We start from the raw sequence: 71,565 nt of genomic DNA, 5'->3' as shown, positions 1-71,565 counted from the left end.
GACGATTCGTGTGTTTTGTTATATAGATTGTCTATTTTTTGTTGCAGGAAATTCAATATTGGGGCTCCCTCCGTGATGTATAGAGGTGTCAATGCTTTATTCAGATTGATTGGAAAATTATTTTTCAATATTTGATTTTCGCATCTTAATATGTAAACAATTTGTCAGGTTATGGTATTTATGTTGTCTGTATTATGTTATTTCAATAAGATATTTGGGGTTTGGGGTACTATAACACTCACCAGTGTATCAGGTGTTAACCACAAACTAATGGTAAGTGTGCTGACTTGATCTTTTATTAGGTGCTACTGACTCTACAAATTTTAACATGATACGTACAAATTACAATTACATTTTGATCCTAATATTATTATTTATGTAATAACTCGAAAATTTAAGTTGTCCCTTAAATTTTATACTAGTATTATGGTTGCATTTGATGATATATTATTAAAAATAAAAATAAATAACAATAATAATAATAATAATAATAATAATAATAATAATAATAATAATAATAATAGGTGTGGTAGTAAAATAAATAATTAATTTTATGTTGGTATATGATAGAGTGTAATTTAATTAGGGATTAGTTTATATTTTTATCAAACGAAGGGGGAATATAATTATTTTAAAAGAATTGGGGCCAAAATATAATTACCTCAAGTTAATAAGATAACTATAGATCTAACAAGATTTCAATCCAAATCTAAGGAAGATTACTGTGGACACGTGGAGAGTAATGGAAAGGCCTGCCTCCCTATAAATGGGGAGGAGATCAAGATCAAAGAAGAAAGAGTGAGGTATTAATTTTAAGGTGAGTTATACTATATTTTGAGTTACCATAATATATTTTACGTATATTTTGACTTACTATAATTTATTTTATACAAGTTATGTTTTATAAATTATATTAATATTTCAATTACGTGGATTAATTTCTGAACTCTATTTATTTAAAATGAAACTCATGGATATATTTGTTTAACTTTTACTGATTATTTGACAATGATCTTGTAAACAATTATGTTTTGTAAGTACTACCACAGGAGTCCCATGCCTTGGGAGACTTAAATAACCATTGGCCTCTGTTTGGTCACTTTGTGACCCTCTATTGTCATGGATCTATTGACCTCTGTTTTGTGCGGAGTAAAGTGTTGTGCGGAAATAAGTGCTACACTATTGTGGGAGCCACCTCTATAATCTATACGAGCCACCTCTTGAATCCGAACCCTTGTTCTGACTGTCACTCCTGTGACCTCTGTTTTGTTTTGTTCGGTACCGTGGTTATGGTTATTTATTTACATAATCTCAATTTTGCTACTTAAATGATTATTTGTTCAGACTAAGTGATCTTAAATATTTTAGTTATGTAACTATCCATGGTTATTTTGTATCTCTTATACTCTCGGCATAATATTTCTCACTCTCCTATGTGCTTATAGTTGTTTACCAATTTTTAGGAAACAATACAATTCAGAAATAACTTTTGAAAAATCTTAGATGCGAGGCTGCGGAATAGATACATACAACACTTTTATGATATTTTTATATGTAAATTTCAGCCTTTCTGGTCAATAAATTTTGTAATAAAAATAGAAGCTCCGATGATTATTTTGGTACTCTCACTTAAATATTATTTCCGCTCGCGCATATTAATTTGTTCAAGAATTGGCCGGAGATAACTTCAGTTACTGGCCATCACGATACTTAACCCTTGTGTACGGGGAGCGGGTCGTGACAATTTACATCATGCCTTTAAGTACGGGCATACACTAGTATATATATAGAGAGAGAGAGGAAGTGTTTTAGTCAATTTGTTTGAGTTTATTCTTATGAACAAAGTGTTTTAATCCCTGGACTTTTGGGTAAACAAAATTGTAATTTAGACTTTTACACTGAGGTCTCGGTTGACATGTGCCTGTTTTAGTTTAAAAGTCAAAAGTTATTAAAAAAATCAAAAAATCTATAATATATATCAAAAAGTTAAAAATTATATTTTCTCTTCATTTTTTGCACATCTTTTCATAAAACATTAAAAATTCACTCAAAGCATACTAGTTTTTTTACCTCACATTTTAGTTAAAAAATTAAAAAATTATTAAAATAATTTATTCCCAAACGAGGCATGAGTCCTAAGAAAAAAAGGGAGCAAAAATATATGTACTTTGTTATAAACTTCTTTTAAAAATTTTATTTTTTATTTTTATTTTAAAATTTATATTGATTTGAAAAGTAAAATGTTTTGACAATGGCGTGTTTGAAAAGTTGGGCTATGTTTGGAATGATTTTCAAAATACAATTCTGTCTTCACATTCTAACTTCATGTTTGGATACGACTCTCAAATTGTATTTCCATAATAAAGAGAAAACTCTGCAGAAAACTCTATCTCAGGTGCAATTTTCAATTTTTTTTTTCAAATTTGGCTTAACCAGTCGTCCCACCGGATGTCCTACTGGATGTCCCACCGGTTGTCCGGAACAATGCAAAATTTATTTTTATTTTTTTTAATTGACCTATGTTAATTTTTATATATTCGGAAAAAAAATATTTTCCGAATTTTTAATTTTTTTTTATGTGTTTTAATAAAATTTTGAGTTATATGTGTGGTTATGAGTTGTAAATTTTTGTATCAAATATCATATGTCACATCAAAAATTCCCCACTCAATTCAAAACTTTTTCACCAAACAAATTTTTCACACTCAAATCATAATTCCAAAACTCACAAACTCAAAATAAAACTCATACTCTCAAATCATAGTTAGAAAGCTCTACCAAACGCAACCTTAGATTTTGGTTAAAATAATTAATTTAAATAAAATAAGTTAAAATAGTCAACGATATAAAATGTCGCATATAAATTATAATTAATTTAATTATTTTCTTGTAACCATCAAATCAATTAAAAAAAAAAAAACTATCATCCTAAATATAAATCTACAGTAAAAAAAGTTAACTAAAATAATTAGGCTGTGTTTGGTATAGCTTTTGAATCATGATTTCACCTTTTAGTTTAAGTGCGGCGTTTGTTTACAGTTTTCAAAACACATTTCCACACCCGTGTTTGAAAATTCGTGTACTTGGATGTCCCTCTAGACGTTCGGCCGGTTGACTGGAACAGTGCTTTTGATTTTGATTTTTTTATTTTTTTTGCACTTGTTATTTTTATATTTTAAATAAAAAATATTTTCAATTTTTTTTTTGGAATAGAATTTTGGATTGTGTGTTGGTTATGAGTTGTAAGTTTTTGTATAAAAAATTATGGGTGTGTTTGGTTTGTGTTTGTAGAGTAGTTTTTGAAATAAAAAAGTACAAAAACTTGTTTGGTTTGTCTTTTTCTAAATATTCTCTCTAAAATAACTTTGATTTTTTTTGTAGAGTAGTTTTTTAGATAAAAAGTACAAAACCTTATTTGGTTTGTCTTTTTTCAAATATTTTCTCTAAAATAACTTTGGTTTTTTTTTTGTAGAGTAGTTTTTAAGATAAAAAAGTACAAAAATTTGTTTGATTTGCCTTTTTGTAAAATAATTTTTGAGATAAAAGTACATAAACTTGTTTGATTTACTTTTTTTGAAAATATGTTTCAAAAGGAATCCTGGAAATTAGATAACCAAACACATTTTTGAGAGTTTTTTTGGGAAAATCTGTTTAGTTTGATTACTCTTAAAAAAGTGTTTGTAGAATATATTTTCAAAAAATTTCTCCCACCAAACAAGGCTTATGTCACATCACTCAATTCAAAAACTCTTTTAAAAACTTATTCACCGAACAAAATTTCTACACTCATAATTCTAAAACTCACAAACTTAAAATACAACTCATATTCTCAAATCATATTTAGGAGTTGTTTGGGAAGATCTAAATAAGTGTATTTTTTTACTTTTTATGAAATATGGGTTGAGTTTGGGTTGAGTTTGAAGTGATGTGTTATAGCGACCCCGGCCTTCTCCCATTTGATTATTGTATCCGGACTTAGGTTCCGTAGATTCTGTCATTGTATAATGGTTGTTGTTGTCCCTTATTTTCTTATTTGGAATTATAGGATGTGTTGGGCAGATTTGTTTCAGGTTGGTTGGGTTTAGAAATCAAGTGTTGCTGTCCAGTATTTTGGATCTTCGCTCGAGCGAGGAGTTTGTCGCTCGAGCGAGCTGTTGTTTTTGGTTCTTCGCTCGAGCCGGGGTTTGGTAGCTCGAGCGAGAGTTTGTGTCTGGTTTGGACCTGTAGCTTTGCATTCTTGGCTCGAGCGAGCTTTTCTTCGCTCGAGCGAGTTAGTTCGTTCTTCGCTCGAGCAATAGTTCCTTCGCTCGAGCGTGTGTCTGGTTACAGACCTGAGGGTTTGAGTTCTTCGCTCGATCGAGCTTTCTTTCGCTCGAGCGAGCTTTTGGCTTGTTGGCTCGAGCAAGGCTTCCTTGGCTCGAGCGTTGTTTCTCTGTGTCTGGTCGCTCGAGCGACCAAGTCTTCGCTCGAGCGAGCCTGTCCAGTTTATATACGCAACAGCGGGTTTTGATCAGTCTTTTTCATATTCTTTTTGATTCCAAACCCTAGGTCCGACTTCTCTCTCTCCCTATTCACCTTCTCTCTTAGATTTGATCCACTTAGGGTGTGTTTCTACCCTAGATCCTTCATTAAAAAGATAGAGTGAGTTGAGGGCTTTCATTTAATCTGAACATTTGGCGATTTGGAGCACATTGGTATTTGGGCACTCATCTCTGTCTTCACCATTTGAGTTGTTGTCTTCGAGGTAGGGATTTCCTACTCCATTTTATAGGTTTTGTTCTAAGCTTTGGTATTTTGATATGTTGGGGATACTTTGGTAAATTTTGGGAAAAACCCTAGTTGTATTATTAAATTAATTTGTATAATTAATTCATGGAATTGGGAAAAGATGGTTAAATTCATGGAATTGGGGAATTCATTGAGTAAATGGCGTAGTTGGATAATTTGAATTATTTGTCTATTGAATTGTTGACATAGTTATTTTCAGTTTAGAAATAACTGTTTTGGGCTATCGGTGGAGGATAGTCGTGATTGTTGTAGACATTGCATGTGGATTAGGAATAACTGAAACTAATCACATTGGTTAAGTCATTAATTTTGACTATTGCATTGATACAGAAAATACATGTATTGATTGAGCATTGCATTTGCATATATTGTTTTGTGTGGGAGGAGATAGGGGATGTACTCCACGGTTTAGGGGAAGATAGGGGATGGACCTCTAAACCGGATTTTGTTTGGGAGGAGATAGGGGATGGACTCCATTAACATCACTTTTATGTGTGCTTATTTATATAGAAGTGTTTTATTGATACAGCACTAAAATGTGTATCAATCTGGAAGTATGAAGTGTTTGATTTGAGCTTGAGTCTCATTTGTTGTTGATATTGGAAGGATGTGAATATGATATATGTGATTCACTGTTGTAAGTTTGGCCAGGTTCTGAGCCATGTTGATAAATTGGAAAGTAAAACGTATCATTGGTAATAGTGTCATGAGACTGTAAAATGAAGTAATTGATTATTTTGGTTGACCATCTGTTGAATGTTATTGCTTTATTCATTGCTTATATGTGGTTTAGGATTTTTCTACTGGGCTGTGGCTCACCCTTTATGGGAACATCATTTTCAGGTTCAGGCGATAAACTACCTCCAAGGACTTAGCTTGGGAGGGTTTGGCTTCTGGATTGAAGAAGACTACCTTTAGTCAATAGTCTTTAATTATTAGTACATGTAAACATTCAAGCCTAGGGCTTTTTCTTGTTTTGAGTTAGAACTCATATTTTTGTATCCAAGTGTTGGCTTGGAAAGATGTAAGCCTGTAAGGCATTTTATTCAATGTTACATGTAATGCTTTATTTAGTAATACTCTGATGAATGAATTAATTAATTGTCTTCTTTAAATAATGCATGTCAATGATATATATAATGGGTTAATTTTGAGGGCGTTACAACTTGGTATCAGAGCGTACCGGGTTCGAATACTTTGGGTACGTGGGAAGTGATTAGGATCACAATGGGTTTGTCTCGCTTGATAGAGACTCAGATGTGGTATCATATGCTATGTGCTTAATTGATGACATGTTTATGTGACTATGTGGGTATGGAATGTAGTTTCTAGGATGTTGATTGGACCCTTGAGTTTCTAGTAGTCTTGTTGGAAAGGCACTTGATCACTGCTGCTTCCAACCGGAACTATAGTAACGCATTGGGACTATCATTATCCGGGAATGAAATTCGTAGGTGCTTATGTGATTATGTGCTTACGTGGAATGAATTATTGTTGTCCATTGCATTAGGACGTGAGTGTTTAGCTTCGGCACATTTATTAATGTGCTAATGTCTTTGTTTCCTTTATTAGGATGTCAGGACGAGGACGAGGACGCGGTAGGCGTGGTAGGCCGGGTAGGCAGGAGGTGCCTGTGCCAGAGGAGATTCCGGCAGTTCAAGAGGGAATTGGCCAGGCCAATGTGGCCGAGCCAGTAGGCCAGCAGGCTATGGGCGCTCTAGCCCGAGAGATAGCAGGGGCATTCAGGGAGTCAGTAGGCATTCTCAGAGCTGAGAATCAAGCTCAGGCTGTTATTGCGGATGCAGGACCTTCCTTTCTGAAGAGGGAGTTCTTCCGGTCTAATCCGGATGAATTTGTGGGTGATCCTAAAGAGCCGCTTAAGGCAGATGAGTGGCTCGAACAGACAACGAAGACGTTTGAGATGCTTGGCATCGAAGACGAGGGGTTGAAAGTGACCTTGGCATCTTTCCAGTTGAAGGGGGATGCAGGTCAGTGGTGGAAGTTTACTAAGGGGCGTATAGGAGGTACATGGGAGGCTTTTGTGAATGCTTTCCAGGAGAAGTTCTTATCTCCAGCAGTCAGGGAGAAGCTGCGAGACCAGTTTTGTCAGCTTAAGCAGGCGAGTTCTTCAGTGGCCGAATTTGAGGCTGCATTCACTAGTTTGTCCAGGTTTGCACCTGAGTTGGTGGCGTCTGAGGAACGCCGTTGTATTGAGTTTGAGAAGAAGTTGAGGCGTGGCCTCAAGCTGAGAGTTGGGGGAACTATGATTCGGGATTATGGGCGTATGGTTGATGCTGCAGCCCACATGGAAATCATGATGCAGGAGGAGGAGGAAGGGCAGAAGGGCTCCAAGAGGAGTCAGGATGGTCAGAATGATGGTAGGAGACAGAAGGGTTTTAATTCCCAGCAGTCTCAGGGTAGCTTTTCTAGATCGACTTTTCCTGTACCGAGTGCTAGTTCGGGGAAAGGCAGTCAGGGAGACATTACCTGTTTCAAGTGTGGCCAGCTGGGCCACAAGTCTTCAGTTTGTCCTCAGAGGGGAGGAGTTCAGAGAGCAGCATCTTCTTCGGCTCGATCTCAGAGCCAGAGTCAGGGTAGAGGTCAGCCACTCTCGTGTTATCAGTGTGGTCAGCCAGGGCATATGAAGAGGTATTGCCCACAGTTGGGTGGCACACCTGGTGCATCTGGTTTGAGGCCGATTCAGGGTCAACAGCCAGCTCTGTCGGGTCAGGCCTCGAGGGCCAATCAGGGGGCTTCATCGTCTCAGTCGGTGCAGCAATCTTATGCTCCTAGGGTTGAGCAAGTTGATCAGGGGTCGTCTGGGCGCGTGTATGCTGTTACCGCGCAGGATCTTGTGCCAGCACCATCAGTTGTGAGAGGTACTTTTTTGTTTTGCAACTCGGTTGCTAATGTTTTGATTGATACGGGTGCATCTCATTCCTTTGTGTCTGCTGCATTTGCATCTGTTTTGGAGTTGGAGTTAGCACAGCTAGCATCTCCTATATGTGTAGTATCACCTCTTGGGGGTGAATTGTTTTTGAAACAAGGCGTTAGGGGTTGTGATATAGAGGTTGATTATCATAGAATCCCATTTTCCTTTGTAGTTATGCCTATGAGGGGTTTCGATGTTATTTTGGGTATGGACTGGTTATCGTCATACCGGGCAGTTATTGATTGCTACCGCCAGAGGGTCACTTGTTGTACTGTGAGCGGAGAGTATTTTCATTTTCTTCGGGACCGGGTTGGTGATGTGCTGCCACCGGGGTATGTTCCACGAGGACGGAGTGAGCTTAGTGGTCTACTTGCTAACCTTTCGATTAGTGAGGATGAGGAAACGCAGATTGTGTTACCAAGGGTGGTTTGTGAGTACTCGGACGTCTTTCCCGAGGATCTTGTTGGTTTGCCACCGCATAGGGAGATTGAGTTCTCCATTGACCTAGTGCCCGGCACGGCACCGATTTCGATGGCACCTTATCGTTTTGCCCCAGCTGAGTTAGTTGAGTTGAAAATCCAACTCCAGGAGTTACTAGACAAGGGTTTTATACGCCCTAGTGTTTCGCCGTGGGGAGCACCAGCCCTCTTTGTTAAAAAGAAATGAGGCGCTTTGAGACTTTGTATAGATTACCGGAAATTGAATCGGGCTACGGTTAAGAATAAGTACCCTATGCCTCGTATAGATGATCTGTTTGACCAGTTGAAGGGCTCCCGTTGTTTCTCTAAGATAGACTTGAGATCGGGTTACCATCAGTTAAGAGTCAGGGAGGAGGATATTCCGAAAACGGCATTCCGTACGCGGTATGGCCACTATGAGTTTCTGGTGATGCCATTTGGGCTCACCAATGCACCGGCAGTTTTTATGGATTTGATGAACCGGATATTCCAGGAATTTTTAGATCGTTTTGTAGTCGTATTCGTGGACGACATCCTTATCTATTCACCTTCTGAGGAGAAGCACAAGGAACACTTGAGAGTGGTGCTTGAGTTACTTAGAGTCCATAAGCTTTATGCTAAGTTTGGGAAGTGTGAGTTCTGGCTGGAAGAGGTCAAGTTCTTAGGCCATGTAGTTTCTGGGGAAGGAGTGTCTGTTGATACATCCAAGACTGAGGCAGTGCAAGATTGGGCACAGCCTAAGAGTGTGTTTGAGATCCGCAGTTTTCTGGGGTTAGCTGGGTATTACCGTCGGTTTGTGAAAGATTTCTCTAGGTTAACATCACCGTTGACTAGACTGACTCGGAAGGGAGTCAAATTTGTATGGAGTGAGACTTGTGAAAAGTCATTCCAGTAGTTGAAAGTTAGACTGACCACCGCTCCAGTATTGATTATTCCAGAGAGAGGGTTGGGTTATGCAGTCTATTGTGATGCCTCACGAGAGGGTCTGGGTTGTGTGTTAATGCAAGAGGGGAAAGTAGTTGCCTATGGCTCACGTCAGTTGAAAATTCACGAGCAGAATTACCCTACACATGATCTAGAGTTAGCAGCTGTGATATTTGCCTTGAAGATTTGGAGGCATTATCTTTATGGTGAGAGGTTCGAGGTGTTCTCAGATCATAAGAGTTTAAAGTATTTGTTTACACAGGAAGATTTAAACTTGAGGCAGAGGAGGTGGATGGAATTTATAGAGGATTATGACTTTGAGTTGCATTATCATCCGGGAAAGGCCAATGTGGTGGCCGATGCCCTTAGCAGGAAACCTGTTGGTGACATAGCTAGTATAGCCATCCGAGAATGGGAGATGTTGGGTGCACTTGGGGAGTTTGATTTACTTCTGGGCGAATCCGTTGAGGCTGCGGCCTTGTTTTCTGTTATTGTACAGCCTTCACTTGTGACTCGAGTGTTAGAGGCTCAGAGAGGTGACTTTGAGGTAGAATCTTTCCGTGAGAAGATTTCCAGTGGGAAGGTTGAGAAGGGTTTGACGGTGTATTCCGACCTGAGTGTGAGATACCGAGACCGTCTGTTTGTGCCGGAGTCTTGCCGAGAGGAGGTACTCCGAGAGTTTCATCATTCACGCCTTGCGGTGCATCCGGGAGGTACTAAGATATACCGGGATTTGGGTCGTCAGTTCTGGTGGCGGGGTATGAAGAGAGATGTGGCAGCTTTCGTATCTAAGTGCCTTACTTGCCAGCAAGTGAAGGCCGAGCATCAGAGGCCATCGGGTTTGTTGCAACCCTTGCCTATTGCCGATTGGAAGTGGGAGCATGTTACTATGGACTTCGTTGTGGGTCTTCCGAGGACTCAGCGGGGTAGTGATGCTATTTGGGTGGTTGTAGACCGGTTGACTAAGTCGGCGCACTTTATTCCTATGCGCGTGAGAGATACGGTAGATCATCTTGCCGACTTGTATATTCGGGACATAGTGAGATTGCACGGGGTCCCAGTGACGATCGTCTCAGATAGAGATCCTCGTTTTACTGCCAGGTTGTGGCAGAGTTTGCAGAGTGCCTTAGGCACTAAGTTGACCTTTAGCACGGCTTATCATCCTCAGACTGACGGACAGTCCGAGCGTACTATTCAGATACTTGAGGATATGCTACGGGGTTGTGTTCTAGACTTTAGTGGATCGTAGGAGAGGCACTTGCCGTTGGTAGAGTTTGCCTACAACAACAGTTTCCAGTCTAGTATCGGTATGGCACCTTTTGAGGCCTTGTATGGCCGACCGTGTAGATCTCCTGTGTGTTGGGCCGAGGTGGGTGATGCACCTCTGTTGGGTCCAGAGTTGGTGAGGGAAACAACAGAGAAAGTTGAGCTTATTCGTAAGAGGCTTGTTACAGCACAGAGTCGTCAGAAATCGTATGCCGACCGTAGGAGGAGACCTTTGGTGTTTGAGGTGGGTGATCATGTCTTTCTGAAGATATCACCTAGACGGGGTTTGATGAGGTTTGGGAAGAGTGGGAAGTTGTCCCCTCGGTTCATTGGTCCGTTTGAGATCCTTGAGAGGATTGGCGAGGCTGCTTATCGTTTAGCTTTGCCGCCGCAGTTGTCCGGAGTACATGACGTGTTTCATGTGAGTATGCTTCGGAAGTATGAGCCGGATCCATCACATGTGTTGGATTGGACTGATTTAGTGATTGATGAGGATGTTTCGTATGAGGAGAGACCGGTTCGGGTCTTGGATAGGCGGGATCAAGTTTTGCGAGGCAAAACCATCCCTTTGGTCAAAGTTTTGTGGAAACACCACGGAGTGGAAGAAGCCACTTGGGAACGTGAGTTAGAAGTCCGCGAAAAATATCCGGACATGTTTGTTGATTTGTAATCTTATAATTAGATTCTGTTATATCGTTGAACTTAAGAGCTTTATATATGTCTTAAGCTGTAAAACATTGAGTTTGTATTGGTACATGGGTGTATTTTGAAACTTGCTTCATTATAGAAGTTTAGTGTAATATTGCATCTGTTGAGTACATTGTTGAATGGGTTGTATATATCATGCGATTGAATATGATATGGGAATTGTTAACATTGAAAGGAATAATGCATAATAATGATACAGGTTGAGATATATGTTGTGTTATATGTTTAATGTGAGATGCCTCTTGATAAAGAGATGAAATGACCAGTTTTGGGTAAAGGTGTTTACTAATGAATTGTAAAACGAAAAAAGGGAATCTGTTTTAAAAAACTTATGCTTAATTTCGGGGACGAAATTCTTTGAAGGAGGGGAGGTTATAGCGACCCCGGCCTTCTCCCATTTGATTATTGTATCCGGAATTAGGTTCCGTAGATTCTGTCATTGTATAATGGTTGTTGTTGTCCCTTATTTTCTCATTTGGAATTATAGGATGTGTTGGGCAGATTTGTTTCAGGTTGGTTGGGTTTAGAAATCAAGTGTTGCTGTCCAGTATTTTGGATCTTCGCTCGAGCGAGGAGTTTGTCGCTCGAGCGAGCTGTTGTTTTTGGTTCTTCGCTCGAGCCGGGGTTTGGTAGCTCGAGCGAGAGTTTGTGTCTGGTTTGGACCTGTAGCTTTGCATTCTTGGCTCGAGCGAGCTTTTCTTCGCTCGAGCGAGTTAGTTCGTTCTTCGCTCGAGCAATAGTTCCTTCGCTCGAGCGTGTGTCTGGTTACAGACCTGAGGGTTTGAGTTCTTCGCTCGATCGAGCTTTCTTTCGCTCGAGCGAGCTTTTGGCTTGTTGGCTCGAGCAAGGCTTCCTTGGCTCGAGCGTTGTTTCTCTGTGTCTGGTCGCTCGAGCGACCAAGTCTTCGCTCGAGCGAGCCTGTCCAGTTTATATACGCAACAGCGGGTTTTGATCAGTCTTTTTCATATTCTTTTTGATTCCAAACCCTAGGTCCGACTTCTCTCTCTCCCTATTCACCTTCTCTCTTAGATTTGATCCACTTAGGGTGTGTTTCTACCCTAGATCCTTCATTAAAAAGATAGAGTGAGTTGAGGGCTTTCATTTAATCTGAACATTTGGCGATTTGGAGCACATTGGTATTTGGGCACTCATCTCTGTCTTCACCATTTGAGTTGTTGTCTTCGAGGTAGGGATTTCCTACTCCATTTTATAGGTTTTGTTCTAAGCTTTGGTATTTTGATATGTTGGGGATACTTTGGTAAATTTTGGGAAAAACCCTAGTTGTATTATTAAATTAATTTGTATAATTAATTCATGGAATTGGGAAAAGATGGTTAAATTCATGGAATTGGGGAATTCATTGAGTAAATGGCGTAGTTGGATAATTTGAATTATTTGTCTATTGAATTGTTGACATAGTTATTTTCAGTTTAGAAATAACTGTTTTGGGCTATCGGTGGAGGATAGTCGTGATTGTTGTAGACATTGCATGTGGATTAGGAATAACTGAAACTAATCACATTGGTTAAGTCATTAATTTTGACTATTGCATTGATACAGAAAATACATGTATTGATTGAGCATTGCATTTGCATATATTGTTTTGTGTGGGAGGAGATAGGGGATGTACTCCACGGTTTAGGGGAAGATAGGGGATGGACCTCTAAACCGGATTTTGTTTGGGAGGAGATAGGGGATGGACTCCATTAACATCACTTTTATGTGTGCTTATTTATATAGAAGTGTTTTATTGATACAGCACTAAAATGTGTATCAATCTGGAAGTATGAAGTGTTTGATTTGAGCTTGAGTCTCATTTGTTGTTGATATTGGAAGGATGTGAATATGATATATGTGATTCACTGTTGTAAGTTTGGCCAGGTTCTGAGCCATGTTGATAAATTGGAAAGTAAAACGTATCATTGGTAATAGTGTCATGAGACTGTAAAATGAAGTAATTGATTATTTTGGTTGACCATCTGTTGAATGTTATTGCTTTATTCATTGCTTATATGTGGTTTAGGATTTTTCTACTGGGCTGTGGCTCACCCTTTATGGGAACATCATTTTCAGGTTCAGGCGATAAACTACCTCCAAGGACTTAGCTTGGGAGGGTTTGGCTTCTGGATTGAAGAAGACTACCTTTAGTCAATAGTCTTTAATTATTAGTACATGTAAACATTCAAGCCTAGGGCTTTTTCTTGTTTTGAGTTAGAACTCATATTTTTGTATCCAAGTGTTGGCTTGGAAAGATGTAAGCCTGTAAGGCATTTTATTCAATGTTACATGTAATGCTTTATTTAGTAATACTCTGATGAATGAATTAATTAATTGTCTTCTTTAAATAATGCATGTCAATGATATATATAATGGGTTAATTTTGAGGGCGTTACAACTTGGTATCAGAGCGTACCGGGTTCGAATACTTTGGGTACGTGGGAAGTGATTAGGATCACAATGGGTTTGTCTCGCTTGATAGAGACTCAGATGTGGTATCATATGCTATGTGCTTAATTGATGACATGCTTATGTGACTATGTGGGTATGGAATGTAGTTTCTAGGATGTTGATTGGACCCTTGAGTTTCTAGTAGTCTTGTTGGAAAGGCACTTGATCACTGCTGCTTCCAACCGGAACTATAGTAACGCATTGGGACTATCATTATCCGGGAATGAAATTCGTAGGTGCTTATGTGATTATGTGCTTACGTGGAATGAATTATTGTTGTCCATTGCATTAGGACGCGAGTGTTTAGCTTCGGCACATTTATTAATGTGCTAATGTCTTTGTTTCCTTTATTAGGATGTCAGGACGAGGACGAGGACGCGGTAGGCGTGGTAGGCCGGGTAGGCAGGAGGTGCCTGTGCCAGAGGAGATTCCGGCAGTTCAAGAGGGAATTGGCCAGGCCAATGTAGCCGAGCCAGTAGGCCAGCAGGCTATGGGCGCTCTAGCCCGAGAGATAGCAGGGGCATTCAGGGAGTCAGTAGGCATTCTCAGAGCTGAGAATCAAGCTCAGGCTGTTATTGCGGATGCAGGACCTTCCTTTCTGAAGAGGGAGTTCTTCCGGTCTAATCCGGATGAATTTGTGGGTGATCCTAAAGAGCCGCTTAAGGCAGATGAGTGGCTCGAACAGACAACGAAGACGTTTGAGATGCTTGGCATCGAAGACGAGGGGTTGAAAGTGACCTTGGCATCTTTCCAGTTGAAGGGGGATGCAGGTCAGTGGTGGAAGTTTACTAAGGGGCGTATAGGAGGTACATGGGAGGCTTTTGTGAATGCTTTCCAGGAGAAGTTCTTATCTCCAGCAGTCAGGGAGAAGCTGTGAGACCAGTTTTGTCAGCTTAAGCAGGCGAGTTCTTCAGTGGCCGAATTTGAGGCTGCATTCACTAGTTTGTCCAGGTTTGCACCTGAGTTGGTGGCGTCTGAGGAACGCCGTTGTATTGAGTTTGAGAAGAAGTTGAGGCGTGGCCTCAAGCTGAGAGTTGGGGGAACTATGATTCGGGATTATGGGCGTATGGTTGATGCTGCAGCCCACATGGAAATCATGATGCAGGAAGAGGAGGAAGGGCAGAAGGGCTCCAAGAGGAGTCAGGATGGTCAGAATGATGGTAGGAGACAGAAGGGTTTTAATTCCCAGCAGTCTCAGGGTAGCTTTTCTAGATCGACTTTTCCTGTACCGAGTGCTAGTTCGGGGAAAGGCAGTCAGGGAGACATTACCTGTTTCAAGTGTGGCCAGCTGGGCCACAAGTCTTCAGTTTGTCCTCAGAGGGGAGGAGTTCAGAGAGCAGCATCTTCTTCGGCTCGATCTCAGAGCCAGAGTCAGGGTAGAGGTCAGCCACTCTCGTGTTATCAGTGTGGTCAGCCAGGGCATATGAAGAGGTATTGCCCACAGTTGGGTGGCACACCTGGTGCATCTGGTTTGAGGCCGATTCAGGGTCAACAGCCAGCTCTGTCGGGTCAGGCCTCGAGGGCCAATCAGGGGGCTTCATCGTCTCAGTCGGTGCAGCAATCTTATGCTCCTAGGGTTGAGCAAGTTGATCAGGGGTCGTCTGGGCGCGTGTATGCTGTTACCGCGCAGGATCTTGTGCCAGCACCATCAGTTGTGAGAGGTACTTTTTTGTTTTGCAACTCGGTTGCTAATGTTTTGATTGATACGGGTGCATCTCATTCCTTTGTGTCTGCTGCATTTGCATCTGTTTTGGAGTTGGAGTTAGCACAGCTAGCATCTCCTATATGTGTAGTATCACCTCTTGGGGGTGAATTGTTTTTGAAACAAGGCGTTAGGGGTTGTGATATAGAGGTTGATTATCATAGAATCCCATTTTCCTTTGTAGTTATGCCTATGAGGGGTTTCGATGTTATTTTGGGTATGGACTGGTTATCGTCATACCGGGCAGTTATTGATTGCTACCGCCAGAGGGTCACTTGTTGTACTGTGAGCGGAGAGTATTTTCATTTTCTTCGGGACCGGGTTGGTGATGTGCTGCCACCGGGGTATGTTCCACGAGGACGGAGTGAGCTTAGTGGTCTACTTGCTAACCTTTCGATTAGTGAGGATGAGGAAACGCAGATTGTGTTACCAAGGGTGGTTTGTGAGTACTCGGACGTCTTTCCCGAGGATCTTGTTGGTTTGCCACCGCATAGGGAGATTGAGTTCTCCATTGACCTAGTGCCCGGCACGGCACCGATTTCGATGGCACCTTATCGTTTTGCCCCAGCTGAGTTAGTTGAGTTGAAAATCCAACTCCAGGAGTTACTAGACAAGGGTTTTATACGCCCTAGTGTTTCGCCGTGGGGAGCACCAGCCCTCTTTGTTAAAAAGAAATGAGGCGCTTTGAGACTTTGTATAGATTACCGGAAATTGAATCGGGCTACGGTTAAGAATAAGTACCCTATGCCTCGTATAGATGATCTGTTTGACCAGTTGAAGGGCTCCCGTTGTTTCTCTAAGATAGACTTGAGATCGGGTTACCATCAGTTAAGAGTCAGGGAGGAGGATATTCCGAAAACGGCATTCCGTACGCGGTATGGCCACTATGAGTTTCTGGTGATGCCATTTGGGCTCACCAATGCACCGGCAGTTTTTATGGATTTGATGAACCGGATATTCCAGGAATTTTTAGATCGTTTTGTAGTCGTATTCGTGGACGACATCCTTATCTATTCACCTTCTGAGGAGAAGCACAAGGAACACTTGAGAGTGGTGCTTGAGTTACTTAGAGTCCATAAGCTTTATGCTAAGTTTGGGAAGTGTGAGTTCTGGCTGGAAGAGGTCAAGTTCTTAGGCCATGTAGTTTCTGGGGAAGGAGTGTCTGTTGATACATCCAAGACTGAGGCAGTGCAAGATTGGGCACAGCCTAAGAGTGTGTTTGAGATCCGCAGTTTTCTGGGGTTAGCTGGGTATTACCGTCGGTTTGTGAAAGATTTCTCTAGGTTAACATCACCGTTGACTAGACTGACTCGGAAGGGAGTCAAATTTGTATGGAGTGAGACTTGTGAAAAGTCATTCCAGTAGTTGAAAGTTAGACTGACCACCGCTCCAGTATTGATTATTCCAGAGAGAGGGTTGGGTTATGCAGTCTATTGTGATGCCTCACGAGAGGGTCTGGGTTGTGTGTTAATGCAAGAGGGGAAAGTAGTTGCCTATGGCTCACGTCAGTTGAAAATTCACGAGCAGAATTACCCTACACATGATCTAGAGTTAGCAGCTGTGATATTTGCCTTGAAGATTTGGAGGCATTATCTTTATGGTGAGAGGTTCGAGGTGTTCTCAGATCATAAGAGTTTAAAGTATTTGTTTACACAGGAAGATTTAAACTTGAGGCAGAGGAGGTGGATGGAATTTATAGAGGATTATGACTTTGAGTTGCATTATCATCCGGGAAAGGCCAATGTGGTGGCCGATGCCCTTAGCAGGAAACCTGTTGGTGACATAGCTAGTATAGCCATCCGAGAATGGGAGATGTTGGGTGCACTTGGGGAGTTTGATTTACTTCTGGGCGAATCCGTTGAGGCTGCGGCCTTGTTTTCTGTTATTGTACAGCCTTCACTTGTGACTCGAGTGTTAGAGGCTCAGAGAGGTGACTTTGAGGTAGAATCTTTCCGTGAGAAGATTTCCAGTGGGAAGGTTGAGAAGGGTTTGACGGTGTATTCCGACCTGAGTGTGAGATACCGAGACCGTCTGTTTGTGCCGGAGTCTTGCCGAGAGGAGGTACTCCGAGAGTTTCATCATTCACGCCTTGCGGTGCATCCGGGAGGTACTAAGATATACCGGGATTTGGGTCGTCAGTTCTGGTGGCGGGGTATGAAGAGAGATGTGGCAGCTTTCGTATCTAAGTGCCTTACTTGCCAGCAAGTGAAGGCCGAGCATCAGAGGCCATCGGGTTTGTTGCAACCCTTGCCTATTGCCGAGTGGAAGTGGGAGCATGTTACTATGGACTTCGTTGTGGGTCTTCCGAGGACTCAGCGGGGTAGTGATGCTATTTGGGTGGTTGTAGACCGGTTGACTAAGTCGGCGCACTTTATTCCTATGCGCGTGAGAGATACGGTAGATCATCTTGCCGACTTGTATATTCGGGACATAGTGAGATTGCACGGGGTCCCAGTGACGATCGTCTCAGATAGAGATCCTCGTTTTACTGCCAGGTTGTGGCAGAGTTTGCAGAGTGCCTTAGGCACTAAGTTGACCTTTAGCACGGCTTATCATCCTCAGACTGACGGACAGTCCGAGCGTACTATTCAGATACTTGAGGATATGCTACGGGGTTGTGTTCTAGACTTTAGTGGATCGTGGGAGAGGCACTTGCCGTTGGTAGAGTTTGCCTACAACAACAGTTTCCAGTCTAGTATCGGTATGGCACCTTTTGAGGCCTTGTATGGCCGACCGTGTAGATCTCCTGTGTGTTGGGCCGAGGTGGGTGATGCACCTCTGTTGGGTCCAGAGTTGGTGAGGGAAACAACAGAGAAAGTTGAGCTTATTCGTAAGAGGCTTGTTACAGCACAGAGTCGTCAGAAATCGTATGCCGACCGTAGGAGGAGACCTTTGGTGTTTGAGGTGGGTGATCATGTCTTTCTGAAGATATCACCTAGACGGGGTTTGATGAGGTTTGGGAAGAGTGGGAAGTTGTCCCCTCGGTTCATTGGTCCGTTTGAGATCCTTGAGAGGATTGGCGAGGCTGCTTATCGTTTAGCTTTGCCGCCGCAGTTGTCCGGAGTACATGACGTGTTTCATGTGAGTATGCTTCGGAAGTATGAGCCGGATCCATCACATGTGTTGGATTGGACTGATTTAGTGATTGATGAGGATGTTTCGTATGAGGAGAGACCGGTTCGGGTCTTGGATAGGCGGGATCAAGTTTTGCGAGGCAAAACCATCCCTTTGGTCAAAGTTTTGTGGAAACACCACGGAGTGGAAGAAGCCACTTGGGAACGTGAGTTAGAAGTCCGCGAAAAATATCCGGACATGTTTGTTGATTTGTAATCTTATAATTAGATTCTGTTATATCGTTGAACTTAAGAGCTTTATATATGTCTTAAGCTGTAAAACATTGAGTTTGTATTGGTACATGGGTGTATTTTGAAACTTGCTTCATTATAGAAGTTTAGTGTAATATTGCATCTGTTGAGTACATTGTTGAATGGGTTGTATATATCATGCGATTGAATATGATATGGGAATTGTTAACATTGAAAGGAATAATGCATAATAATGATACAGGTTGAGATATATGTTGTGTTATATGTTTAATGTGAGATGCCTCTTGATAAAGAGATGAAATGACCAGTTTTGGGTAAAGGTGTTTACTAATGAATTGTAAAACGAAAAAAGGGAATCTGTTTTAAAAAACTTATGCTTAATTTCGGGGACGAAATTCTTTGAAGGAGGGGAGGTTATAGCGACCCCGGCCTTCTCCCATTTGATTATTGTATCCGGAATTAGGTTCCGTAGATTCTGTCATTGTATAATGGTTGTTGTTGTCCCTTATTTTCTCATTTGGAATTATAGGATGTGTTGGGCAGATTTGTTTCAGGTTGGTTGGGTTTAGAAATCAAGTGTTGCTGTCCAGTATTTTGGATCTTCGCTCGAGCGAGGAGTTTGTCGCTCGAGCGAGCTGTTGTTTTTGGTTCTTCGCTCGAGCCGGGGTTTGGTAGCTCGAGCGAGAGTTTGTGTCTGGTTTGGACCTGTAGCTTTGCATTCTTGGCTCGAGCGAGCTTTTCTTCGCTCGAGCGAGTTAGTTCGTTCTTCGCTCGAGCAATAGTTCCTTCGCTCGAGCGTGTGTCTGGTTACAGACCTGAGGGTTTGAGTTCTTCGCTCGATCGAGCTTTCTTTCGCTCGAGCGAGCTTTTGGCTTGTTGGCTCGAGCAAGGCTTCCTTGGCTCGAGCGTTGTTTCTCTGTGTCTGGTCGCTCGAGCGACCAAGTCTTCGCTCGAGCGAGCCTGTCCAGTTTATATACGCAACAGCGGGTTTTGATCAGTCTTTTTCATATTCTTTTTGATTCCAAACCCTAGGTCCGACTTCTCTCTCTCCCTATTCACCTTCTCTCTTAGATTTGATCCACTTAGGGTGTGTTTCTACCCTAGATCCTTCATTAAAAAGATAGAGTGAGTTGAGGGCTTTCATTTAATCTGAACATTTGGCGATTTGGAGCACATTGGTATTTGGGCACTCATCTCTGTCTTCACCATTTGAGTTGTTGTCTTCGAGGTAGGGATTTCCTACTCCATTTTATAGGTTTTGTTCTAAGCTTTGGTATTTTGATATGTTGGGGATACTTTGGTAAATTTTGGGAAAAACCCTAGTTGTATTATTAAATTAATTTGTATAATTAATTCATGGAATTGGGAAAAGATGGTTAAATTCATGGAATTGGGGAATTCATTGAGTAAATGGCGTAGTTGGATAATTTGAATTATTTGTCTATTGAATTGTTGACATAGTTATTTTCAGTTTAGAAATAACTGTTTTGGGCTATCGGTGGAGGATAGTCGTGATTGTTGTAGACATTGCATGTGGATTAGGAATAACTGAAACTAATCACATTGGTTAAGTCATTAATTTTGACTATTGCATTGATACAGAAAATACATGTATTGATTGAGCATTGCATTTGCATACATTGTTTTGTGTGGGAGGAGATAGGGGATGTACTCCACGGTTTAGGGGAAGATAGGGGATGGACCTCTAAACCGGATTTTGTTTGGGAGGAGATAGGGGATGGACTCCATTAGCATCACTTTTATGTGTGCTTATTTATATAGAAGTTTTTTATTGATACAGCACTAAAATGTGTATTAATCTGGAAGTATGAAGTGTTTGATTTGAGCTTGAGTCTCATTTGTTGTTGATATTGGAAGGATGTGAATATGATATATGTGATTCACTGTTGTAAGTTTGGCCAGGTTCTGAGCCATGTTGATAAATTGGAAAGTAAAACGTATCATTGGTAATAGTGTCATGAGACTGTAAAATGAAGTAATTGATTATTTTGGTTGACCATCTGTTGAATGTTATTGCTTTATTCAGTGCTTATATGTGGTTTAGGATTTTTCTACTGGGCTGTGGCTCACCCTTTATGGGAACATCATTTTCAGGTTCAGGCGATAAACTACCTCCAAGGACTTAGCTTGGGAGGGTTTGGCTTCTGGATTGAAGAAGACTACCTTTAGTTAATAGTCTTTAATTATTAGTACATGTAAACATTCAAGCCTAGGGCTTTTTCTTGTTTTGAGTTAGAACTCATATTTTTGTATCCAAGTGTTGGCTTGGAAAGATGTAAGCCTGTAAGGCATTTTATTCAATGTTACATGTAATACTTTATTTAGTAATACTCTGATGAATGAATTAATTAATTGTCTTCTTTAAATAATGCATGTCAATGATATATATAATGGGTTAATTTTGAGGGCGTTACAACTTGGTATCAGAGCGTACCGGGTTCGAATACTTTGGGTACGTGGGAAGTGATTAGGATCACAATGGGTTTGTCTCGCTTGATAGAGACTCAGATGTGGTATCATATGCTATGTGCTTAATTGATGACATGCTTATGTGACTATGTGGGTATGGAATGTAGTTTCTAGGATGTTGATTGGACCCTTGAGTTTCTAGTAGTCTTGTTGGAAAGGCACTTGATCACTGCTGCTTCCAACCGGAACTATAGTAACGCATTGGGACTATCATTATCCGGGAATGAAATTCGTAGGTGCTTATGTGATTATGTGCTTACGTGGAATGAATTATTGTTGTCCATTGCATTAGGACGCGAGTGTTTAGCTTCGGCACATTTATTAATGTGCTAATGTCTTTGTTTCCTTTATTAGGATGTCAGGACGAGGACGAGGACGCGGTAGGCGTGGTAGGCCGGGTAGGCAGGAGGTGCCTATGCCAGAGGAGATTCCGGCAGTTCAAGAGGGAATTGGCCAGGCCAATGTAGCCGAGCCAGTAGGCCAGCAGGCTATGGGCGCTCTAGCCCGAGAGATAGCAGGGGCATTCAGGGAGTCAGTAGGCATTCTCAGAGCTGAGAATCAAGCTCAGGCTGTTATTGCGGATGCAGGACCTTCCTTTCTGAAGAGGGAGTTCTTCCGGTCTAATCCGGATGAATTTGTGGGTGATCCTAAAGAGCCGCTTAAGGCAGATGAGTGGCTCGAACAGACAACGAAGACGTTTGAGATGCTTGGCATCGAAGACGAGGGGTTGAAAGTGACCTTGGCATCTTTCCAGTTGAAGGGGGATGCAGGTCAGTGGTGGAAGTTTACTAAGGGGCGTATAGGAGGTACATGGGAGGCTTTTGTGAATGCTTTCCAGGAGAAGTTCTTATCTCCAGCAGTCAGGGAGAAGCTGCGAGACCAGTTTTGTCAGCTTAAGCAGGCGAGTTCTTCAGTGGCCGAATTTGAGGCTGCATTCACTAGTTTGTCCAGGTTTGCACCTGAGTTGGTGGCGTCTGAGGAACGCCGTTGTATTGAGTTTGAGAAGAAGTTGAGGCGTGGCCTCAAGCTGAGAGTTGGGGGAACTATGATTCGGGATTATGGGCGTATGGTTGATGCTGCAGCCCACATGGAAATCATGATGCAGGAAGAGGAGGAAGGGCAGAAGGGCTCCAAGAGGAGTCAGGATGGTCAGAATGATGGTAGGAGACAGAAGGGTTTTAATTCCCAGCAGTCTCAGGGTAGCTTTTCTAGATTGACTTTTCCTGTACCGAGTGCTAGTTCGGGGAAAGGCAGTCAGGGAGACATTACCTGTTTCAAGTGTGGCCAGCTGGGCCACAAGTCTTCAGTTTGTCCTCAGAGGGGAGGAGTTCAGAGAGCAGCATCTTCTTCGGCTCGATCTCAGAGCCAGAGTCAGGGTAGAGGTCAGCCACTCTCGTGTTATCAGTGTGGTCAGCCAGGGCATATGAAGAGGTATTGCCCACAGTTGGGTGGCACACCTGGTGCATCTGGTTTGAGGCCGATTCAGGGTCAACAGCCAGCTCTGTCGGGTCAGGCCTCGAGGGCCAATCAGGGGGCTTCATCGTCTCAGTCGGTGCAGCAATCTTATGCTCCTAGGGTTGAGCAAGTTGATCAGGGGTCGTCTGGGCGCGTGTATGCTGTTACCGCGCAGGATCTTGTGCCAGCACCATCAGTTGTGAGAGGTACTTTTTTGTTTTGCAACTCGGTTGCTAATGTTTTGATTGATACGGGTGCATCTCATTCCTTTGTGTCTGCTGCATTTGCATCTGTTTTGGAGTTGGAGTTAGCACAGCTAGCATCTCCTATATGTGTAGTATCACCTCTTGGGGGTGAATTGTTTTTGAAACAAGGCGTTAGGGGTTGTGATATAGAGGTTGATTATCATAGAATCCCATTTTCCTTTGTAGTTATGCCTATGAGGGGTTTCGATGTTATTTTGGGTATGGACTGGTTATCGTCATACCGGGCAGTTATTGATTGCTACCGCCAGAGGGTCACTTGTTGTACTGTGAGCGGAGAGTATTTTCATTTTCTTCGGGACCGGGTTGGTGATGTGCTGCCACCGGGGTATGTTCCACGAGGACGGAGTGAGCTTAGTGGTCTACTTGCTAACCTTTCGATTAGTGAGGATGAGGAAACGCAGATTGTGTTACCAAGGGTGGTTTGTGAGTACTCGGACGTCTTTCCCGAGGATCTTGTTGGTTTGCCACCGCATAGGGAGATTGAGTTCTCCATTGACCTAGTGCCCGGCACGGCACCGATTTCGATGGCACCTTATCGTTTTGCCCCAGCTGAGTTAGTTGAGTTGAAAATCCAACTCCAGGAGTTACTAGACAAGGGTTTTATACGCCCTAGTGTTTCGCCGTGGGGAGCACCAGCCCTCTTTGTTAAAAAGAAATGAGGCGCTTTGAGACTTTGTATAGATTACCGGAAATTGAATCGGGCTACGGTTAAGAATAAGTACCCTATGCCTCGTATAGATGATCTGTTTGACCAGTTGAAGGGCTCCCGTTGTTTCTCTAAGATAGACTTGAGATCGGGTTACCATCAGTTAAGAGTCAGGGAGGAGGATATTCCGAAAACGGCATTCCGTACGCGGTATGGCCACTATGAGTTTCTGGTGATGCCATTTGGGCTCACCAATGCACCGGCAGTTTTTATGGATTTGATGAACCGGATATTCCAGGAATTTTTAGATCGTTTTGTAGTCGTATTCGTGGACGACATCCTTATCTATTCACCTTCTGAGGAGAAGCACAAGGAACACTTGAGAGTGGTGCTTGAGTTACTTAGAGTCCATAAGCTTTATGCTAAGTTTGGGAAGTGTGAGTTCTGGCTGGAAGAGGTCAAGTTCTTAGGCCATGTAGTTTCTGGGGAAGGAGTGTCTGTTGATACATCCAAGACTGAGGCAGTGCAAGATTGGGCACAGCCTAAGAGTGTGTTTGAGATCCGCAGTTTTCTGGGGTTAGCTGGGTATTACCGTCGGTTTGTGAAAGATTTCTCTAGGTTAACATCACCGTTGACTAGACTGACTCGGAAGGGAGTCAAATTTGTATGGAGTGAGACTTGTGAAAAGTCATTCCAGTAGTTGAAAGTTAGACTGACCACCGCTCCAGTATTGATTATTCCAGAGAGAGGGTTGGGTTATGCAGTCTATTGTGATGCCTCACGAGAGGGTCTGGGTTGTGTGTTAATGCAAGAGGGGAAAGTAGTTGCCTATGGCTCACGTCAGTTGAAAATTCACGAGCAGAATTACCCTACACATGATCTAGAGTTAGCAGCTGTGATATTTGCCTTGAAGATTTGGAGGCATTATCTTTATGGTGAGAGGTTCGAGGTGTTCTCAGATCATAAGAGTTTAAAGTATTTGTTTACACAGGAAGATTTAAACTTGAGGCAGAGGAGGTGGATGGAATTTATAGAGGATTATGACTTTGAGTTGCATTATCATCCGGGAAAGGCCAATGTGGTGGCCGATGCCCTTAGCAGGAAACCTGTTGGTGACATAGCTAGTATAGCCATCCGAGAATGGGAGATGTTGGGTGCACTTGGGGAGTTTGATTTACTTCTGGGCGAATCCGTTGAGGCTGCGGCCTTGTTTTCTGTTATTGTACAGCCTTCACTTGTGACTCGAGTGTTAGAGGCTCAGAGAGGTGACTTTGAGGTAGAATCTTTCCGTGAGAAGATTTCCAGTGGGAAGGTTGAGAAGGGTTTGACGGTGTATTCCGACCTGAGTGTGAGATACCGAGACCGTCTGTTTGTGCCGGAGTCTTGCCGAGAGGAGGTACTCCGAGAGTTTCATCATTCACGCCTTGCGGTGCATCCGGGAGGTACTAAGATATACCGGGATTTGGGTCGTCAGTTCTGGTGGCGGGGTATGAAGAGAGATGTGGCAGCTTTCGTATCTAAGTGCCTTACTTGCCAGCAAGTGAAGGCCGAGCATCAGAGGCCATCGGGTTTGTTGCAACCCTTGCCTATTGCCGAGTGGAAGTGGGAGCATGTTACTATGGACTTCGTTGTGGGTCTTCCGAGGACTCAGCGGGGTAGTGATGCTATTTGGGTGGTTGTAGACCGGTTGACTAAGTCGGCGCACTTTATTCCTATGCGCGTGAGAGATACGGTAGATCATCTTGCCGACTTGTATATTCGGGACATAGTGAGATTGCACGGGGTCCCAGTGACGATCGTCTCAGATAGAGATCCTCGTTTTACTGCCAGGTTGTGGCAGAGTTTGCAGAGTGCCTTAGGCACTAAGTTGACCTTTAGCACGGCTTATCATCCTCAGACTGACGGACAGTCCGAGCGTACTATTCAGATACTTGAGGATATGCTACGGGGTTGTGTTCTAGACTTTAGTGGATCGTGGGAGAGGCACTTGCCGTTGGTAGAGTTTGCCTACAACAACAGTTTCCAGTCTAGTATCGGTATGGCACCTTTTGAGGCCTTGTATGGCCGACCGTGTAGATCTCCTGTGTGTTGGGCCGAGGTGGGTGATGCACCTCTGTTGGGTCCAGAGTTGGTGAGGGAAACAACAGAGAAAGTTGAGCTTATTCGTAAGAGGCTTGTTACGGCACAGAGTCGTCAGAAATCGTATGCCGACCGTAGGAGGAGACCTTTGGTGTTTGAGGTGGGTGATCATGTCTTTCTGAAGATATCACCTCGACGGGGTTTGATGAGGTTTGGGAAGAGTGGGAAGTTGTCCCCTCGGTTCATTGGTCCGTTTGAGATCCTTGAGAGGATTGGCGAGGCTGCTTATCGTTTAGCTTTGCCGCCGCAATTGTCCGGAGTACATGACGTGTTTCATGTGAGTATGCTTCGGAAGTATGAGCCGGATCCATCACATGTGTTGGATTGGACTGATTTAGTGATTGATGAGGATGTTTCGTATGATGAGAGACCGGTTCGGGTCTTGGATAGGCGGGATCAAGTTTTGCGAGGCAAAACCATCCCTTTGGTCAAAGTTTTGTGGAAACACCACGGAGTGGAAGAAGCCACTTGGGAACGTGAGTTAGAAGTCCGCGAAAAATATCCGGACATGTTTGTTGATTTGTAATCTTATAATTAGATTCTGTTATATCGTTGAACTTAAGAGCTTTATATATGTCTTAAGCTGTAAAACATTGAGTTTGTATTGGTACATGGGTGTATTTTGAAACTTGCTTCATTATAGAAGTTTAGTGTAATATTGCATCTGTTGAGTACATTGTTGAATGGGTTGTATATATCATGCGATTGAATATGATATGGGAATTGTTAACATTGAAAGGAATAATGCATAATAATGATACAGGTTGAGATATATGTTGTGTTATATGTTTAATGTGAGATGCCTCTTGATAAAGAGATGAAATGACCAGTTTTGGGTAAAGGTGTTTACTAATGAATTGTAAAACGAAAAAAGGGAATCTGTTTTAAAAAACTTATGCTTAATTTCGGGGACGAAATTCTTTGAAGGAGGGGAGGTTATAGCGACCCCGGCCTTCTCCCATTTGATTATTGTATCCGGAATTAGGTTCCGTAGATTCTGTCATTGTATAATGGTTGTTGTTGTCCCTTATTTTCTCATTTGGAATTATAGGATGTGTTGGGCAGATTTGTTTCAGGTTGGTTGGGTTTAGAAATCAAGTGTTGCTGTCCAGTATTTTGGATCTTCGCTCGAGCGAGGAGTTTGTCGCTCGAGCGAGCTGTTGTTTTTGGTTCTTCGCTCGAGCCGGGGTTTGGTAGCTCGAGCGAGAGTTTGTGTCTGGTTTGGACCTGTAGCTTTGCATTCTTGGCTCGAGCGAGCTTTTCTTCGCTCGAGCGAGTTAGTTCGTTCTTCGCTCGAGCAATAGTTCCTTCGCTCGAGCGTGTGTCTGGTTACAGACCTGAGGGTTTGAGTTCTTCGCTCGATCGAGCTTTCTTTCGCTCGAGCGAGCTTTTGGCTTGTTGGCTCGAGCAAGGCTTCCTTGGCTCGAGCGTTGTTTCTCTGTGTCTGGTCGCTCGAGCGACCAAGTCTTCGCTCGAGCGAGCCTGTCCAGTTTATATACGCAACAGCGGGTTTTGATCAGTCTTTTTTATATTCTTTTTGATTCCAAACCCTAGGTCCGACTTCTCTCTCTCCCTATTCACCTTCTCTCTTAGATTTGATCCACTTAGGGTGTGTTTCTACCCTAGATCCTTCATTAAAAAGATAGAGTGAGTTGAGGGCTTTCATTTAATCTGAACATTTGGCGATTTGGAGCACATTGGTATTTGGGCACTCATCTCTGTCTTCACCATTTGAGTTGTTGTCTTCGAGGTAGGGATTTCCTACTCCATTTTATAGGTTTTGTTCTAAGCTTTGGTATTTTGATATGTTGGGGATACTTTGGTAAATTTTGGGAAAAACCCTAGTTGTATTATTAAATTAATTTGTATAATTAATTCATGGAATTGGGAAAAGATGGTTAAATTCATGGAATTGGGGAATTCATTGAGTAAATGGCGTAGTTGGATAATTTGAATTATTTGTCTATTGAATTGTTGACATAGTTATTTTCAGTTTAGAAATAACTGTTTTGGGCTATCGGTGGAGGATAGTCGTGATTGTTGTAGACATTGCATGTGGATTAGGAATAACTGAAACTAATCACATTGGTTAAGTCATTAATTTTGACTATTGCATTGATACAGAAAATACATGTATTGATTGAGCATTGCATTTGCATACATTGTTTTGTGTGGGAGGAGATAGGGGATGTACTCCACGGTTTAGGGGAAGATAGGGGATGGACCTCTAAACCGGATTTTGTTTGGGAGGAGATAGGGGATGGACTCCATTAGCATCACTTTTATGTGTGCTTATTTATATAGAAGTTTTTTATTGATACAGCACTAAAATGTGTATTAATCTGGAAGTATGAAGTGTTTGATTTGAGCTTGAGTCTCATTTGTTGTTGATATTGGAAGGATGTGAATATGATATATGTGATTCACTGTTGTAAGTTTGGCCAGGTTCTGAGCCATGTTGATAAATTGGAAAGTAAAACGTATCATTGGTAATAGTGTCATGAGACTATAAAATGAAGTAATTGATTATTTTGGTTGACCATCTGTTGAATGTTATTGCTTTATTCACTGCTTATATGTGGTTTAGGATTTTTCTACTGGGCTGTGGCTCACCCTTTATGGGAACATCATTTTCAGGTTCAGGCGATAAACTACCTCCAAGGACTTAGCTTGGGAGGGTTTGGCTTCTGGATTGAAGAAGACTACCTTTAGTTAATAGTCTTTAATTATTAGTACATGTAAACATTCAAGCCTAGGGCTTTTTCTTGTTTTGAGTTAGAACTCATATTTTTGTATCCAAGTGTTGGCTTGGAAAGATGTAAGCCTGTAAGGCATTTTATTCAATGTTACATGTAATGCTTTATTTAGTAATACTCTGATGAATGAATTAATTAATTGTCTTCTTTAAATAATGCATGTCAATGATATATATAATGGGTTAATTTTGAGGGCGTTACATGTGTTAGAGAGATAATGTGACTTAAATAAGATGATGTGACTTAAATAGGATAATGACTTTTTGACTTTTTTCAAACATGCCAAACCAGCTCTTAGAAAACTCTACCAAACACAACCTTAATTTTTCAAACGCAACTATTCAGTGTGTTTGGTTTGAGTTTTTTATATTAAATTTTTTGAAAATTGAGTTTTTTGATTTTTGTGTTTTTTTTTTGTTTTTAGTGAATATTTTTAAAATTTTAAACATTTTTTTTTACTTTTTTTAGATGCACCTTACTTAGATGTATCTAAAAAAGTAAAAAATTTGTGAAAAAATATTTTAAAAAATTAGTAAATACATAAAAATACAAAAAGATACTGAATTCTCATATTTTTTGTTTGTATTTTTGGTATTTAATGATTTTTTAAAAGGTTTTTTCACAAAATTTTTAGGTATATTTATGTTAGATACGTATAAAAAGTAAAAAAATGTTTAAAATATTAAAAAAAATTCAGTAAAAAAAATACGAAAAACAAGAAAATAAAATTTTCTTAAAAGTATTTTTGGAAAAGTCTAACCAAGCAATATCATTATTTTTAAAAAGGATTGTTGAGAATAACCTTTTTTTTTAAACAATATGCCAAAAAAAAAAACATACAATATTATATATATGAGAAAGACTATAATATATCCCTTTTAAAAGGTGTGTATTGTATATACTTTATAATTTAAATAAAAGATATAATTTCATATTTTTAAAATTATAACTAAAAATAAAAAAATCATAATCAAATAATATATGAAATATAATCAAAGATCTCATAAAAAAAATTGATTATAATTTTTTTTAAAAAAATACATATTTGGGAGCATATGACAGGAGTATAGTAGAATTTCCCGATATACGTACCTCCGAGCCTACTTTGAAATGAACATTAGGCGGGGCAACATTGGCGCCCATACATTTCACTTCATTCCCCTGCTTCTTCTCTCACCTCTCTCCTTCTCTCTCTCTCTCTCTCTCTCTCTCTCACCACCACCACCACATCCATGGACTTCGACGCCGAGTCCTCTCTCATCTCCAAACTCCAATCCTCCGATCTCCACCAACTCCACCACCTCTTCTCCGATTACTTACGCCCATTCACCGATCTCACCACCACCACCACCACCACCACCACCAAGCCCAAACGATCCAAAAAACCCTCAAACGCCGCCGCCGAAGACCACCAATCCTCCCTCCGATCTCTCGCCAAGAAGTTCCTCTCCTTCCTCAATCGCTCCCTCTCTCTCATCCCCAAACGCCTCTCCGAAACCCCCAAACTCGACCCCCAATTCGCTCTCGAATTGTTCACCACTTACAAGCTCTGCTTGAATTGCTTGCAACTTATCTCTTCTCAGTTGTCCTGTAAACCCTACTCCGTTCACATCCAGAGGGTTCGCTTGATTCATTGCTTTGAGGCCTGGGGACGCTACGGTGATGCTGAAATCGAGGGGTTTTCAGTTCTGGAGAGCCTTTGGGGGATTGAGATTGGCGGTACGGGGTCGAAATTGGTGAAGAAGAAGTTTCAGTATGTTCCGGATTTGGGAAATGAGAGTGTGGATCATGAGTTTGCTTTTTTGGTTGTGGAGATTGTTGTGACGCTTGTGAAGTGTGTTTCTATGAAGCAAGGAAAAGAGGAAGGACATTACCGGAGGGTACTCACTTTGGTGGATGAGGTCTCACCATGGTTCAGGTGTGCTTTTCTCTCTCTCTCTCTCTCTCTCTCTCTCTCTCTCTCTATGTATATACACACACACACACGTGTTGGCACACACTACTTGTGCGCGAGTGAAATAATTAGATTGACAATTACGAATTGAAACAGTTAAATTGGGTCAGAATCTGTTCCAAGCAGTTATAGCGTGAGCCGGCTTTGTCTACACTATCGTGGCTGTTTGTTTTATAATAGTATAGATAGATAGAAGATAGATATATGCACACATACGAGCAATGGGTTCAAGCCATCTGTTTGCAATTTCACAATTGTATGCTTGGATTGTTTGTCCATTGAGGTGTGATTTGATCAACGATGAAAAGTTTTCATTGAAAACTTTTTAACAATTTTGGATAGTTTGATGAAACAGTTATCGGATGAGGTAGTTATTGAATATGAAGGGCTTTGTTGAAGAAAAAAAATCAAGTGACAAGGTGAACTCAAGTATAGGCTTTATATAATATAATGGAAATAGATGTAAATATATATGGGTTTTGTAAGGTACATTGGGCATGATGCTTCCCAGCCGGTTAATTGCTTAAAACTGTAATGGGTTTCTTGTTGAGCAGCTAAAGTACGATTGTTTGTTTTTGAAATGTGACAAAATTAATTATTGATGGAGTTCAATACTTTTAAAATGTTATAGGGTTTTGGATGCAAGTGCACATGAGAAGTTGCACAGGATGCTTGTGACATATCTGAGTAAATGTACTTTATTTTTGGTTGGAGAGCTAACGTGTTTCAACAAGGATCTGTTGTGTGAGGTCTGCTCGGCAACATTTGCCGAGTACTCAAAATCAAATATGAAAGATCAACTGCCTAAGGTGAGTTATCTCTTATTCTCACAGTTTTTAAGGGTTCTGCCTGTTCATGTGCATGTGTATGCTTACTATTTTTTTCCCTGATTGATATTTTATTTACAGTTTGCTCGCAGGATATGTTCTTCCTTGTTCTCAAAACAAGATTACCAATCCTCAGCCATCATTGACATATTACTATGCGTTTTGGACTCTATGGCCAGTGAATGTAAGGTAATCTTGTCAAATTTGGTGTTGGCTTAGGAATATGCTCAAATATTTCATTCATTAATGATTAGCCTTACACATTTTTTGGGACTTGAGCTTGAATCCCATGCCATTTTACATCACAGTGCATAATACACAATGTGAAGTTTTATTTATCCATACAATTATGTGAATTGTACATCCATACATCTTGTAAGTATGTGCAAGCTCATGATTCTGCTCATTATGTTGAGTGTACACTGTGGGCTAGATTAAGATTGAGCTTAACTGAATTCATCCAAGTCTGATTGCCATAATATGGTGTAAACATTCAAAGTTGCTTGCAATTAGTGTTCAATTTGAGTTACTAGATTATTATTTATTTATTTTCGATAGTATTTTTAAACCATGCTTTAGATGGTTGCAAATTTAATTTTTTTTTGGGTGAATAGATGGTTGCAATTTTGGTAAAGGGAGAGAATGCTAGAATAGGAAATATGTGATTGTATTTTTTATTTATTTATTCCTTGATTGGTGTAATGGGCTGGCACATATATTATGCCTTATGGCACTCCTATAATTACTCAGTATTAGTAATATAAAAAGGAATGAAGTCTAACTTATTCTCTAACTCTTTCTCTTCTCTAAACCTTCATGGTATTAGAGCCATACCCGAGCCAACTCTTCTTCTCTATTACCCATTATTACAGGTGATCTCCTCTCTCCTATAGACCAAACGGAAGCCCTAAATAGGTCTCCCAGCCTTGTCTAACCCTAACAGACTCTACCCAGGTCTCCCAGCCTCTTCTCTCTCTTTGACAGCCATCACCCAGGCTTCTCTCTCCCTTGGTAGGCCTCTCCAGCCAATACCGAGGGTTCCCAGGGGGCCAACCAGCCTTCTTGCTGGTTTGGTCGAAATCGTCTGGCCCTCTAGGGTTGCCTGGGGTGGTCGCCGCTCTTCGAAGTCCTCTGGTGATGTAATTGTTAGCATATTATATTAGCCGAAAGGTACACTAGGGTTTGTCTGTAATCATTTTTTGCACTCAGGGATAGCACTCAGGGATCATCTTGTAAATTGCCTTCCTTGTAAACCCTAATCTTCATCTATAAATAAGGGGTGATATTCTATCATTCCCTAAGCTGGTTACCCAAGCTTCATGGTATCAGAGCTACACCTCTAGGGTTAGGGTTCAAAACGTACCTAGTTGGATCATCTGCTAGGTCGATCTCCTCCAGCCATCCTCTGTCGTCTTCATCTTCGTCTGGATCGTCTTCGTCTGCTTCGTCTTCGTCCCTCAGCTCGTCTGCTTCGTCTTCGTCTGGTCGTCTGCTTCGTCTGCTTCGTCTTCCTGCCTCAGCCCGTCGATCTCCTCAGCCCGTCGATCTCCTCCAGCCGCCATCGCCCTTGTCGTCTTCGCCTCTCTCTGTCGACATCGCCCTGCTTCGCCTCAGCCCGTCACTCTGGTATCTCACACACTTAATATATAAATATATATAGATATATATGCTGACATATATATAAATATAACCTGATATATATATTTATATATATATAAATATATGTATATATAAATAACTCAATATATATATATATATATATAAAAAAAAAAACAAAAGAAAAACAAAAAAAAAAAACAAAAACAAAAAAAAAAAACAAAAAAAAAAAACAAAAAAACAAAAAAACAAAAAAAAAAAAAAAAAAAAAAAAAAAAAAAAATGGTTTCTTAAGTTTTTGTTATGTCTTTATAGTAGTCATTGTACCTGTTATCTCACTACCACCTTCCGGGTTTGTGATTGTCACTAGTTTTGTTGCGGGTTCGGTAGTATTGTATCCATGACAGATTCCACCAGTGTCTCCCCTTCTTCTCAAACACCAAAGAGTGAGAGTCCCATTCTACCTACTACCATGACTGAGAACCCCAATCCTAGTCTGAAAATCACCACCTCTCTATTTAATGGTCAAAACTACCTAGCATGGTCTCAAAGTTTGACTTTGTTTTTGAAAAGCAGAGGAAAGATGGGGTATGTTGATGGCAGGATACAGGCACCCAGTACCACTGACTCAGGTTATGACCAATGGGAGATTACCAACTCTTTGATTATGAGTTGGCTTATCCATTCAATGGTTCCAGAACTTGGTGAGGGATACTTGTCTATGGAGACTGCCCAGGACGTTTGGGAGGCTGTGGCTGTTACCTATTCCCGCAAAGGAAATTTTTCACAGGCATTTGAGTTGCGCCGCTCTATTGAGAGCTCACTTCAGGGGGAGCAAACTGTTCTTCAGTACTTCACTTTCCTCACCAACGGCTGGAAACGCCTTGACCACCTGGAAGATTATAAGCCCGTTTGCCCTACTGATTCTATCGGGTACAAAAAGTTCATCGCACGGGAACGGGTCTTTAAATTTTTGGCCGGCCTAAATGTGGAGTATGATCCAGTTAGGGGTCGAGTTCTGAGTATGGATACTCTTCCTTCACTTCAGGAGGCATTTGCCTATGTACAAAATGAGGAGAGTCGCCGGTCTGCCATGATGTCCCCTGTCTCTACTGACCGTTCCGCATTACTGTCTACTCCTCGAGATAGCCTCAGCCTGCCTCCTCCGTCTGCTCATAAGGAATCTGTATTCTGTGATTATTGCAAAAAGCCGCGGCATACTCGTGAGACGTGTTGGAAGCTTCATGGGACTCCATCCGGGGGTCGAGGTGATCGGTCTGGTTCTCGAGGAGGTCGGTCAGGCCAATCTAGAGGACGTGGTTCCTATTCCCGGGCTCATCAGTCTAGTGCCGTCGATACCCTTGATTCTACTTCTACTTCTGTTACCCAAACTTCTGATACTGAGCTGGAGGATGCATTGCGCCAATTGTTGGAACGCCGATCTTCTACTGCTCTCAGTACCGCTTCCTCGTCCTTTGCCCGCTCAGGTAACTTAGCATCTTCTCCTTGTGCTTTCCTGTGTCATACATCCTTGCCTTGGATTATTGATTCTGGTGCCTCAGATCATATGTCTGGCTCCTCTGATCTTTTCTCTGTCTATAAGCCCTCTTCAGGTCAGGACAAAGTTAGGATTGCCGATGGTACTGTTTCTTCCATTTCTGGAAAAGGTTTAGTCCAAGTCACTCCTACCATACATCTATCTTCTGTTCTCCATGTTCCCAAGTTTTCTGTTAATCTGTTATCCTTAAGTCGTCTTACCCAAGATTTGAATTGTAGTGTGACATTTTTTCCTGATCATTGTCTTTTTCAGGACCTTGTCACGGGGAGGACGATTGGCAGTGGTAGTGCCGAAAATGGTCTCTACTTCCTAGATCAACCGGACAAACTTGCTTATTCTTCCACCACATCTTCTACTACCCCCGCTGATTTATGGCTGTGGCATCGGCGTCTTGGGCACCCCTCATTTCATTTACTTAAGCATTTATTTCCTTCTAGTTTCGCAAATCATCATGTGTCTGACTTTCTTTGTGAGTCTTGTCAACTTGGAAAACAACATAGAGCTTCTTTTGCTCCCAGTTTGAATAAAAGCTCCGTTCCTTTTTCATTAATACATTCTGATGTTTGGGGTCCCTCTCGTGTTCTGTCTGTAAAAGGTCATCGCTGGTTTGTTACATTTATTGATGATTTTTCTCGTGCTACTTGGGTGTATCTCATGAAAGATAAGAGTGAGGTTTTCTCTGTGTTTCGCACTTTTCATAAGATGATTTGTACTCAGTTTGGGGCCACTATCAAAATATTTCGTTCTGATAATGGCGGGGAATACATCGATTCAGGGTTAGGGCAATATTTCTCTACTCATGGCATTATCCATCAGACCTCTTGCACCAATACCCCTCAACAAAATGGGGTGGCCGAACGCAAGAATCGGCACCTTCTTGACATGGCTCGGTGCATGTGTTTTTTTTATGAATATGCCTCAGCCCTATTGGGGCGACGCTGTTCTCACCGCTGCCCATCTTATTAATCGTCTCCCTACCCAGGTCTTGGACAAACAGGCTCCGCTTCATGTCCTCCTCGGTTCTCCGTCTTTGTTTTCTATTCCTCCCAAAATATTTGGTTGTGTCTGTTTTGTCCATAATCACTCCCCCTCTCGTGGTAAGTTGGACCCTCGCTCCCTTAAGTGTGTTTTCCTTGGTTACTCTCCTACTCAAAAGGGGTATAAATGTTACCACCCTTCTTCTCGTAAGTGGTTTGTGTCCATGGATGTAACTTTCTTTGAATCCCAGTCTTTTTTCTTGTCCTCTCCGGTGTCACCGTCCTCATTTCCGGGGGAGCCTTGGTGTGAAGTGAGTCCTGTGCCTCCTATGGTGGAACCAGTTATTCTTGCACCACCCTCTGTGCCTCCTATGGTGGAACCAGTTGTTCTTGAACCCCCCTCTTCTACTGGGACTATAGAACCCACTGTCACCAAGAATACGGACGGGCATGTTTATGTCCGGGACATAGACAGAAAACAAGTTAACTGGATACACGGGACCGTTTCTGCTACCCCACTGCCATCTCCTGCTTCTGATGAGAGTCGAGGTAACTTTGAATCTCTCGAGTCCATTGATCTTGATGTTCCTATTGCCAAGAGGAAGGGTGTGAGATCTTGTACTCAACATCCTATCTCACAGTTTGTATCATACTCTCATTTGTCATCCTCATATAGAGCGTTTGTGTCCAATATTTCCTCTGTTAGCATTCCTAACCATTTTCAGGATGCCCTTGCTACCTCTGAATGGAAACTAGCCATGATTGAGGAAATGAAAGCACTTAGGAAGAATGGCACTTGGGAATTGACTGCATTACCTCCGGGCAAACGACCTGTGGGATGTAAATGGGTATATACTGTGAAACACAAAGCAGATGGGTCTATTGAGCGTTACAAGGCAAGACTTGTGGCAAAAGGGTTTACTCAGACATATGGCATTGATTATCAGGAGACCTTCGCACCCGTGGCTAAAATGAATTCAGTCAGAGTACTTCTCTCTCTAGCAGCTAATCTAGATTGGCCGCTTTATCAGTTTGATGTCAAGAATGCTTTTCTCCATGGTGACCTCGAAGAAGAAGTATATATGGACATTCCTCCGGGTTTTGCGGATCATCAAACAGAAGGCAAAGTATGCAAACTTCGGAAGTCATTATATGGTCTCAAACAGTCTCCAAGGGCTTGGTTTGAGAGATTCACTCAGGCTATGTTTAAATATGGCTTCAAACAAAGTCAGGCAGATCACACATTATTTGTGAAACATTCCTCACATGGTAAAACTACAGCACTTATTGTTTATGTAGATGACATAGTTCTTACAGGCAATGATAGTGGGGAAATACCTCTGTTGAAGAAATATTTAGCTAAAGAGTTTGAAATCAAAGACTTGGGCAGCTTGAAGTATTTTCTGGGAATTGAAGTTGCTCGCTCTAAGGATGGGATATTTATCTCACAGAGAAAATATGTGCTTGACCTATTGAAGGAAACTGGGATGCTTGGCTGCAAGGCATGTGCCACCCCCTGGAACCCAATCAGAAATTAGGAGATGATGAAGGAGGAGAAGTTGTGGATAAGGGGAGCTATCAACGATTAGTGGGTAAGCTCATTTACCTATCTCACTTCCGTCCTGATATTGCTGTTGCTGTCAGTATAGTTAGTCAGTTTATGCATGCTCCTCATCAGATTCACCTTGAAGCTGTCATGAGAATCTTGAGGTATTTGAAGTCTGCTTCTGGTAAGGGTCTGTATTTTTCAAAGTATGATCATCTTCGTGTAGAAGCCTATACAGATGCTGACTGGGCTGGGTCAGTAACTGATAGGAGATCAACTTCAGGGTATTGCACATTTGTTGGCGGCAACCTAGTTACTTGGAGGAGTAAGAAACAGAATGTGGTTGCCAGGTCAAGCGCAGAAGCTGAGTTTAGAGCTATGGCACAAGGTGTGTGTGAACTTTTATGGATCAAATTATTGTTGCATGATCTAGGTATTGCTCAGACAGACTCCATGCGGTTATACTGTGATAATAAGGCCGCCATCAACATCGCTCACAATCCAGTTCAACATGACAGGACAAAACATGTTGAGATTGATCGCCACTTCATTAAGGAGAAACTCACTAGTGGTATCATTTGTACTCCCTTTGTCCAGTCTGGTGAACAACTTGCTGACATTCTCACCAAGGGGATTGGGAATAAACCATTTCATGACATATTAGGCAAGCTGGGCATGAGAGATATCTTCGCACCAGCTTGAGGGGGAGTGTTAGCATATTATATTAGCCGAAAGGTACACTAGGGTTTGTCTGTAATCATTTTTTGCACTCAGGGATAGCACTCAGGGATCATCTTGTAAATTGCCTTCCTTGTAAATCCTAATCTTCATCTATAAATAAGGGGTGATATTCTATCATTCCCTAAGCTGGTTACCCAAGCTTCAGTAATATGAAGTCGTCTCTTACGTAGTGGATTGGTGATAATTATACACAGTCTTCTAGTAAGGTAAAACAGTACCGAAGCAGACCAAAAAAAAAAAAAAAAACTCTCCGCTGATGTAAAAACAGTCCAGACACAAAGCCCCACTAGATTCTCCCTCCTTTATGCTTTTATAGTTATTGTTGTGCTTGTTACTACACTCTCATCTCCCGGGTTTGTGATTGGCTTCGTGTTTGAGGAATCGTATTTGAGGAATAATTAGTAGAGTCTCCATGGCGGATTTGATTAGTGAATGTACTACCTCTCAGCCATCTCAGGGCGAGAGTTCTGTTATTTCTTCCACTATGACTGATAACCTTCACACTGGCCTTAGAATCACCACCTCTCTATTCAATGATTAGAATTACCTAGTGTGGTCACAGAGTCTGACTATTTTCTTGAAGAGCAAGTGGAAGATAGGATATGTTGATGGGTGGGTTCAGGCACCCATAGGGATGCAAATGAACCGAGCTGTTCATGAATAAGTAAACGAGCCGAGCTCGAGCTCGCATAAGCTCGGCTCGTTTATCTTTATTTAAATTATATAATAAATATATTATTTATATATTAAAAATATATAAATATATATAAAAATAATAATATAAATATATTTTTTATATATTAAATAATATAAATAATATTTTTTATTTAAATATTTATATTTAAATAATATAAATAATATTAAAAAAAAATTATCGAGCCGAGCCGAGCCGAGCTCGAGCCCAGTTCCTTATCGAGCTGAGCTCGAGCTCAATAAACGAGCTCGATAAGTAAACGAGCCGAGCTTGAGCTCAGCAAAGCTCGGCTCGGCTCGGCTCGTTTGCAGCCCTAGGCACCCAGTATCACCGACCCTCATTATGACCAGTGGGAGATCACCAATTCTCTGATTATGAGTTGGTTGATTCATTCTATGGCTCCGGAGATTGGAGAGGGCTACTTGTCTATGGACACTGCCCAAGATATTTGGGAGGCCGTGGCAACTACTTACTCTAAGAAGGGAAACTTCTCACAAGCGTTCGAGTTATGTCGCTTCATTGAACAACCGGTACAAGGTGAGTAGACTATCCTTCAGTATTTACCTTATTTAGCAATGAATGGAAGTGGCTTGATCACCTTCAAGATTACAAGCCTGTTTGTTCCACTGATTCTGTTTGTTATCGGAAGTTTGTGGCGCAAGAGCGGGTCTTCAAGTTCTTGGAAGGCCTAAATGTGGAGTACGATTCGGTTCTGAGCAGAGTACTTGGCATCAATGTGTTTCCTTCTCTCCAGGAAGCCTTTGCTTTTGTACAGAATGAGGAGAGTCGCCGTTTTGCGATGCTTCCTTCTGCTACTACTGATTGCTCGGTTTTGGTTTTTGCACCCTCTTGCGATGGCGACCGTGTGATTAGTGGTTCTCGTCCTTCATCTGAGAAAGATCATCTGTACTGTGACTATTGTTATTGACTTCGCCACACATGCAAGACTTGTTGGAAGCTGTATGAAACTCCCTTTGGTGGTCAAGGCAACCGTCCTGGTACTCGAGGGGGTCGGTCTGGTACTAGAGGCAGCGGGGCTAATGCACGAGCCCATCTTTCAGACACCGTTGAGCCACCATCTTCATCTCCAGTTGTCTCCTCCGTTGCTGATGTCTTGGGGTTATTTGCCTCGAATTTTGAGATTGCTTTTCGTTACTTGCTAGACCGTCAAGCCTCCACTTCTACTACAGGTGCACATTTTTCTTCCTTTGTTAATTCAGGTAGCTTGGCTTCCTCTCTATGTGTGTTGCTATCTCATACGATTGTCTCATGGATTATTGATTCTGGTGCTTTTGACCATATGTCTGGCTTCTCTAATTTATTTTTCGAGTATAATCCCTCCTTAGGTTAGGAAAAAGTCCGTATTATTGATGGTACCATTTCGTCTGTGTCAGGAAAATGTTTAATTCATGCTACCTCTTCCATTCCTTTGTCTTCTGTCCTTTATGTTCCCAATTTTAGTGTTAATATTTTATCTTTGAGTCATAATACGCGTGACTTAAATTGTAGCGTGACGTTTTTTCCTAATCATTGTCTTTTTCAGGACCTTATCACGAGAAAAAGAGGATTGGTAGTGGTAGAGAGGAAAATGAGCTCTACATTTTGGATTAGACAAACAAGCTGGTTCATTCATCTATTCAGTTACCATTCACCAAGGAAGACATTTGGCTATGGTATCGTCGCTTAGGACATTTCTTTTTTTTTATTATTTAAGCATTTATTTTTTTCTATTTTGGAGAAAAATTATGTGTCAAATTTTCAATGTTAGTCTTATCAACTTAGAAAACAACACAGAGCCTCTTTTCCTCTTTCTATTAATAAAAGTTTAGTTCCATTTTCTTTGATTCATTCTGATATGTGGGGTCCATCTTGGTTTGTGTCTTTAACCGGTCAAAAATGGTTTGTTACCTTTATAGATTGTTCCAGGGCCACTTGGGTTTATTTGATGAAAGATAAAAGTGAGGTCTTTTTTGTACTTCAAAATTTCCATAAAATGGTTTGTACTCAGTTTGGGATGGTTGTAAAAATTCTACATTCTGATAATGAGGGAGAATATATTGACTTTAGTCTTGCCACTTACTTTGCCACTCATGACATTATTCACCAGACTTCATGCACTAATACCTCTCAACAAAATGGTGTTGTAGAACGCAAAAATCGCCATCTTTTTGATGTCGCCCGTTGTCTATCCTTTGAAATGCGGGTTCCTCGATCCTATTGGGGGGAAGCGGTTGTCAATGCTGTTTATTTGATTAATCGTCTTCCTACCCAAGTCCTAAAAAAACAAACACCTCTTTAAGCTTTGTTCGGGTCTACCTCTTCTGGGTTTTCCATTCCTCCTAAGACTTTTGGCTGTGTTTGCTTTGTCTATAATCATTCACCCATTCGTGGTAAATTAGATCCTAGGTCTCTTAAGTGTGTTTTTCTGGGTTATTTTGCCATCAAAAAGGGTTATAAGTGGTATCATCCTCCCACTCGCAAATGGTTTGTCTTTATGAATGTCGCTTTTTTTGAGTCTCAATCTTACTTTCCTACCCCCCCGGTCTCACAGTCATCCTTTCATGGGGAGCCTTGGTGTGAAAGATTCCTGTTTCACTTCCGCGAGTGGTTGAACAGATAGAGGATGATGAGCTAGGAGTTGTTGAGGAAAAGGAAGAAGGCAAAGTTTATATTAGGGACAATGATAGACAGGAAGTCACCTGGATGCAAGAGACTATTTTCCTTCCTCTACTGTCAACTTCTTCTCCGGATGAGTGTTCAAAGTCAACCCCACTCCTGAGAGTCTAGGTAATTTTGATTTTAGTACTTCTATTCCTGTTTTTTCAGATTTAGATGTTTCCATGGCTAATAGGAAGGGGTTAGGTCATGTGCTCAGCATCCTATTAGTAATCATGTTTCTTATTCTTATCTGTCTTCCTCATATCAAGCTTTTCTGTCTAAAGTGTCTTCTGTGAGTCTACCTACCAATTTTCAGGATGCTCTCTCTATTCTTGAATGGAAACATGTCATGATGGAAGAGATGAGAGCTCTTAGCAAGAGTGGCACTTGGAGTTAGTGGAGTGACCTAGAGGCAAAAATCCAGTTGGATGTAAGTGGGTGTATGTTAAAACCTATCACCTACTTCACCCACTAAACCTAACCCACTACACTACTACCACCTCACCTACTCCACTAAACCTAACCCACTACACCACTACCACCTCCACTTTACCTACTCCATCTACCACCTACTACCACCTACTCTTCTATATATAGGAATCATTGTAACATTCAATAATATCAATCAATAATACATACAATTTATTCTCTATCTATCAATTTATTTTTACATGGTATCAGAGCAAGGTTAACAACCTAGTCATTCTGCTTCACCGGCGGGCGGCAGTCTCACCTTGGCCGTCCGCCGGACCTCTACACATACCTTCACTCCACTGTCACAAATTCCATAACTGAACCGAAACTCCGCCTTCCTCCGCCTTCACTCACCAAGAACCAGTCGCAGATTTCTCTCTCTTCCGGTTCTACCTTCTAAAGAAAAATGGCCTCTCACATCGTTGGATATCCTCGCATGGGCCCCAAGAGAGAGCTCAAGTTTGCATTGGAATCCTTCTGGGATAAGAAGAGCAGTGCTGAGGATTTGAAAAAGGTCGCAGCCGATCTGAGGTCTTCCATCTGGAAGCAGATGGCCAGTGCTGGCATCAAGTATATTCCTAGCAACACATTCTCTTACTATGATCAGGTGCTTGATACAACCGCGATGCTTGGCGCTGTTCCCCCTAGATATGGTTGGACAGGTGGTGAGATTGGGTTTGACACTTACTTCTCCATGGCTAGAGGAAATGCCTCTGTACTTGCTATGGAGATGACCAAGTGGTTCGACACCAACTACCATTTCATTGTCCCTGAGTTGGGACCTGAGATCAAGTTCTCATATGCTTCCCACAAGGCTGTTGATGAATATAAGGAGGCTAAGGCGCTTGGAGTAGATACCGTTCCAGTCCTTGTTGGCCCTGTGTCCTATTTGTTGCTCTCAAAACCTGCAAAGGGTGTCGAGAAATCATTTTCTTTTCTCTCCCTCTTAGACAAAATCCTTCCAATCTATAAGGAAGTTGTTGCCGAGCTAAAGGCCGCTGGTGCATCATGGATTCAGTTTGATGAGCCCACCCTTGTGAAGGATCTTGAATCTCACCAATTGCAAGCATTCACTGCTGCCTACTCTGAGCTAAAATCAGCTTTGTCAGGCCTGAATGTTATTGTCGAGACTTACTTTGCTGATGTTCCAGCTGAGGCATTTAAAACCCTCACCAGCCTGAAGTATGTCACTGGTTTTGGTTTTGATCTGGTTCGCGGAGCACAAACTCTTGATTTGATTACAAGTGGATTCCCGTCAGGAAAATACCTCTTTGCTGGAGTGGTTGATGGAAGAAACATATGGGCCAATGATCTTGCTGCATCTCTCAGCCTGCTGTAGACTCTTGAGGGCATCGTGGGTAAAGACAAGCTTGTTGTTTCCACCTCTTGCTCACCATTCCACATTTTTGAAGTGAATAGTGCTGGTGGGCCCTACCACTAGCCAAAGCAATTTATAATCCTGATTTCTCTCTTCTTTCCACCGAATTCCACTCAATTTGTCTCCACTCCTGTTTGCATTTTTCTCTCTTTTTCTTTCTTTTGCCTTTTCTTATCATGACATCCACATGAGTTTGTCCCTCTCTTTCCTCCGTTTGCTTTCAAAATTAATTATTTTTTTTCCTTTATTTATTTTATTTTATCAAAAAAAAAAAAGAAAAAAAAAAGAAAACCTTCTATTCATTCAATCTCATTTTTCTGCTCAGTCTTGTACCTTCAAGCTATTTAGATTTGCACAATACACTCATTTTATTTCTATCGGGACTTCGCCCTGATCAGCATTCTACACCCTAAAAAAAAAAAAAAAAAAAACACCAAAACAAACAAACACAACCACAACACAACAACCACACCCACAGTGGGATTTTTCTTCTCTACTCTGCCGCAGGTCTCTTCTTTTTGCCTCCGTCCTGGGCGGCCCTTGTCGGTGTTGCCTCCGTGTTTCCCACTCCACTGGGCATGATCACTACTCCCTGCTCCTCCACTGCAGCATATGGCGGCCCTCCAAATCGGAACATAACGGTGGCCTTCCGCTTCAGCTCCTTATTTTCCGCCTTTAGCACACTTATCTCTGCTCGCGCATCCTTATACGTGCGTTGGAGCAGCGCCAGCTGGGCGTTTAACTGCTGCACCTCATTTGTCTTACTCTGCAGCCGGTGCGACAGGTTTGTGACCGCCGTCATGGTCTCCACACATGACTTCAAAGTATACTGATTGGCCTTAATATCAATTTGCACCGCCATTTTTTGCTCCACCGACCGCATCGGAAAGTTCAACGGAGCAAAAACAGAGGCGTTTGGTTGAGGTTCACTGGCCACCGCACCAGTTATCTCTCTTGTTGACTCGTTGAGGTCGGGAAAGAGTGAGCAGACCACGGGACGAAGAGGCCATATTCTGGGTAGCTGAACGGGAAGACGAGGCCATGTTTTGGGTTGCTGAGTGTTTCAGCGAAGCAGCGATTTCCGACTGGTACTTTCAGAGCAGGATTGGTTACAGAGTGTTACAGAGTATCTCTCTCAGCAAACGAACAGAGTATCTCTCTCAGCAAACGAACAGAGTATCACTCTCAAGACAACGAAGAGTTTCTCAGAGGTTTTTAGCCAGTTTTTTGTCTTAGCCTCTGCCTCAGCCTCAGCATCCGTCTTGGTTAAATAGCCAAGGCAGACACGCGCATCGCGCGCCCCTTGACGCCAGACGACAAAACGGGCGCGCAAGCCAATGTGGTGACGCGCCTCGCCATCATGTCCGGCACATCTTTTTATGACTTGGGCACGCCTTTTGATGGCACGCCTTTTGACAGATTGGGCACACCTTTTGAGGGTGCGATTTTTTAAGGGTCCGACAAGACTCTGTAAACTGTCCTGACATTGATTCCGGTTAGCTCCTTCATGGTTCCGACAAGACTCTGTAAACTGTCCCGACATTGATTCCGGTTAGTTTCTACAAGGGTCCAGCAAGACCCCGTAAACTGTCTTCTACAACGGTCGGACATGACCCCATAAACTGTCTTCTACATCGGTTCGACACGAGCCAGTGTCTTCTACATCGGTCTACCAACCATACAGTGTCTTCACCAACGGTCTGACACGATCATACAGTGTCTCCTATCCTCTTTTATTTTTATGTATTTTCTTGTTTTGTTACTCTCTCCAAACTCAAGTTGGTTAGTTCCTATCCCCTTTAAGTTTGCGGAGGGCTGTTAAAACCTATCACCTACTTCACCCACTAAACCTAACCCACTACACCACTACCACCTCACCTACTCCACTAAACCTAACCCACTACACCACTACCACCTCCACTTTACCTACTCCATCTACCACCTACTACCACCTACTCTTCTATATATAGGAATCATTGTAACATTCAATAATATCAATCAATAATACATACAATTTATTCTCTATCTATCAATTTATTTTTACAGTGTACACGGTAAAACGCAAAGCAGATGGTTTCATAGAACGATACAAAACAAGACTGGTTGCTAAGAGCTTCACTCAGACTTATGGGGTGGATTATCAGGAGACATTTGCACCGGTTGCTAAGATGAATTTTGTGGGAATCTTATTTTCTGTTGTTGCAAATTTGGATTGGTCACTTCATTAGTTTGATGTGAAGAATGCCTTTCTTCATGGAAACCTAGCAGAAGAGATCTACATGGATATTCCTCTTGGTTTTGCGAATGTTAAGTCTAACGGTAAAGTATGTAGGCTTTGAAAGTCACTTTATGGGCTAAAGCAATTTCTTAGGGCTTGGTTTGAAAGGTTTGCTCAAGCTATGCTGAAATATGGGTTCAAGCAAAGTCAAGCTGATCACATCTTATTTGTGAAACACTCCTCACATGGTAAGACCACATCTCTTGTTTATGTTGATGATATTGTTTTGACAGGAGATGATGTTGAGGAGATTCCTTGTTTGAAAGAATACTTAGTCAAAGAGTTTGAAATCAAAGACTTAGGCTATTTGAAGTATTTTTCGGGCATTGAAGTAGCTCGGTCCAAGGATGGCATCTTCACATGCTAAAGGAAGTATGTACTCGACTTATTAAAGGAAATTAGAATGCTTGGAGGTAGACTATGTGATACACCTCTAGAACCGTGCTAGAAATTGAGTGAGGATTAAAAGGGAGATCCAGTGGACAGAGGAAGATACCAGAGACTAGTAGGCAAACTCATATACTTATCCGACTCACGTCCAGACATTGCCATTGCCGTGAGCATGGTGAGCCAGTTTATGCATGCTCTTAGAACTTCCCGCTTGGAGGTAGTTATGAAAATCCTGAAATATCTGAAGTCTTCTCCTGGAAAGGGTCTCTATTTCTCAAAACATGGCCATCTTAGTGTGGAGGCATTTACTGATGCAGATTGGGCTGGATCAGTCACTGACAGATTATCTACTTTCGGATACTACACATTTGTGGGTGGCAACCTAGTCACATGGCGAAGTAAGAAACAAAATGTGGTGGTTAGATCTAGTGTTGAGACAGAATTTAGGGTTATGGCTCAGGGTGTATGTAAGTTATTATGGATTAAACTACTATTGGGAGACTTGAGAATTTATCAGACTGACTCCATGTGACTATTGTGACAACAAGAATCAACATAGTTCATAATCCAATTCAACGTGATAGAATTAAGCATGTGGAGATTGATAGGCACTTCATCAAGGAAAAGCTCACTAGTGGCATTATATGTATTTCATTTGTGAAAACTGGAGATCAACTAGTCGATGTTCTCACCAAGGGGTTAGGGAGCAAACCATTTCATAGCATTCTCAATAAACTGGACATGAGAGATATCTTCGCACCAGCTTGAGGGGAAGTGTTAGAATAGGCAACAAGTTAGAATAGGAAATATGTGATTGTATTTTCTTTTTATTTATTCCTTGATTGGTGTAATGGGCTGGCACATATATTATGTCTTATGACACTCTTGTAATTACTCAATATTAGTAATATAAAAGGAAATGAAGTCTAACTCATTCTCTTCTCTAAACCTTCGGAGTCAGGTTTTTGATCCCAAGAGAAGGTTGATGTGTAAACTTTTAGTTTGCTTATACATTATTGTTTTTGTGCTTGTGTTTGGTATATATCCTTTACATGTTGCAGTGTGGCTTGGTTGCCAAAAAGACATGAATGCAACATATGATGAACCTCCATTTTTACTCTTGCAATTCCATATTATTGGGAGGGAAAATGATTTTTTGTCAAAGATGTATCAATTTTAATGATTAACAGGAAGAATTAAGTGTTGAAAGAGACTGTTACATAAATTTATTTGCTTCTTTTGCACTGCCTTTTTATTTGATTTTCTTTTTGTATACTGAATTTTAACTTTATTGTAACATGGTTTCTTTTTGTTCTCTATTCATTTATATTCTTGTCTTAGAACCTACTCTTATGCTGTGTTTGGTTGGGGGATTTAAAGAGGGATTTGGAAAGGGAAATGGAAAAGGTAGATGAAATGTGAATAAAACATGCCTATATTTCACCTAGTTTCACACACCTTTTCCCTTTCCCTTTCCAAATCCCTCCTCAAATCCCCCAACCAAACATAGCATTAGGGAATCTACAATTTGCACTTGTTACTTGAAGCTTTGCAATTTATGGTTTAACTCTTCATATTGAATTTTAATACTAATCATAATATTATTTATGTTGGCAGGTTGAAATGGAAAGCACTACAATGGAATTTCTTGAACTTGTCTATTATTGTGCTAATAAATGTCGAATTGCAACTAGAGATTTGTGCAGTGCCTTTGCAACATATCTAAGCAAAATAGCAGGTGAATTTTGTCAGGTACTTTTTGTGCACTATATAGTTATTTACTCGTTTCTTTTACATATCCAAAAAAAAAAAAAAATACTCCTTTCTTTGCATTACATGCATTTCTTCTCTCCCATCATTGTGTTTCATGGAAGGTATCCAACTGTTCCACAGGTTTCATCGCCTTTTGACCTGATTCTGAGGCTTTATGGTACTGGGTTGTTCATCAGTGACTGCAATGGTCAGTCAAGGCAGGACAGCAGCATGACCATGAGAAACATGAATGATGGATCTGTGATAGGATTCTTGCTTGATAAGGAGGATGTGCTCCATAATTTGAATGCTTTGCTTGGCAAATTGAAATGTCACTTTCTAACTAGCAATAACGATAGCAATTTGCCAATTAGTGATGAATACAACTATTCCGCAGATTCTGTACACGAAATAAATTTACACAGAGATTCAAATTATAAGGCTTCTAGAGTTTGTAAAACAAAGAATGGAAAGTCATATCTACTGCCTTACTGTAATGCACTGAAATTCTTGTGCCAGCCACTTGCTGAGTTTGTAAATTCAGCAAGGAAAGAGATATTTACTGAAATTGGAGATGCTTCCTTTCCCACCAAGCTATGTGATATTCAGGATGCATTCCATCAATTTTGTGATGTTTTTCTTTTTTGTCACAGGTATGTTTATGATATATTCTACTTTTTATTTCATTTTTGTACTCAGGAAAAACAACCAGTTGGTTCTGTTCAATGATTGGTTAATTTGTGCATTAATTGTCAATGATCTTTCTTATAGAACCAATTAAATGATTCATACAATAATAGTCTTATCTGAAGTTATTTTCTTGATTCTTTCTTTCTTGACCCACATAATTTATGGATTCAAAGGGCCAAGATTTTGGAAAGGTGAGTGTAACAGTTACTGCTGCTCATGCTACAATCTTTGGTTGACATGGATATTATTGATTTACTGCTTGAAATTTTTCTTTCTTTGTTATCATTCCTCCTTTGCTTCTTTCAATTAAATATTATCTGCCAAGTGTCGGCAGAAATGTTCCCCAGTGGGTGACTTTCATAGAAGAGAATACAAGTGCCTTTGTTGAGTATAATTCAGCCAAGTTATTAAATTCTCTGAAACTTTTGTTGGAGAATCCATCATTTAATAGCTTGGGTTGTGTAGTTTAATTAGGTTAATTAAGTACATAATTAAGGGTACTGGGGTTTCTTTTGTTTTTGGATGCAGTGCATTTGAAAGGGAGAGCAATGCATTCGATGATTATGACAAAACAATACTCATTGTAGCTTTGGCTGCCTTCACTCTCTCGTTCAGAACTAAGCTCTACACAAAGGTTGCCATTTTGATTTCAAGTTATTATGAATGACCAAGATTGTTTTTTCCATTCAATTTGGTAATTTTGGTTCCCTTCAATTGTTGCAGGAAAGTAATGCACTGGTTTATCCATAGGCTAATTGGTTTGTTTTTCTTACTGCAGGAGAGTGCTGATTTTATTAAGCAAGTTATTTCTATTGATTGGATTCAAGCTAGTGGCATTAAATTTCTCTTTGCCTCTCTTCACAATGTTGGTGTTACTCTATATAGGAATAAGCAAGTGAAAGAGGTACTTTGATATGGAAAATATGGCTTTATATTGACTTGCAGTAAATCTTACTTCTATGACCGCAATGTTTGACTAAACAATTGTGTTATCATTGAACTATTGTTGTTTTAATTTTGCAATTTTTTTTATATATAAATAATGGTGTTGTCAGACTAGTTCTATTTTCTAATAGTTTTTAGATCCTTTAGCTTTTTAGTGCGCTCTTTCTGATTTGAGAGAATTTTGGGGGGTAATGCATGAGCTCCTAAACAAGGTGGATTGGTTTTTGTTGTTATGATCAAGATTGTTTTATTTTTTGAGTTTTGGTTTATCCTACCTTACCCAGCTGGTAAAGGATGTTAATGAATTAGGTAGGAGAGGATCATAAGTTAACTAGGGGCGCACGTGAGTTGGTTTGGTTTGGGTTATTTTACCTAGAACCAAATTGACATTGATTGGTTTGGTTCCAAAAAACTGGACCTAGCAATTAAAGAACAAGCCAAAATAATTTGGGTTTGTGTGGTTCAACTGGTTTGTAATATACTAAAACTTAATGAACCTGGGTGTAATGCCTCCATCCCAAACTGTAATGATACTGTCCACATTGGGCTAGGCACCCACGGCTTTGAAACACATCGTTACTAGGAAGTGATGTAAGTGTACATATATATATATATATATATATTTTTTCCATGTGAACAAAATGTACTCCTACATACATCGCTCAAGATCTTTCAGCCAATCCCAAGCCACAGTATTACTGTCCACTTTGAGCTGGGCTCTCATTAATATGTGTCGTTAGTAGTAAGTGATGCAAGCCTAAATATACTGACCAAGAACTTTCACTCAAGTGACTTGGGATCTAGGTAAAACAGTGGGCATATTGTTTAAATGAATTAAATTGTTTTATGCAACCAAGCCCCATTAAATATTATAAGATGTGGCCTACATGAGTCCCAAAATGTTGAGCTAGGCACACTCAAAATGAATACCTGACCATATACAACCTAAGAAACACAGACACGTCAATACAGAAATTTTCAAAAAAATGAAAGATACGTCGATATGCAAAATTTTAGGTGATTTTTTTTTTACAGGCTTCCAAGGTGCTGAAATTATGTTGTACGGCATCATGGACTTCTGTTTCATATCTTTGTGAGGCTTTTGTAAACAAATCAAATAGATTTGGCAGTGATGTGTCGGAAGATGCTGTTGCAAATCTTGTCAGTGAGGCATGTGCGAAAAGTGCTTTTCTTCTTGATTTACTTTATCAATGCGACAGCCATAATAAGGTGACTAGAATCATGGGATATAGTCTTGAAAACTGGTCCTCTGCTGAGAATGTGTTCAATAGGCTGCCGACTCCTATAGCTTTGGTGAAGCAGTGGGTGAAGGTAAATGTCTGAAAGCTTCTTGCTGTCTTTAGTAATTTGCATTTCTGCTGTCTGATTTTTACTTGGTTTTCAGATAGAATGTAAGCTTTGTAAAGATCCAGATACAGAGCATAGTGCCACATCCTTATATTCTTTGCTCTCATCTTCTGCAAAAGTGTCAAAAAGGTCACTTGGTGTATTATTAGAGCAGGTTTAGCTTACTTTTACTTTTTAAAGTTTTGGTAGTCTCATTTTTATATTCCTTTTTCCAGTTTTGAGTTTTTCATTTCATGCTTAAAATGCAGGAGCTCTTAGCTTATAATGAAATGAGTGGTCTGAATCCAAGATTATGTCAGAAGATGCAAATGGATATCATTGCTGTCCTCCTAGCAGAAGTGTATGTTTCAGATGATAGCTGTTTACAGAAATCTAAAATTCTTATTGCAAAAGGAAGGGAATTACGGGCCTGTGGAATTGAAGGTCTGAATGATTGTATTCAGTGTTTATCAGAAGCAATATCTACAATGGTGAGTAAACTTGAGTTTTTTGCTCCCCCACCCCCCACTCAACAAATTTGTAATTATTCCTTTTCTCCTTCTGGCTTTGGTTACATGATTGACATGAACCAATTACCAATTCAGAATGGCATGAATGGTGAAGCAGCTTGTGGGAGTATTGCAGTTCGTCATCAATTAGCTGTAGCATATTCCTTGCGTGCACTGTGTATCCAGGAGGCTGAACCAAACTCGAAGGTTTTGTATCTTTTTTGGCCCCATTATTAAATAATAAATACATGTCTTCAGTTATATAAGACAGTCCATTTATTTTAATGTTTGCTTGGTTCGGTGCCAAACAGCGACCTTTTCAAGATATTCAGGCTGCACTAAATCTATGGTTGAGACCAGATTGTTGCCTTGCAGAGAATCAGTGTGATATGGTTTTTGAAAATATTTTGACTGTGTTGTATCATGTTGTTGATATGTTATCGATAAAGGTAAGTTCTATAATCTTATCATGACTAGATTTTGCTTGGAGTTTTCAGATGAAACTGTTAAGTTTAGTTGCCTCACTGCCTTCGCTTGCTTCTTTTTTTAATCTTCAGGGTTGCACCGAATTTCACTCAGACATATATGAGCTGTTGATCAGATTGTTTAAAAGGAATAATGTTCCATTGGAGAAATGTGTGGCTTTGTTGTGGCAGTACAGAAGGCTTGGTCACGCCCTTTGTGCTTCACCTGTGAGTGAGGCATTCATTACAACTTTGCCACAGCATTGTGGTGAAGCCTCCAAGTCGATTGATTTCTGGGCACGTTGCATGAACAGATCATGGCCGCTGGAAGTAGGGTTTCGCCAGAGCTTCTCCTTTATGTTCACTAACATCTCCCGTGGCTCTTGTCGCAGTAATGGTTTTTTCCAATCAGACATCAAAGTTGATGAAGTTAAGCATGCTGCTTCAGATCTTATCTCCAGTGTAAGATCTATTTAATAGCTATTAGAGTTGGTTTTTGGCTAATTCAGTTAATCTGTATTTTTTCACCTGTTAATGTTGCGATTTTTCTTGTTTAGGTTCCTCTTTGCAGTGGTTCAGCTTTCCTTGCTGCTCATCTCTATCACGACTTGTGTGGAAGAATGATTTCAAAGGGACAACTAATTGAGGTAACTCCCAGTATAATGGAATTATTTTCTGACACGATGCATTTATTCTTTAGATCCCTGGCGAGTGAGAGGTCTGGGTTCCGGGTTTCCAAACCAAACAAGAAGTCTTTTAGGAGGTCCTAGATCCTAAAATCATGTAAAAGAAGGGGCATTTAGATGTTTTTTGGCTTATCATATGAAACATACCTAAAAATTTGCACATAGTTTAGGCTTTTGCTTGTTTTTTGGCCATTATAAGGCACTATTTTTTGGTTAATTAATGCTTGTGTGGTATGTTTCTTTCCTCCTTTTTCTTTGCATGTTTCTTAATTCCCCTTTTGGTGTAATTTAAACGGCATGAATGAAAATGAGATCTAGACATTTAGTTACATATCTTGAACAGAGAGTCTATTGCAAAAATGAGAAATTTGGCTTGGACTGGTGTTGGATTAGTGTACGTTGTATCCCACATATCCCATTGCTCGGATATGTGTGGGTATCTCACTAAATTTATATTTCCTCTATTTAATCACTATCCTGTCTCCTCTTTGTCGTGAGTGACTCTTTATGTTGTTTAAAATGTAGATGCATTTTGTGCAGTGTTGTTTTTACTTTCATACCAGTTGTACAAGAAGTTTTAATTTTATAATAGCCTTCTGTGTAGCTCTGCACTGTCCCTTGAGTTGCTTTATACATTTGAAGAAAGAAATACAATAACTTGAATAGAGACATGGCAATATCAGCTGAATAACACTATTACCTGTCATTGCCAATACTCTTACTGGTAGAATTTTCTTTGTTACGTTCTGGTTATCAAACTGGTTTTTTATTATAATTAGATTTAAAAATTAATTGAATTTGTGTGCTGTATGTCACACGGCTTCCATTAGAAACATTTGATTTTTTGGTTGTTGTAACATAACCTTTTCTAAAGAGTTTTTTCAACTCTGTAGGCTCTTTCATATGCAAAAGAAGCCCATCGTTTGCGTAGTAAACTCTTGCAAGAAAAATTTAGGTACTCTGTAGAGCAGCAGAGTGAAATTTATGATGAAAATGGGGAAATCATTCAGAAGCGTTGTTACAATCTTAGTACTTTCGAAATATGTAGTTCAGTGGCTACAACGGTTTGGTCTCATGATACTATTTTATGTGACTTGGAAGGCTGTATTCTTACTCCATGGAATATACTTCAGTGCTATCTTGAAAGCACTTTACAGGTTTGACTTGTTTATCCCTATAATATTTTTGCTCAGAAGTTGAATCTGGTTTTGGTGTGTTTTACCACTGTTATTTAAGTACTGTGGTTAAAACAGGTTGGAATTATCCATGAATTAATTGGAAATGGATCTGAGGCTGAAACTCTTCTATTGTGGGGGAAAAACATCTCTGGTTTCCAAGGGTTGCGTCTTTTCAAAGTTGCATTTTCTTCTATCTTAGGTGTACAAGTAAACTTTTTCTTTATTTACTTATCAAGATAAAAGAAAAAAAAACCCTTTCCTTCTCTCTTGTTCTCGGTCCTTTTCTACGTATCTTTTGTCCTCTTACTCACAGGAAAGAATGCTGAAACTGTCGAACTTACTGTGTGCGTCTGAACTTCTTAGGAAGACTGTACCGCAAGCAACGTCAATGGGATTTGGCAGAAAAGGAACTTCAAAGCGCCAAGCAAATACTAGCAGATAGCTGTACTGCCATTGCTTGTTTGAAATGCAGATTGCTCTTGGAAGTTACCATTGACCTGCAACTGGGAGATTTATTCAGAAGTCGTCGTGATAGTAATACAGCAAATGTTTCTGAAAAAAGATTATGTTATGCAGAAGATCTGTACAAATCAGCTTTAGACAAACTTAATCGTTCTGAGTGGAAAAATTCAGTGAGTAATCCTGAGGAAGTTGGTGCTGAGAACACAATCACTTGTGATGCTCTTGAGAGGGAGGTTGGCATTTGTGCAAGCAATTCTTTTACCTGCACAACAAATCATTTAGATATCAAGGAGTTCCTAACCAAAAAAGATGTCCCTGAAACAAAAAAGGAACCCAAAAAGTCTAGAAAGACTAAGAAAACATTGAATCCTTTACCTCAGGGACAATGCTTGATGGCAGAGCATAATCCAAGAATGACTCGGTCCAAATATCATTCTCAGAGAAATAATGAAAGCATTCCCTGTGAGGTACAGGTAGGGCTTTCTAAATATTCAAACAATGGACAGCATTTTGCTTTTCCTGATGCCCTTGGGCAGACAGTCCCACTCTTGGGAATTGGAAGTTCTGCTGCAGACTCTGGATGTGAAATGATATGTGTTTGCAACAAAATGAGGTGTTGGTACTGTCTTCATATTGATGTTATGGAATCTGGGTGTGTAAACAATTTTGTGCGAATGAAATGGGAGTTTGCCCGCAGGCAGCTTTCACTGAGGCTCCTCACTGGCATAGGTGCGGTGGTTAAAACATTTAGTTTAGGTTGATTTTTGAAAATTATTTGTGCATGCACACTCAGTATTCAATTGCACAAAATATACTCTTGTAAATATTATGAATAAGTGAAATTGAAGACTTTCAGGGAATAAATTGAAATTATGATTTTTGTTAATTATAATTTGTCTTAGAGTGTTGACTCAACCAATATAACTTTGTTTAAAACTCATTGCTATGCTCTTTTCAACCAAATAAAACATCAAATTGAAGCTTCTTGATGTAATATCCTTTTAAAACCCGTGTTTAGTTTGATAGTTGTATGTTGTTGGTAATTAGAAGTGTAATCTATGTTCCCTTGGAAGAGATATTGTACAAAGGACCAGTTCCACCTGGAATAAAGGGATATGGCTCAGTTATTTGTTGAATTATATACTTTTTTGCCTAAATTTCAGAGGACTAATCCGACAGTTTATAGTTATTGCTCCTGTTGTTTCTTAAACTCTTCTAGTAGTCGAAACGATCTGACCAATCACAAAAAAGGTGGGTGTGGAAGGATATACATGGTAAATGAAACAGATTTAGGAGTCTTTATTAAGCTGCTAGTTCATCTAGTGAAATTCATATTCATGGAAAAGCAGCTAGTGAAGTTACAATATTATACGGTTATTGACAGCACACATTATACCGGAGACTAATCAACACCAATATTTTAGCACTAAAAATGTTGAAATAACATTGGGGTACATGTGCACAAACAGCTCTCTCTGTGCATCTGCGCAAGTGCTTCTTTCTCTGTGTTTATAGTTGAGGAAATCTTGCTGTAGTAACCCTTAACTTTTCTTTGTTTTGTTGATTTAATAGTGTTTTTTTCAACTGAAACATTTTTTACCTTTTATGCAACTAGTATTAGAATGATTAACCCTTTGTTAATTTAAAAAGTGCTTGGTTGCGGTATATAATGTATTATTTCCAGTTTTGTGATTGTAAAAAAAGATGGAGAAAAGGGGAAACAGTCTCTGCAATAACTCTGAATTGTGTGGTTGCTGGCTATGGACAACAACTGTTTTGAGTTGGTGATATCTATAGATGTATGAGAAAATGATTGAATATTTATGGTTGGTTATTTGTTGTGCCTGTGTGTATATATACACATGTTCCTTAATCTGTGTATATGTATCTAAACAGTAAATGCACACAAATTCATATTTATGAATATGTAGTTGTGTTTAAAACTGTTTCTGTTCCCTTATTTTTATGCTATCTAGGACTTGATTTTGACACCCATTGGGTGGACTTCCACAGCCTCTCTCGCTCGCTTTTTATCTCTTCTGATTTAGTTTTTGGGCAGGAAAATGCTTGGAGGTTCGTGGTGAGATTCATGAAGCACATGAAATAGTTTTGCAAAGCTCATCTGTGCTGGTCAGCAGAAATGCATTTTCTGCACACTCTTCTGTGCCACTCAGTTTCTTACTTGACTTGATTGGGAAGGATATCCCTGGAGATCCATTAGCAGTTGAACGTGCAGCAATACTTTACAACATTTGTTGGTTTACTTTAAAGAGCTACCCTTGCAATGATACCAGGTATTCTTAAACAGCATCTACACATTTATGTATCCATGGATACAATATGTTGTCTGTGTAAATGTGTAAAAAGTGTGACCCAATGCACAAGCCTCCCACTAAAGTACGGTCTGGGAAGGCAAGATGTACGCAACCTTACCCCCATTGTAGAGGTTGGTTTCGTGACTTCAACTTGTGCCTCCAAGGACGCAAATGGAAAGCCTTGCCATTGGCCCAATGATGTAGGACGAGTAGGGATTACTTTCCTACAAGTAGTGAGCCCAGTTTAAGTATACTGGCAGTAGCAACAATAGACTTATAGGGTTGCATTTAGTGGGATTTTGTGGCTGCAAAAATATTTAAAAAATAGGAGTTTAAGGGTTTGTAAAAAGGTAGGGTTTTGGGAATGAAAACACAAGTGTTTAGGGACAGTTGGGTGGTTGTTCTAAGCACTGTGAATAGTGACGTGAACAGTAACCTTTCTGGATAGAAGAAGAAGGGGAGAGAGAGAGAGAGAGGAGTGCCCCACCCTCACAAGGGATAGGCCAATCACACAAATACAATTTCAAATTTTCATAATATTAACTCTGCAATTGAATCATTGAGATTAAGAAGAAGAAGAAGAAGAAGAAGAAGAGAGAGAAAGAGAGAGAGAGAGAGAAGTGCTTCACCCTTACAAGGGATAGGCCAATCACACAAACACAATCTCATATTTTCATAATATTAACTCTGCTATTGAATCATTGAGATTACACATATATTTATAGGCTAAAGATTCTCCTAATTCTATAAGGACTATTTATCAAATTTAGAAATTAAAAATATTTACCAACTATTAATATTCTAAACCAACTATGACTTCTAATTCTACTTCAATATCAAAATAGGAAACTTAAACTTTTGACCACTAAGATTATTTTAAACATAATAAAACCATTTAATAACTTGACCCAAAATAAAACCCATGGGTGACTCCTACAACCCATGTCCAACAATTATTGGAATTACCATTCTACCTTTAATTACTAAAACCTAATATAATGACACGAAAACTCAAAATTATTCAAAATCTTTAATTCTTGATGCCCTAAATGTTCTTCATGTGAAATTCTAGAATTACTCTTTTTCTTCTTTCCGTGATCTTCATCACCCAATCCACCCTTTTTATGTAAATGTGTCTGAACATTTGTTTTATTTTGTTATAATTTACTGACATAGTTTACCTGGGTATCATGTAGAAATCAGCACTTTAGAAAATCCATATGTGTGCTAAGGTTATTTTGATTTGAAAGACTCCATACATGATTTTGTGTCACTCTTAGTGTTACTCCCAGGAATGTAATATTTGCATGTTAGCTTTAGCTCCTTGTTCTTTAAATAAAAGCCTAAAACTAACGAAGCAGCCGATGAATATTGACTTATAGAAATGAGAAAGTAAATTGCTTTCTTCCCTTCAAAACTTGATTCACCTGGACAAACAAATTCCAGCTTATCATTAATTATTGATATCTTGTACATGTCTGATGAAAGACTAACATGAAATTTTGCAATTGAGTAGGCATATATTGATAAAATTACTATTGCGTCTAAACATTGCTGTTACACAAGAAAGATGTTGTACTTTCTCACAAAGACAACATTTTGCAACTAAGTAGGCATTAATTGATTATTTTACCTTTCCCTTTGTCGAACTAGAGTTTTCCACTAATTATTTGGAGATCTATGGAGACACAAGGTTTAGTTTGGTTTGGTTTGTTTTGGTTTGATATATTTGGAGATCAATGCAATTACTTCATTCGGGAGCTTGAATCTATGACTATTTATTAATTTTAACTTATGCTTCAGGTTGCCTTTGTCTTACTAATTCATGTTCTTTTCTTGTCTGTGTTTTTATGTTTTTCAGGATCAATTGTTGTGACTTGACCCACATTCAAATACCAAGACTCATATCTTTGTTGATGCTAGCCTTTGTTCTCTGTCGTGAGGTTCCCGTACTTGTCCAAAAGGTCAAACGTTGCTTTACCTTCTCTTTCTTTTGGTGCTGTTGTTGCTTTTACCGAAAAATAGACTGAATTTTATTGAAGAGGAAAAAGAGGATGAAGGATACCTCTCAAACAATTAGAACAAGGCTATGTAAGGAAATTTCTGAACAAAATTCTCTAACACGAAGCCCTAGTCCTAAAGGTTGATAGAAATCATATGTATAATGTGATCATCTCTTTGAAGATAAGTATTTTTCAAAAGATGTGCATAGTCCTTCAAATGAAGGTTTTTGCTATACTAATAATAATAATAATAATAATAATAAAGAAGTTTTAGAGAAGGTTAAAATTGCATCGCCCAAATGATCCTGAAATGTTTCAATCTCCTAAGTGCCTTGTTCTTCAAAAACATATAGCATCTCAAGCTATACAATAATAGGTTTACAATGGTTGCAAGTTGAAGACTATGAAGCGCGGATATGGGTACAGATGGTACTACTGGTACTCCGATACAGCAAAACCTAGGAAAAAATAAGATACAAATATGGCTTGGGTAAGTCCATACAAAAACTAGTAATAAAAAAACTATAATTTGTAGTAATGCATGTGGGTCTTCGGTGGTGTATTGATGCTATACCTATACACTTGTAAATGGAGTACATGTTAATCCGATACTAGTGTTCAACCCAGAAGCACTTTACTGGAATATATTGCTTGAAAATGCCACTGAGTCAAAGTCATTTGGTTTCCTGAATTCAAGTCATTTCATGCCTTAGAATTCATATGCTGTAGTCAATAGAAATCAACTCAGTATATCATATTAATCCCTTTGAATTTTTCTTTCTTTTTTTCAACATTTGTTTTTGGCGATTGATGTCTGGCCATTCATGATATTACAACAGGTTTCCCGGTTGCTTGCTGCTATTTTTGTAATTTCTGCCTCAACTGAACTTTTTTCTCCGTCTCTCTCTCCTTGCAAAGCACTCTCTGAAAGCCACTGGGCTTCGTATTTTCATCAAGCTTCTCTTGGTACACATCTTAACCACCAGCTCTTTTCAAGTATGACAGGGAAGCAAAAAGTTCAAGACCCGATGGATGTTGAGGTATGCCTTAGGGCTTATGATATTGCCTATTGTTTGGATATACTGTCCAAAACCAATCCTAAACAGAACTGCGTCCGTGTTTTGGCTGTTAATTCTGGGATGTCTTCTCTTTTATTGATTTTATCTCCACCATTTTCATTTGTTTGTGTTGTCTCTTTAATAATATTTACTTTATCTAGTGTATTACAAGGCATTAAAGAGCTTTCAACTTGGGTTTCTTTTTCTCTAGTGTTATTTGGATACATCTTGATTCCACATGGCCACTAATTTTTGTTCATCTTCCTTTTTTTTTTTAAAAAAAAAAAATGTGCAAGATATGCATTTATAGAAATAGAGTGATGGGAAAAAAAGAAACAAAGGCTGCTCTAGTGCCAATGCTAAAAAAATTGTCTCTGGCATATTTAAAGCATATTTGAAAAGGAAAAAAAAACGTCCTTTAAAGTAGTATCTACATGATGACCTACTCTGATTCTCCCTCTACTTTGATCTGCCAGAGCAACACGTTTTACTTTCTCTCTTTGGACACAACCCTCACACAAACACCTACTTCCTAGTAGGCTAGTACCACTATGTTGTCTCATCCTTCTCCATTATCATCTTCATCTTTCTTACTTCATCCTTCCTCTTGGGAGAATTTTCGGATCACAATTTGAAGATATACTTTTGGATCTAGAATAATAAAACATGGAAGAGAGAGGGTTTGGGGGACTGCAGATTGTCAGCATTTGGGGGAATTGCAAATTTCCACATTTGAAGATATACTTGGTGGATAGCTTGATATACGTTGTTGGGTACATTTCCTAGCAAATTAATCTCATGGGACAGTTTGTAAGTAACATGATATTAGAGCTCACGTTGGTGGAGGTCTTAGGTTCTAGTCTCTCAACTTGCATTTGGTCCCATTTGCATTCTTTATTCTCTATGTGTGAATGCTGTATCCCCACATGCAGGGCAGGGTTGCATGTGAGGGAGGGTGTTGGGTAGCTTGATGTATATTGTTGGGCGTCATTTCCTAACAACTTGAGCTTTTGGGACAACTGGTGACTTAACACTACGTACCCGCTAACATCACCTCCTTGGAGCATTCCTACCAGACCTCTATGTGCTGCTTTTTAGAGCTTTCTGGTTTTTCATCTCTCTCTCTCTCTCTCTCTCCCTGTTTGTTTGGTGAGGCAGCATGGCTAGCTTGGTATTCCTTGGTTCTTTTTCATGTTTGATGGACAATGAAAGATATTTGCTTTGCCATTACTTCATGTGTTTTTTTCCCCTCCTTTTTACTCAGGGTTCTTGTCTTACTGGCTCAACTTCTATTGGTTCAGAAACACTCAATTTACTCAGGTTTTGGCTGCTCTTGTTCAGAATGTAGCAAATTGGTTCAAAACACACTTCAGCTTAATGAATTTGTATTTAATTTTTTTGTTTCTTCCTACTGCAGGCTTGCACCTGAATTGTTCCAAGATCTTGAAGGATATGTATTAAGATTTTTTCAGGTCCTTCCTTGTACAGCAATTATCTGTCTTAGTTTGCTTGGAGGCACTCTGGCCAATTTATTGACCGAATTGCTAGATTATCCCTCTTGCCCTCATGCATGGATCTTATTATCTCGCTTGAATTCAAATAGTCAACCTGTTGTTATACTTCTGCCTGTGGATTCAATTTTAGAAGGTAACTTCTCTTCCATTTTTGACTTGGAAAAGTTGTAAATCTTCCTCCTGTATTCATGTTTAGGAGGTTCAATTCACTAAAATTTATTGCATAATGTGATCAGATGCTTCGGACAATGATACAAATTCTGGTTCTGGGATTCTTTTTGAAGACAAAATTTGTGTCAAACGCTGGCACTGTCCTTGGGGTTCTACTGTGGTTGATTACATAGCCCCAGTCTTTAGACTGATTTTGGAGGAGAATTACTTATCATCGTCAATGCAACCCTTAGAAGATACAAAAAAGAACAGGTCATTGTGGTGGATGCAGAGAAAGAGTCTTGATCAGCGCCTTGGCAAATTTTTGAGGTTGGTCTTCCCTTCATCAAAATCCTTTGGTCTTTCCTTCAATACGATGCATACCGGATTGATCTCTCCTGCTATTTTACTGTTCTCCATTTTAATATCTACACAAACTTGTACATCATGTGTCACATGTATCAAAGGTAATCAGTAGCTACTGACAGATTGTCTTATTGACAGCAATTTGAAGGCAATCAGATCATAACAAGGTCTTTACTGTCATGTAATACTAGTTGTGTGGTTCTTTTTTCAAAATAATATATTAGCTGGTAATTTCACAATTTTATGCCTTCATGACTCAGGGATTTGGAAGACTCATGGTTTGGTCCCTGGAAATTCTTGCTTTTGGGGGAGTGGTCTGGTTGTGAGCACCAGGAGTCACAAAAGAAACTCATGCATAATCTGAAAGTTAAATGTAAAGTGGACGCACATGAGAGCCTGATTAAAGTTATTATAGGAGGTGCTAAGCATATTTGTGAAAGAGAAGAAAGCATTTTGCAGCTAATTCTGAACAAAGGGTGTTTCATAGATGGAGTGGGATATTGTGATCAAGAGAGGTGGGGAACATATGCTGATACAAGTGATGGAGTTGAAAGTCTGTCCAAGAAGGCCTTAAAACTAATACTTGAAGCAGCCCGTGAAGTTGAAGAGGAAGAGTGTCTAAACAGAGAACCAGTAATTCTGGTATTAGATTTTGATGTGCAGGTAGGTCTCAAGTTTCTCATTCCTTATCTTTTCAATTTTTTCCTTTTTATTTCTATTCCAGATTTAGATTATCCAATGATGTGTAATATTTATGCTGTTTTGGATGGTCTTGGTATTGAATTTACTCGTTCAGTTGGAAGCATTTTGAACTAGGTGATCGAGTTAGTACTTATTATTGTTTTCCCTAATGAAAGTATTATTGATTGTAAATTATAACTATATTGTAATAAATTTATGAATACGTGAAAGCTATGGGACTTGAACTACATCTTTCCATGCAGTCCCTTCTGTTTTATTTATTTTTGTACTCTTGGAAATGCTTCAATTTATTAATGAGACCAATTGCCCCCCACCAAAAAAAAAAAAAAACTACCAAAAAAATGCTTGTTGTCACAAGATGCCTTGCTGCTCATATGGACACAATACAGCTCATAAGTAACTCTTTTCAATTAGAGAACTAAAGTTTGTTTGTTTTTCCCTTTTCATTCTGCCATTTTTGCACACTTGGTTTCATTCATAGCAACTGATTAATCTGTGCAGATGCTTCCATGGGAAAATCTACCGTTACTAAGGAACCAGGAGGTTTATCGCATGCCTTCTATCGGCAGCATCTCTGCCACACTTGATAGATGCTGCCAACTCAAGGAGCAAGTTTGGAGGAATCCTGTAATCTTTCCATTGATGGATCCGCTGGATGCATTTTATTTGTTGAATCCTGGTGGTGATCTCAGCAGCACACAAGTTGAATTTGAGGATTGGTTTAGAAATCAAAACTTGGAGGTAACTCCCTAGTATTGTTTTTAATTTACGAAAACAATCAAGATAAGGAAACCTGAACATATTATGTTGTGCTTATTTAAGCCTTTATTAGCAATATGCTCACATCCATGCCTATAAATGTGTCCCCTGTTCAATCATTTGTGGGGCTTTGTATTGAATGTTGGAGTGTATTCAATATTAGTGTTTGCTTTGTAATTCTCTTCAAATGATGTTATATTTGATTTGCTGTACAGGGAAAGGCAGGAACTGCACCCACAATTGAAGAGATGGTTTTAGCCTTGAGAAGCCATGATCTCTTCATTTATTTTGGTCATGGAAGCGGTATGCTTGATCAAAACTGTTACAAGTTTTCTTTTTGTTCTCTTTCTATAATTTAATCCTCCGTATATATTGACATTAGTTTTTTTTTTTTTTTTTTTGGGGGGGGGGGGGGGGGAATGTTTTAAAAAATATCCTTTAATTGCAGTGCCTTCATCTTTGTTCTACCTACACTATTTAAATCAAGATATTTTCTCTTTGGATCAGTATTGAGTATTGGTTGTTTGTACATGATTCAGGAGCACAGTATATTCCAGGGCATGAAATTCAGAAACTTGAAAATTGTGCCGCTACTCTCCTGATGGGTTGCAGTAGTGGATCTCTATCTTTGAATGGTAGTTACGCTCCACAAGGTGCTCCTATCTGCTATCTGTTAGCAGGTTCTCCTGTTATAGTTGCTAATTTGTGGGAAGTGACGGACAAGGACATTGATCGATTTGGCAAGGCCATGCTTGATTGTTTGTTGAAAGAAAGATCAACTGCTTCCACGGGTTGTGTTCAATGCACTTCAGTTGCAGAAAAGTTCAAGTCCATGAAGATAACCGGAACTAAAGGAAATGCTAAGAAGAAAACATCAAGAAAAAATATGCCTGAAAATTTTGATGATAGCATCTGTAATAATTGTTGTAACCACAGACCAAAGATTGGTTCTTTCATGGGTCAAGCTCGAGAAGCTTGCATACTCCCTTTCTTGATCGGGGCATCACCAGTATGCTATGGTGTTCCAACATGCATTAGTAAGAAGAAAGATTTGTAAAATTGCAAATCTTCACATCCTTTCACTTCTGTGTCCAGTATTCACGAGATTACATTGCACGGCCTTGCCAACTGGGTGCAAAGACGTAGCCATTTGCCAGTAAGACCAGTTTCTTTTACTGTTGACATGTGCAGCTTAACCTCCTGATTCCTTGCACTGAAATTGGTTAATATTTTGCCGTCAAGTTTTCTGCAGCCGATACTGGAAAAAAATTATTTGTTGGCCTAAATAGTTGACATGTCAATGAGTTATGACAAGTTGTATTGTGTATTCTACTTCCTGTAATATGACATTTTGTATCTTCCATTGAGTATGTACTTCAAATCATAGGATCTATACAAATTGTAATTGTAAGGGACATGCCATTGGTTTGTTTATTTGAGTCCTCTTTTTTCTGTATTGGTGAGAATGTTGCCTCAGAATTAGGATCATCTTGACTTGGCAAATATTTGTGATTCAGAGCCTTTGATGCAAATGACTTGTATACTACCGTCCATCAGAAGAAATGGCAGCTATTAATTTCCTGTATTGCATGCCTTAAAATGATTGTCTTTGGTATGACTTGTGTCTTGTTCATGAATTATTACAGGTCTGGTGATTTTTGTTTTCATTGTTTGGATCAAGGATTTGACGAACTTGTGCAGGGAAATGAAAAGGGAAGGGAAAATGAAAAAAGAAAAAAAAAATTATCATGCGTTTGGCATGTAGATGACAGAATCAGATCCAAAAAAATTATCATGTGTTCAGTTTTGGTTTGATATACAAAAACAAAAAATCATAATGATATTAAATTTTTGGGAACAAAATCTTACTGAAATTGATTGAGGAATGGATCTATACTTACAGCAAAGTTATTTAACAACTAACATCAAAAAAAATAACTAAATAAAAAATACTTATAGCAAAGTTTTTCTTAACATTGTAAAATACAATTTTTACAGTATAAAACACACAAATTACAAATTAAGAATAGCACAACGGTGGGAAAACAGCCTTTTCCACCTTCCATTTTCCAGTCATTCTACTGCACAACCAATAATCACAGATTAAAAGAAAATAATGTAAAGGAAATAATAATTTCTTTTTTTCTCTCTACTCTTAAATTAACAGACCTAAGAATCTTCTCCAAATTCCATTATTTTTCATCACCATTTAGATCTATCTCTGGCCCCCACTAACCAACCTCTCTACGCCTTCGTCTCCTTCCCGACTGTCCCAGTAGAACCCTGCCTTGGCGACGAAGACGACCAACCAAGGACATACCCTCATTGGCACCATGATCATCGTCACTGTCACTGTCACTGTCCTGATCAGACAAATTGAACCCATCAACTTCATCCAATGTGCGGTTCAAATCTATCTCCTGCCGACGCATCCCTCTATTCTGACCAAGATTCCCTGCTGGTCTAAATGCATGGAATAAGAAAAAGACATCAACCAAATTGCTATCAATTCCCAGTTCCAAACCCTCATTCCTCTCTGCTACATTCACATCAAAATCATCCTCTTCATCTGAATCAAACCCGTAATGACTTCCTTCTATCACATAATCACCCAAAACCATTGCCCCAGGCATCGACGATCTTATCGTGCTTATCACATCCTCTCGTTCTCGCTCATGCTCGAGCCGTGTCCATTTTTGTTCAAGATTAGGATCCACTTCCCGTGGCCGAGCAGAAGGGTGCTCTTCCCTCACATGTTTCCTAAGCTCTTTGTAAGTTCCGACAAATGAGCAGTTATCCTGCATACAGCTTCTCTTCTTAGCATTCAGATATTGCCGTGCGGGTTCAACCATGGTCCAACCCTTCACCTGACCTCTGCAAAGAGGGCATGCAAGCTCTGTTACTTCAAGCTTTTCAACAGGCAAACTAGAAACTGAGCCCACCACAATTGGATTATCAGCAGGCCTGTGCGAGGCTTGGTCATGATGGGTTGATTTCACTTTTGTGTAGGCTTTCTTGTACTGATCAAGGCAGTTAGAATAGCGAGAACTAGTGCCACACATGTAGGGATGGCATCCCTTGTCATGAGAGGAACACAAGAGAAGAACAGCGTTGTGGGGATACTCCATGCATACAGAACAGGTAGCATTTTCCCAGTCTTTCTTCTCCAAAATTTTCGAATGTTTCTTTGGGTTCGTGACCATTGATACATCCTGATTACATGATGGCAATGGGTACGGGGTTGGCCTGTACTGTCGTGAAGCAATCCTGCGTCGTCCCCTGGTACCTTTTGCCATTTCCAAATCAAACCTGGAAATCATTTTAGAAAAGAGTTTAAAGCTTAACGGATGGACAATCCAGAAAACAAAACTGAAAAGCTATCATAATGAACAGATCTACCAATATGAAAAAACACGTGCATGGGAAAGCAGACACATGTATGTTATTCCCCGCTGCTTGAATCATCCATGTACCATCAACAGCCCATGTAAATGGCAGAGCGAATCAAATGACAGCCTTTCCAGCAATAATGAACCAATTAAAACAAATATATTACACCTTTCACATATCAGTTTAAAATGGCATACAAGATCAATCAGAAGGGCTACATCCTCAAGTTTGATAGAATAGTTTAGACTTCAAAGAAAAATTACATTCAAGTATATTAAATTTAAGCTACGGATGTGGGACATGATTAATCAATTGCAACTAACCCTAAGTCATATAATCGTCCAGCAAAGCAACCATATATAATGTATGAAGAATAAATACCATCATTGCCTTGTCCATAAATATTGCAAACTAGATGATAACAATTTGGTTATTTTTGCTTGTGACACTTGATTAATGAATCTTTTGGTAATATTATTAAATCTTTCAATCCCTACACAAGGGCTTCATAAAGAAAGAAAGCCATTGATGAAGCAGTTTTTGTTTTACTGAAGGATAACCCCAACTCACTACCTGGTTCTATTGAAGTAGAGTTGACAATGATATCAAAATGGGGGAAAATCATCCCTCTTTAAATTGTTTGATTAAGCATTAATAATCTAAAAATGACACAAATAATATAACAACAAAACACACATGTTCTTTGCTTTTTGCAATCATCACAATACATAGATATTCACTTGGCTCATTTTACAAACAGATTCAAGCTCCAAAACCTGGATTCAAACAAATAAGATTACGTTTTTGTCCTGGAAGTAGACGTTAATTTAATGAAGGCAAGCTTGCAAGATAAGAACCTGAGAATGAAAGCACTAGGGGAAAATGTAACTTGGAAGATAATGAACAACAAAAGTCAACATGCTTTTGTGGATCAATTTTACATTTTTTATAATTAATTGGTGTATGGGTAGAAATCCTAACACACTGAATGAAGCACACTACGATTGCAATCAAAATTTACACCAACAGACCAAAAAACAAAAAGAGAAGGCTAAACAAGCACAAGCACAAGCACAAGCACAAACACCAACATATACATTGCAAATACAGGATGGGGTATCAATATCCAGCCCTACCTAAAAGTACAATTTGAAGTACATCATCTAGAACATTCCAGGAACAGAGAAGGGGAAAGAAGAAGAAGACAATCATCAAAAGGGTCCAACATTGTTTTCACACCACGAAGTTTAGCAATATAAATCCCTATCCAACACAAACACTTATTACAAAGAAGTTATATCCATCTTGGAAACCAATTTTCAGTTACTCCTGATGCATGTCTTATGTTTGTAACTACTGATATTTTGAAATAAATGTCAATGCTGCTTGATTTGAACACATTCCCATGTCTTCAACATTGAGATGGGGCCTTTCTAAAATATTATTGGAATATAACTTTTAAAAAACACGAAATAAGGGCTACTCGAAGCTTCGCAAAGTACAATAAAACAGACATAGCAACAATAAATCATGTTGGAACTAGTTCCACGTTCACATTCAAGCAACATGACTATTTTCTCAAAGAAGTATAATATTATGTAGTAAAAACTTGTAATGTTTAATAAAATTGTAAAGAATTGTTCATAATGAATATTTATCTGTTTACCTATTTACTTCTAGTTGTATCTCTCCCATATACCCATTTTTTTCTTTATAATTTTTCATCTTGCCTTCCTTGAATGTTGTAAACTAGTGATTTTGAACAAGCATGATAACTCAATAGGAAATGTACAATATAAAACAAAATTCTCTTCAATTCATTGAGACATTGAAATCAAAGTCCAAAGATTTTCCACATAAGCATCAGACAGGTATTGATTCAAGAACAACATTGATCGAAATAACCAAAAACTCAAGCCTCATGAAAAGTTCAAAAGGAAACATATTCAGATCACAATGTCCATGCATGTCCACCCAATTTGAACACCTCTCCAAATAATCCTCGATTACCACACCAACAGCATGAGCAATTAATGTATCATACATTGCACAGTACTACTTATTGAAATGCTAACAAGAAATCAAGAATCAAATTTTTGTAAATCTTTGTGCAATCAAAGCATAATTCAGCAAGAAAAGAACAATACCAACCTGACCCTTTTGAGAAAAATCTAGATCCAAGATAAATTGATAGTTGTAGAGACCCAAAATGCAAGATATGTAAGTATATATAGACAAGTCAGAGATAAAGCTAAGTCACACCCACAAACGAAACATCGTGAAAAAGCAAACAATCACGCGAGGAGACAGATAGAAAATGAATATAAAGTAATAGGAATCATATAAAGCTCTAAGTAAACTCACTCCAATTATTATATATAAAAAAAATCTATATAATCACCAGCACATGCCCTTGATTGAAGACTAGCCAGAAATCTGTGATCCAAAATTAAATTATTCAATTCTTTAAAATTTAAAATTAAAAAAAAAAACTTTAATATGGGAAATACAAAAATAAAAAAGAAATGTTAATAAAACAGTACAAAATAGACATCTTGAAACCATGCATACACAGAAACATATATCTAAGAGAGAGATGAGAGATGAGAATCGAAAGCTTCGTACCACGGGATTCTTGGGGTCAAATGAGGTCGACTGGATAGAATTGTAGAGAGAGAGAGAGAGAGAGAGAGTGTGTGTGTGGGTATGCTTAGAGAGAGAAAGTTAGGGTTTGATTATAGGCCGTAATCGTGAGCATCAGGGAACAGTCCAGGCGGAGAGAGAGAGAGGGGGATGAATTTGAAAAGGACAATGATGAAAAAAATATAAATGAAATATAAATTAACTGGGGGATTTATTAGGAAAATTTTGTTATGGTGGAACTGGGGCCATTTCCCAATATAAGCCATTTTTGTATCGTATTTCTAAAACTAGGCCAACTTCTGACGGAATTCCAAAACTAAGTTAAAACGCTATTACTATTCGCGCTTTCACTGTTAGGAGCGTAAAAGTAGGTGAACAGTAAAATCGCTATTACAAATAGCGACTTTGATTAATAAGTCGCTATTACAAATAGCGCTTCTAGGGTGTTAAAAACGCTTTTCCTAACAGCGCTTTTTTTAAAATAAAAACGCTATTCGTAATAGCGATTTTAAGAAAAAATTTTCCCCGGAAAAAACGCTATCTCTAATAGCGATTTCAGTACAATTTTTTTTTGCCAAAAAACGCTATTTGTAATAGCGATTTCATTTAAATGAAATCGCTTTTTATATCAGCGTTTTCAAACTCCTCATATATACGAACAAACCCCCCCTCACCCCCCCTCATTTGCATACTCAGACTTAGGTTTTTGGCTCTCTCTGCTCTCTGCTCTCGCTCGCTCTCCCTCTCTCTGCTCTCGCTCGCTCTCTCTCTCTCTGCTCTCGCTCCATCTCAGCTCGCTCTCGCTCTCTGTCTCTGCTCTCTGTCTCTCTCCGTGGTATGACATTAACCCTAATTTTATGTATTTACTTTTTGTGTTTGTTTTGTGTTGTATTTTTTTGTCAATGTTAGGGTTTTACTTGTGAATTATTAAATGTGTTAGGGTTTTTATCATTGTGGTTATGAAATTAGGGTTTGGAATTTTTTGGCATACGGGTTAGGGTTTTTCTGTCAATGTTAGGGTTTTGAAATGAAATTGAATTTTTTGGAATCATGGTTAGTTTTTGAATTTTTCTGAAATTTTTATTGGTTTATCAAAATAAAGTATTTTTAATTTGAAACATATACTGTCATTATATAATTTGTAAATAAAGTATTTTTATTTATTTGGTTTTTTATTTTTTGGAATAAATTGAAATGCTTTATTTTTTTTGTAATATTATAGCATCAATGGATTTTATTTTTTTTGGTTCTAATATTATAAAATTAATAGATTAAAATCTAATTGTAAGTGAAATTCAATAATCTATTTCAAAGAATTGTTTCAAGTTAAATGAGCTTCCAAATAAAGAAAGTAATATTATTTATATGATTTATAAATTTATATTTTATTTATAATGAAATATTAATGTTTTTTGTTTTTTTATTCAAGAGGATACTATCATTTTATTTTGTTATGTTTTTTTTTATAAATTAGTTAATTTCATTATTTCAAATGTGAGAACATTTTTGTCTATGTACAAAAATATCTAAGTTTCATCATATTTATTTCTATTTATGTTTTACATTCTCCTATACAAATGAAGATAGTTAAAATAGAAATCAAAGCATGTAAATGTCATTAATTTGGGAGAAATTGTAGAGGTCAAGACTCGAGACCTGCATTGTGATACCCAAGAGACAAAGGATTCATGTTTCTTTGGGACTATTTAGGGGTTTTGTTTATTGGGTTTTGAATGTGTTAGGATCACATATGGATGACCTACCCCAAAAAACAAATTAAATTAAAATTTTAAAAAAAAAAATAGGAAAGTTTTGTCACATATGTATACTCTGATTAATTTAAGGCAGAGAGAATTACATGGAGGATCAAAATATTTTACATATCCTCATCTCTTGAAAACGTGATAAGATTCACTAAATGCTAGATTTAATATAATTTGATCATCCCAAAATTTCATGGACCGTTACAACAAAACCAAAATATTAATAGGGCTACCCAAAAATAAAATAAAAAATAAAATGAACATAAACAAATTTCAAGGTTTCAAGTCAAAGAAATAGTCATATAAGATAAAATAAGTTATTTTATTCATATAAGACAAAATGTTATATCTAAATCATAAATATTTTATTTTTTCTCTCATAAAAGTCAAAAAAACATATCACTAACGACATTTTTTAGCCCCAAATTAAATAGTCAAAAAATCGACTCATATCCAAACAAACCCTTTTTGTCAAAAAATCGACTCATATCAAAAAATCGACTCAGATCTCAATCTTGATTTTTTTGTTGGAATGCAGTAAATGACAACACCCTAAGATTATGTTTCTTTATCTTGACAAAAAGAAAATGAGGTGAATTTATTTATTTCTCTTGGTAAATCAAAGGCTCGGGTACAACATTAAATGACCACATTAACTTAATTCACAAGTCTTTTAATAGGTGTACCAAAAACTTGAAATCAAATCTAACCTTCAGCCGAAAAAAAAGAAAAAAAGAGAGTATTTTTTTCTCTTTTTACAATCAATTCTGCAATGATAAATCTAATACAACTTTGATTAAGAAAGTGTCTCATTTGTCAAGTCAATCAATCTCTTAAAACTGAGTTTGAATTAAGAGAAAGAAAAATGTGAGTAAAATAAAATCTAATTTGTTCTTCTATTTTCTTTTATTTTATTTTCTTTTCTTTTCTTTTTTTTTTTCTTATTTTATTTTAGTTTTAATCTGTGTTCAAAGTTATGATTCAAACACAATCATAATCAAGTCAAATGAAGGGAATTCATGAACAAGTGAAAGAGCTACTCATCATTATGCAAAATCATAGACTGGATTTCTATTGGGCAATTAGCTAATTTAGCTGTAATATATATAATTTTAGGATGTATGTAAATAGTGTTATGCCTTCTAAATTTAATTTTTGTGAATCTTAGGTTTCGTTTGGCATGTCATGTTTGGGCTAAAATAGCTATAAAAAGACTCTTGACCAACAAGCTAGTTCTTTGTTTCATACTTTTGCGAAGTGGGTTTATTAGTAGAAAGAAGAATCTCCAATGTCCACCCATTAATTACTATGTATTGCACCACTGGCATTGGACCCAAAAGAAAAATATTTTGAATATTGAATAAATTTGAATATTTTGAATGTTTATATTTTTAAATTTCAAATCAGGAATTAGAATTTTTAAATTATGTTTGTGAATGAAAATGTCTATATTTTGAATATTGAATAAACCAACGTACATTTGTTGAATTGGAA

At 39.3% G+C, this 71,565-nt stretch overlaps 2 protein-coding genes and 1 pseudogene across 13 annotated transcripts; 2 read left to right on the top strand and 1 right to left on the bottom strand.

Annotated features, from left to right (window-relative positions):
• The first annotated feature begins 29,375 nt into the window (after positions 1 to 29,375).
• ESP (separase) lies at positions 29,376 to 63,860 on the top strand. 2 transcript variants are annotated; one of them, XM_082914419.1, is made up of 27 exons: positions 29,376 to 30,222; positions 30,890 to 31,067; positions 31,167 to 31,269; positions 46,993 to 47,127; positions 47,269 to 47,780; positions 48,346 to 48,451; positions 48,596 to 48,721; positions 49,798 to 50,094; positions 50,168 to 50,284; positions 50,379 to 50,600; positions 50,715 to 50,825; positions 50,930 to 51,067; positions 51,176 to 51,544; positions 51,640 to 51,729; positions 52,662 to 52,925; positions 53,022 to 53,145; positions 53,310 to 54,137; positions 55,468 to 55,702; positions 57,585 to 57,687; positions 58,566 to 58,766; positions 60,049 to 60,104; positions 60,202 to 60,431; positions 60,535 to 60,778; positions 61,075 to 61,477; positions 62,018 to 62,257; positions 62,491 to 62,578; positions 62,815 to 63,860. In XM_082914419.1, exons 4-27 carry the CDS (start codon positions 46,999 to 47,001, stop codon positions 63,330 to 63,332), a joined length of 5,751 nt encoding a protein of 1,916 aa, XP_082770545.1. In that variant the 5' UTR covers positions 29,376 to 30,222; positions 30,890 to 31,067; positions 31,167 to 31,269; positions 46,993 to 46,998; the 3' UTR covers positions 63,333 to 63,860. The 2 variants fall into 2 exon arrangements, with proteins under 2 accessions (XP_082770545.1, XP_028065429.2); XM_028209628.2 differs by having other exon boundaries at positions 29,417 to 30,222; positions 31,167 to 31,274.
• On the top strand, positions 41,693 to 42,683 carry LOC145820040 (5-methyltetrahydropteroyltriglutamate--homocysteine methyltransferase pseudogene; annotated as a pseudogene). The gene has a single exon (XR_014360953.1). The product of XR_014360953.1 is annotated as a 5-methyltetrahydropteroyltriglutamate--homocysteine methyltransferase pseudogene (transcript).
• Positions 63,861 to 64,228: 368 nt separating the features above from the next.
• LOC114268453 (uncharacterized) lies at positions 64,229 to 68,551 on the bottom strand. Of its 10 annotated transcripts, none has more exons than XM_082914420.1 (4): positions 68,291 to 68,508; positions 67,817 to 68,101; positions 65,675 to 65,791; positions 64,229 to 65,584 (listed from the first exon to the last, which is right to left on the bottom strand). In XM_082914420.1, exons 3-4 carry the CDS (start codon positions 65,710 to 65,712, stop codon positions 64,507 to 64,509), a joined length of 1,116 nt encoding a protein of 371 aa, XP_082770546.1. In that variant the 5' UTR covers positions 65,713 to 65,791; positions 67,817 to 68,101; positions 68,291 to 68,508; the 3' UTR covers positions 64,229 to 64,506. The 10 variants fall into 10 exon arrangements, with proteins under 10 accessions (XP_082770546.1, XP_028065431.2, XP_082770548.1 ...); XM_028209630.2 differs by having other exon boundaries at positions 68,030 to 68,101; XM_082914422.1 differs by having other exon boundaries at positions 65,695 to 65,791; positions 68,030 to 68,101.
• Between the last annotated feature and the right edge of the window lie 3,014 nt (positions 68,552 to 71,565).

Source organism: Camellia sinensis, chromosome 2, assembly GCF_055761805.1.
Source record: "Camellia sinensis isolate YWXY chromosome 2, ASM5576180v1, whole genome shotgun sequence".
In the NCBI taxonomy this organism is placed as follows: Eukaryota; Viridiplantae; Streptophyta; class Magnoliopsida; order Ericales; family Theaceae; genus Camellia; species Camellia sinensis.
The sequence above is the reverse complement of the archived record's forward strand: the minus strand, read 5'-3'. Positions and strand labels throughout refer to the sequence as shown.

Excerpts from the sequence above, each read along its gene's own strand:
- ESP (XM_028209628.2), top strand. The coding sequence starts at position 29,537 with ATGGACTTCGACGCCGAGTCCTCTCTCATCTCCAAACTCCAATCCTCC. Across the intron at positions 48,722-49,797 it reads GGAATAAGCAAGTGAAAGAG|GCTTCCAAGGTGCTGAAATT; the intron begins GTACTTTGATAT and ends TTTTTTTTACAG. Across the intron at positions 50,826-50,929 it reads AGGCTGAACCAAACTCGAAG|CGACCTTTTCAAGATATTCA; the intron begins GTTTTGTATCTT and ends GGTGCCAAACAG.
- LOC114268453 (XM_082914420.1), bottom strand. The coding sequence starts at position 65,712 with ATGTGTCTGCTTTCCCATGCACGTGTTTTTTCATATTG. Across the intron at positions 65,585-65,674 it reads GCACGTGTTTTTTCATATTG|GTTTGATTTGGAAATGGCAA; the intron begins GTAGATCTGTTC and ends AATGATTTCCAG.